A 70,457-nucleotide genomic window follows, 5' to 3' on the forward strand; every position below is an offset into this window, starting at 1 on the left:
GTGACATGCTGAAATGGCAAATGATGTTTTTCCATATAAAGCGCTTAATATCCGTCTGGGTAGTCGTAGTCATGGGTTCGGCTTCAACCCATTTTTGTGAAGTAGTTGGTCGCTACAATCATCATGCCTCTGCCTCCAATGGCAAGAGACATTAGTCCCACCAAGTCAATCGCTTACTGCATGAACGGCCAATGGCTCGTTTGTGGGTGAAGTTTGCTGGCAAGTAGTGCGGGTACAGGCTTGAAGCACTAGCAGTTGTTGCACCTTTGTATATACTCCTTGTTGTCTTGATGTATGGTTGGCTAGTAGTAGCTTGCGTTAAGAGCTTGTGCGCCAGGGAGCGGCCTTTAAAGTGGTTTCCACATATGCCTTCATGGATTAAGTTATCTTTAGGTCGTCGGGAGGTAATAGGCAGCAGAGATACGGTATTGAGAAAGATCTACGAACGAGCATGCCATTCCACATGTAGTAGTGTGCTACTTTTGTTTGGAGCTTCCTGGACTCCAGTCTGTCTGCGGGGAGCATTCCGTTGACGATGTAGTCGATGATAGGATCCTGTCAACTCAGAGTTGTGCTGATTTGCGCTACCTTGACTGCTGGTTCCGCATCTATGCTTGGCTTCTCCAAGTAATCGACTAGGATGAAGTGTTTGAGCTGATGGTCTAAGTCAAAGCCTAGACCTGTTAATGTGTCTGTGTGGGCATTTTTCCTCTTAGAACCTGAGTGAGTGTGTAAGCCTAGAACTTCGCTAGTTGTTCTCGTACGTTATCGAGGTATCGGGCCATCCTTGGATGCTTTGTTGTGTATTCCCCTAAGGTTTAGTTGGAGATCAATTGGGAATCAGAATAGATCGGGGGTTTTCTCACTGTTAGGTTTTTTGCCAATCGGAGACCTGCTAGTAGGATTTTGTTATTTGCTTCGTTATTTGATGCTTTGAAGCTTAGAGTGCTTTCCTGCTTGAGCATCGAATCGTCTAGGGTAGTGAGAACTAGGCTTACTCCCGATCCCTGGTAGTTGGATGATCCGTTGATGTGTAAGTGCCAGAAATCTCCTATAGGTAGGGCTAGTGCAATTACGATGTGCTCGGCTGCCTATGAGGTGCTTTTGGGCTAAGTTGTTGCTTTTGTCGGAACGTTCGCCAATTTTTGCACCTTTATCATCACGCGTATGGATCATGCGAAATAATTGCATTATGATGATGACTGTGTGTGTCTGAAGGTACGACTTGAGCCTTCAGTTGCAACAACTAATGCGAAAATCAAAGTTTTGATTTTTGGGTATCTGGTTGCCTCATCAATGAGAGCTTTTGAACTGTGAAGCATAGGTATTCAGACCTTCAGCTCTTCTCGTATAAGGGTAGAACTCATTGCTACTTCAGATACTGCCATATAGATGTATAGGTCATCCGCTGCTTCCAGCTTGGATAGTAGGGGAGGTGATGTTAGGTACTGCTTCAGGTCCTAAAATGCTTTCTCTTACTCGTCATTGCATTTGTGTCTCTACAACTGCTAGTTAGGTCAGACCTTAGATCTTCTTCAGAGTTATTAGGGACTTCATATCCTGGATCGCTCAATCTTCTTTAGATGTGCGTTTAGCGTGGTCTGATCGCTGCTTAAGGGCAAGGAAGATGTGCTCGGCGTCTTCTTCAAGTTTCCATCCTGATTCATCTACCAGGGCATTGTCGACCTTGACTTCATCTTTTTTACCTGTCTGTTGTTGTTGCTATTTAATGAAGGTAGAATCGTCTTTTTGCACTTTAGCTACTACTATTGGGGCAAAATACTTCTTTTTCGTCTCCTTAAGAACTTGTATAGTACATCGTCAAGACATGGCCTGGTCGCTTTTGATCTCTCCTACTGCTCCTTCCGAATGTGAAATCAGATTTTTTGATACTCGATCGAGGTCACAGCTGCAATATTCACTAGCCAAGGTCGGCCTAGAATCTCGTTATGGGGAGATGGGTCGCTGACGATTGTGAAGGTCTGCGATGACACAATTAGAGGGCTGGTTACGTAGGGTGTGATCATGTCAATGACAATTGAGGCAAGTCCGTTGAATCCAGTCAAGACCTCTGTTTTGCGTTTGATCATGCATTCCAGGTCCATCTTCTGGATGACTAATAGTTGTAGAATGTTGACCAAGCTGCCGTTGTCCACCATAATTCTGTCAACGAAAGATTGGGCTAGTTGGACAAAAATCACCAAGGCATCGTCGTGGGGAAAGTCTACTCTCTCAGTGTCCTACTCGGTGAAGTCGATGGTTGGTCCAGGTACCACATTTATGGCTTGAACTTGAAAGATCGATCTCACTTGCTAGATCTTCCTCTTCTTAGAACTGTCAATGGCCCTCAGATGCTCGGATTCGGCAAAGATGTCGTTGATTCAGATCGTCTTGGCTGAGGGTTTGGCATCGGCGTCTACTTCTCACCTTGGCTGGGCAGCTAGCTTGTCGACATACTGGTCGCATTTGTCTTCCTTCACGAGCCTTTTAAGGTACTTCATCCATATGATGCAGTCGTTGGTTGCGTGCCTGGGACCTCTGTGGAATACACAGTATTTTGTCAAGTCCATCTTGAAAGTGTCTCCTTCTTAGGTTGAGGCATCTTGAACCATGGCTTGTCCTTAAGGTTGCGAATGATCTGGTTGATCAGGACTGAGAACTTGGTGTACAGCTTGGGTGTCGTGCCTCATTTCGTTGGGGATCGGTCCATACGTTTGTTTCCTGGCTTCTTTTGTCATTTGGGAGGTTTATTGCCCGCTTTCTTCTAAGCGGACTCCGTGTCTTTGCCAGGCTGATTAAGGCTCTTTTGGGAGCGCTTGGCTTCATCCCAGAGGGAGTTCTTTTATACCAAAGCATAAGAATCTGGCAAGGTGAAGTTTTCATCCATGATCAGCTATCCAAAAAGTGGGTGATCAATGCTGTCATCATGTTCGATGATATTTGCCTTCTCCACCTTGAACCTCTTGACATATGTGCGGAGTGACTCATTCGGGTCATTCTTCATGTTGAAGAGGTGGTTAGACTTATTCTTGATCGAGTGGTAGGACGAATATTCCTTAATGAAAACCAAGGAAATTTTACTAAAGTTCTGGATTAAGTATGACGGCATGGTGTGGAACCAATCTTGCGCATTGCCTTGGAGTATTGTGGCAAAGATCTTGCACATGAGAGCATCATTGTTACCGTAGAGAGTTATGGCGATTCGGTAGTGCATCAGGCGTTTGTCCGAATCTTTATCTCCTTTGAACAAGGTGAAATGTGGCTGACTAAACTTTCGCGATGGCTCCATTTGCTCGATCCCATTTGTAAACAATGACCTACTCATGTTGGTCACATCTCTTCGAAGGGCATTGTAGGTAGTCTTAATACGCTGGAATCCATGCAATTGCTCTGCTAAGAGCCTTTGTACTTCTAGATTTGCCTCTGGTAGGGTAGCAGAGCCTTAGGCTGCCTCCGATGTTGACCTGCTAGTCTATGTTGCTCTTCTGCATGTTTTGCTCGTCTGTGATGCGGTCGCGATGCACGTAGTTCATCATGGGTTGCTTGCTATTGTACTTAGAAGAGGCTGCTAGTGGAACTCGAGCTGGACTGTTCTCGTGCTCTCATCGGTCCGTTATGTGACAGCTTACTCTGATGCCTTATAAGAGGATTTCCTTATGGGCCTAGCCTCGTGTGAACGCTTTGCCTGGAATGTTCGAATTGCTCGTAGGAGTGTGAACCCAACCTCGAATGCACACTGACTCGTGAACCGAGTCGGGAATGAACGCTTCTATACGCATTAAGGCAGGAGAAGATGTTTTCCTAAGGGTTCAAACAAGAGTTCACACTAACCGAATGGACGGTTCGTGGCAGGATGAGTAGCTCTTTGCCGGGACGTCGCTGGAATGAGTCATGTTCTTCTGCCATTGTCCTGCTTTAGGACACCTCGTTTAGGGTGCGCTGTTGTAGCTCGATGCACTCAATAAGTTGGTTCACAAAATTGGTCTAATGCGTGAGGGCGCTGGTTAAATTGGTGAACTGCTGGGGTAGGTGGTGTTTGCCATTTAGATTGGAAAAGTCTGGATAGTGGGCGTCTCCATATGTGATGGAAGTGTAGTAGACTACAGGTACAAAACTTGAATCAGAGCAGGCATTCCTACAAAAAAATTGGAGTGAAAATATCCATGGGCCGATCGCGGAACCAATAGTAAGAATTTGGATCATCAGAGGCGGTCTCAGATTGGATTAGGTCGTGTGTTAGGTTGCCGGAATTGGTCGCGGGGCAGGCCAACCCGGTTAGGTGGCTGAGCCAGCGCCTGCTCACCTTAGGCCTGCACGGGATTGGGCTCTTCTGGCTGTTGGGCTACTGCTGCACGGCTTGCTGGTTGGGCGGCCTAGGCTTGGGCTCGTTGGGCTGCCTGACTGGTAGCAACTGCTGCAGCTTAGGCTTGGTTATGGGCCTGCTATTGCAATGGGCTGGGCATCCTGCCCTGAGTTTGTTGTGGTAGTTAGCGTGGGCTAGGCCTCTTACCCGTAGCTCGTTAGTACCCTAGTAGTGTAATGGGTCGCTGCAACACGTGTCTGGGCCTCAGCTTGGGTCGCTGCTGCTACGGTGGTCCTTGTCGTGGGCTACAAAATGGTGGCCACGACAGTGGACCTCCTTCCGCCATCGTGTTGAGTCTTAAGGATCGCCATTGTGGGACTACGTCATCGTCTCCGTTCTCCGGTCTAAATCCTTGTACGTACGAAGTTCCGTTTGTCATAGTTTTCGAATTTCCTACCATTCTATCCTTTCTCCAGGGATTGATCAAGAAACTTTTCTAGGAAAAATTAATTGATACAACATGTGAGAAATTCAATGTAATAGAAAATTCAAGAAACCAAATGCAAAAGGCTTTTTCAAGTATTTGAATCAGCTCTTAATGAAAGCATCAATTTGTCGATGCAAATTTCCGCCATCTCTAACTTTGACGAAAATGCACCTACAATACAATCAACACCTTTGATCAATGACCTAGTCTCACGCGCTCATGAGGTGGGGGGTTTAGGCCAATGGATCTCCGATGCCTAAGTTAGTTTCTCTAAGAAGAGTAAAATGTTTAGGGCTTTTAGGGGTAGCAAAAGCTTACCGAAATTTGGTAGAATATGAGCTATATATAGGGGAGTGGCCGGCCATGGTGTTAGGTTTTTACCTTACACATGACGGCATCCTATTGGCCAAGGTTTATGGAGAAATATTCTCAAGATATTAAATAGGAAATAATATTTTGAGATAATAGAGTAATTATCCCTAATTGATTTAAATAGGGATTACTTACTTGAATGGAGTCAATCTTCAACTGGGAATGTATTAAAGATAGGATTTGGGTAATTAATCCTTATCTTTAATGCTTTAACTTATTCTTGCCAAGGGCAGGTGAGCTGTGGGCAATCGTATTCAGCTTCTGGGACCTTCAGGGGTGTGAGCTATGCGTGGGACTATCTGATGAGTCTGCCCATTTATTGAGGGCAATCTTGTCTTTCTTGGGTAAAAGTCCACGTGTCGCCTCTAGAATTTTTGGGATTATTTTAGGCTTTACAAGTTTTTCTTATTATCTTTTACTCTTATAGTTGTTTAAAGTTGACCTTCCTTAAAAAAATTTCTGCTACACCATGGTGATAATAGTCTGGTAGTCAATGATGGAGAAGAAGGATGTTGGCTGGAGGAAAAAGGGCATGACTGTTCAATTTCTTTGCTTTGATGTCAACCTGGGTGGAGGAAGAAAAGGGAACGATGTTTTTTGGCTTGTTCAGAATACAAGGCAAATAAGGAGATTGAAGGTTTAGGTTGAAGAGAGAGAAGTTTCATTTAGATTAAATTGTGGCACTTTATCGTAGTGGCGCAAGATTATCATGCTTATACCTTGGTGCAAGTTTGATCATCACTGATTCCTCTCTCCATTTGACCCATCCATCGAAGAAGTGGCAGAACCACGTAATTCGTTTTCTTTTATCAAAACTATATTCGCTGTCTAATCACTAACATTATCGCTCTACTAAAAAAACTTAAAAATAATTCTTAACGGGGGTGTATTGTATATGTAATTTAATGTACTTTGCTTAACTCTCAAACTAAGTGTATTTAATAGACTTCGAGTCAACAAAAGTCACCTTGTACTGAATAAAGGCATTTTATGACTTTTGAAAAGTGAGAAGGACTTACATATAATAGGTTCATCGGTACCATCACATCTCGTTCCAATAAAATAATAACGTGTAATATTTTCAACAAATGGCATTGCTTTAGTGGATTGGATGACACGTGGCTGTGAATCTATTCCATGTAAAAGTCTACAAAGTCTTGTTGTACCTTTTTTCTTGTGGTATAAAATTATGACTTTTCCTGAGTACACAAAAATCTAGTTGTATCTAGAATTTCATTTATTTTAATGAAATTTAAAAAGTCATGGATTTTGATAGTCTTTGAGTGATTTTATGATAAGTTTTTGTCATACCAAAATCAACCTCTTCCCCTAAGATTTGGATGGATTCATTTTTCTCAACTCTTTGATAATATACTCCACCACCCACCATGATGCAATGACTATCATTATCACCACTTCTACCACTGTGTTGCCACCACCACGTTACCATGACCATCTCATCCACCCCCACTGCCACCACTACCATATATGAGACACATCTCTTTCTTAAGAAATCTCTTTCGTCAAAAGATTTCAAATGCAATGTCTTAATAAACGAGCATAAGATGAAATTTTAAAACCAAAATTTCAAACGTCGCCGTTTGTCCCATATTTTAACATAGGTCATCACGAGGCTTTGCATATCTAGGCAATTATAGGGCCATTCGCGAGCAACGCAGCCCAAGCAGGCTATCAACCATCATATCATTGGAAAAAAAAATCAATTACTTTGTTTAAAAAAGCTATGTTTAGTGAACCGAGCTTTATCTCAAGCCGATTCGATCTGTTTCGAGCAGTCCCTCAGTCTGTATCACTAGCCAGCTCTTTTTGTAGTGTGCTAAACATGCTTAAACAAAACTGCAATAAGCCAGGAATAACATGTGCCACCCAGTGTGACATCACTTAGTATACTAGAATTACCAAACGGCCCAAACATAAATTTTCCAAGTCAACATTAAACAAGAAAGAGGTGGGAAGCGCATGTGTGTCACCCAATGTAGCTTCGTGGAATTTAACAGAATTAGCCAAACTGGCCTAATGTGATTTTGTTGATTATATAAACGTTTGTTGCTCAATCTTTTTGTGTGCATAAACAAATACACTACAGGGTATAAAAACCGATCAAATAACATGTTTCACCAAACTTATAGTATCCCTATACCATCATATGTGATGGTTCTCAGTTTAACCCAAACACTGTCGTTAGTTCGACAAATGTGGTAGCTTCGCCTCCACATTCAATTGAAACAACCAACACCTGTTCGGCCTTGGATGTGCCTTGCACAACTCCCCCCTGTGTGTATGGTGGAAGTGATGACTAGCTTGAAAGATGCCTCTGTGGAGCCTTTAGCTAGGGTCCCAGGTTATCTATCGAAACTAGATGTATGCTGAGTGTGCCATTGTTGGCCAAGACCAATAGACTGTAAGTCATTCGGGCATGACTAGATTGATTACTTGCGCCACAAGTAAAATGACTTCTTCTATCAAGAGATTGTTTATGAAGGGGTTAAGTCCATAAAATGTCCTTTTTACTGCCTTGAGAGCAAGGACTTGTATTGATGTTATTTACCAAGTTTTAATTAGGTCAAGATTACCAAGTTTAGCCCATGATTGCATCAGAACTGACAGTGAACAACAAAATTAGAGTGACAGTGAAGTTATCAAGTAATTAATGACCAAAACAATCCATGTTAGAACGTGATAAATGAACTCAAGAGTAAATATGAAGCAATAAAGACAGTAATTAATGCATTAAAGAGGTAAACAAGTGAGTTCGAACATGTTATAAACCTCGTTGGCTTGGGTCCTTGCCTCTTGGGCACTTCTTCTGCAAATTTACAAAGTAAGAACCAGCTTTCGAAAAAGGAAAAAAATTGCAATAATGGCTACCAACTAAATCGATACTGGGAGAAGGCTGCAACAAAGCTATAACTAACCAGAAATGACTGGGTGCAAAAAGAATGTAAAGAAAGCGATAAAGCTTTTAAGTGCTTTTCTGAGAGTTGAGTTGAGTGTCTTTTTCTCTGTGTTCTTTTGTAGCTTTTATGTAACCTTCATCTTTCTGGGTAAACCCTCCTTGGCTTAATGTAACAGGCAAGTTGTGATTTCACACTTAACCATCTCCAAATTACAGGGTTTTACCCCTAAAAAGGTTATTTTGCCCTCCTCAAAACCCTTCGTTAATGACCCCTATGCATGTCCAATTGCATAAGTTTGTCGCTCAATCTTGCCACGTCAGCCAATATATTGATTCTGGGCTGAGTTTCTGTCCTTAGCCTTCTTTGCTTTGATAGCTTAGAGCTTTCCTGGGACTTCGCATGTGATTGGGCCATGCTTCAGGACCCATGACCAATTTGGTTCCAAACACCATTGTTGACACTAGTCAAATCAAAAGCCTTCAAATAGATGTTCACCACCGTCTCATCCACAAAGAATTCAAGATAAATCTAATCCATAGAAAATTCAAAAGAATATTTTGTATGTTCACTTTTTTATTTAAGTCATAAAATTGTCATAATCAAGTTTTAGTTTCCTCCAATATTTCAATTTAAATTTTGAAAAAGAAAAAGGCATTCAAATATTATAAGAACTTGCAAACATAATTTTAAAAATAGAATGTTGTACAATGTATACATATATACATATATAAACACGCGAATGAAATGAAATCAATATCAAGCTACAGTAATGAAAGTGGCGTGACTATACATGAACCCAAACGGTCTTTTAGATTCGATAAGCAAAAGTGTGAAAATCTTGGCGACTGTCGTATAAAGTCACCGTGAACATTGGCAACTAAGCATGTGTAGAGATAAATGTGGCCACCTAAAAGTTGTGTTAACCTGTTTTTGATGTAGAAGGATAATCATAATTATACCACTTCTACTATTAATAAATACATATATGTTTTAACCTCTCACATATTTTTATTTAATTGTGGCCATTCTTTTGGTCAAGATCAAATATAAGAAAATTTTAAAGGAAGGGATTTCTATTCTTTTTTATAAAAATAGAGAATAGTTGTGGGGTCCACACCATATCGAACTTGAATGATCCGAATTGTCTATTTTTCAAGTTGCACCTCATAGATCATATTTACAAAATATTAGCCAAATCAGAAATATTTAAGATATCTAGTTGGGTTCAAAGAAATTAACAAATGCTTAATTGTATAGGAAACAATGAAATTTTATTTTGATAATTAAATAGGCAAATGATTTTGGATTGAATTGAATTTTTGCAAGAATAATCTATGAATCAAGACTTATAAAATAGATGGTTCGGATCGTTGAAGTTCCATGTGGAGTGGGCCCCACACCTAATCCCATTTTTTTTTCAAAAAATGAGGATCCCTTTGCATAAAGGGCCTGATCAAATATAAATGAAAGAGCATATAATAATATAATACATGTAAGGGCCTTTTAGCCAAAATGATTCCTAAGATTAGTTTAACTCCTCACTTTTATCCCTGAGATTTGAAATCAATAGAAGTGGTCCGTGAGTTTGTGACACACCACGACCGAAATCAAGGCGTGACGGCTAGCATGCCTTGATTTCGGTCGGGGTGTGTCAGTTTGGCCACCATCATTCATTTTGGTCCGTCCATAAAATAATATGTTAAATAAGGACTATAATGACAAAAGTATTCTCAATTTAATAAGCAATAAGAAAATGATTGCACAAAAATTGACAGTATTTTTGCAATTTCATTCTTATTTAATGTAGATATTTTACGGAATTACCAAAATGATTGATGGTGGATAAACTTAGGGTCCACTCCTATCAATTGCAAATATATAGACAATTTTAACTAAAAAACCTATATGTAGGAAAGAGATCCTCTCTGGATCTCTTCCACCAAGGCTACCGAATCAAATGATCCGGGCTTTTGAAATTTGATCCAACGGCTAAAAACTGAGGCCCCTTTAAAAGTTATAATAACTTTAGCCGTTGGATCAAATTTCAAATACCCGGATTACTTGATCTGGTGGCCTTGATAGAAGAGATCTGGAGAGAATCTCTTTCCCTATATGTAAGTGTTGTATAAAATCACAGTTTGTGACAAGAGCCTGAGAGGATTTTGTTCTCGGTGATCAGAAATTTCATTAAAATTAAAATAGAATCAAATCTCGTTCTCATTCTCTATTGAAATTTCTGATCAATCTAAATTTGATAGGTCACAGCTTCTAATCAACCCGCAAACAACCTGTACTTGTATATAGGGTCCAGGACCTTGGTGCAAACCTATTAAAAACAGAATTCGTGTCCAACTAAACTATGATACACAATTTACTTATAGAGTACGAGAATAAAATCATTATGATTTCCTACGTTTACTAAATGATAATGTTATGTTTGGATGAGAAAAATAAACTTAGAATTTTGACATAAAATAGAATTTATAAATTGACATGTACTAATTCCATTGTTTAGATTCATAAATATAGAAATTTAGAATTTCCGCATGGAATAAAAAAAACTTAGAATTTGAGACCTCTAATTCCCAAGTTTAAATTTTGTATAAATATGTGTCATTTCCCAATTTCTATGAGTGAGAGTTTAAAATTAACCAATTCCGTCTTCAAATTCTATTGTTCTTTTAGGTTAACCAAACAAAAAAAAATCACAAATTCAAGAAAATTAAACTTCGTCATTTCAATTTCTGTCAATTTTTTTATCCAAACAGAGTGTAAGTGTTAAAATATGTTCAAGGCATGTTTACTTATGATGAATGGATATCATTTTTATTCATGTATTTACTTACAATGAAGGACTAAAAGGAGTGTGTATGATTCTAGTTCATGTGTACCAAAAAAACATGAAAAACAAAAGTGGATCCAAATTGTTTCTGGTATCCAGAGTATTGTTTATTCCATATCCAATCCTTCATATCTTCATTCCTTCTCATGATGAGTAAACATGCCTCAATTCCTAACTGTTCATGTGTTTATTGACACATACAATTAGGAAAAGTGTGAGTTTCTCCTTAAACATCGTAATCCAATACTTGATAATCATGATCATATAAGTTCTGGGAGATCAGTCGATCCAATTCCCCTTCCTTACTTTTCTATTCCAATATTTCTTGAGTCTTTACGTTCTCATTCCTGTTAAGTAAACATTAACAATACAAAATTAGTCAATGCCCAATGTAACAAGTACAAACTAGAAGACCTAGTAAGAAAAGTAAACCAGCTTACCAAATTGGCATGTGAATATGTGCATGAAACAAGGAATGAGCAGCTGAGGAGCGTGCCCATGACAGTTAGGTTATACCAAAGATTCAAACAGAAAAGAAAAAAACTCCCGGGGAAGTCATGACTTTGCCTCAGAGGGACATATTGTCCTAATTACATACTTCCAAGGCCAAGAAAGAGAGAGGGAGAGAGAACATTAATCTGCATGTTGTGCAAAATATTTAAATGGAGGACGATGATGAGAAAAAAGCCTACGCTTCTCCAACATCATCTCCTCCAACACCTCCCTCTCCACTTCCAATTAGTGTAGGACCCGGCAACCAAAGGTACATATTCTCGCCGTCTCCCTCCCCTTCGCCGCCTTTCTCTCAGCCCCCCTCGAGCCACGCGTCCGCGGAGAACCTCCCTCTTCTGCCTTATGGTCAGAGGCTCCCTAGTAATCCTCCAGCACCATCACCATTCTCGTTGGATTATCGGAGACCACCCGAGGATTCGGATTCCAAGAGCTCATGCCTAGTAGACTTGTAAGTGCTTTCTATCTCATTACAAACTTGGATAGCAACAGCATTAATTAGCATTTAGGGGAACTGTTAATATAGATTAGTTAGTTAATCAAAACATGTATTTTTGCATTAGAATTTCAGATTTTTGAATCGGTGCAGTTTTTGCAGTAGTTATCAATTACAGAAACATAATTAGTTTTATAAACACCGATTTTCCAACATTTAAATGGGAAATGATTTATATTTCCTTATTTGAGAATCATGGCAATGCAATTCAAGCTACTGTATGCAGATGCTCTTGGTTGGGGGTGATTTTGACTGGTAGGTTTTTACTTTTTTACTTCCTTTTATTTGAGAACCATGGTAAATCCACACTGATTTACTTTATTTGATCCAATCATCCAAAAGCCTAGACCTACCAATCAGAGCTGAGCAAACGTAGAAAACACAGGTAAAAAACAACCACTACAGACAGTTAACAGTGAAAAATGTAGATTGTTAAAAACAGTTTGAAGACCCTCAGAAGGAAATTAACCTATCCATGAGTTACTGGTAGTTAAGAAAGTCAACACATTCAACTGTTTCACTTGCAAGGGTAAACGCTCTTTTATACTGAGTTACAAGCACCTTGCAACTATTCCGCAAAGTTAACGATATCATTTTGCGTTCAATTTATTCAGTTAATTTGAGTAATACTGCTATCTATTTCCTTTTGTGAAAAACAGGTTAGCGTGGTTCATAGAAAGATGCTGCAACTGTGGCGCTAAGTCTCAGTAGATTTTTCTCATTACAAATACAAAATGGAAACGCGAAAAGCAAAGAAAAAATCAGGAGCAGTCAAACTGTAAAGCTGTAATATAGGTTTGCTTGCATTGGGGTTTTACTTTTACCTCCAGGGATTTAGATTTACCAGAGATTTGAAGCTACAAGTGTTTGCTTCTAACACATCCTTGATTTCTGCTAACTGACCATTACGATTCATCTCTCATCAGATGGGATTTTTTTACCCCTCAACTAGTTGAAGACCTGCATGCAGTGAATGTGAAATGAGTATTTTGATCTTGTTTTGTAACAATTTATGTTCTTTGTGACAATTAATTTTCTGATTGAAAATCGGAGAGATGAGTTTCTAATATTACTCTCACACACCACGCTCTCTATGTAGACCTCACACTCACCACTTAAATCCCATATCAAACTTTTGGTTCGTTAAAAAAAAAAAAAAGAAACTTGTGTATTCGTCTTCTCGACCATGAACAAAATGCACGGAAAAAGTGTAGGAACAAAAATTAGTTAAGAAACGACAATTTCCTCATATTATTAAGACATTTGTGGAACAAATTTCTGCCATCTTCTCATTTGACGAAAATGCACCTACAAAATAATAACACCTAAAATTAAGGCCAAAAGCCTGACGCACCCGCAATTTTTTTTTTGGGGGGGGGGGGGTGCTTTGACCGAAGAATCTCAAATGTCAAAATTAGAATTTGAGAGAAAAAAGTGTTTAGAAATTTTTGGGGAGAGAATGGTCTCGCCTGTTAGTGGGAAAACATGGCTATTTATAGGGGAGTGATTGACCCTATTTGGAGAATAGGGGCCAGCCACATATAGTCAAATTGTGAGTGTAATAGCAAGATATTATGATATCTTGCAATTAACTTGGTAATTAATCCCAAATTGAATAGGAAAATTGGGAGTTACCTTTTGAGTGAGGATTTGATGAGGAGTAATGAGAGGGTTTTGAATAAATATCATTTTGATCACCCTGGACTCTTACTTAATTGAGGCGTTATTGTCCGTTGTATGCGCGTGGGAAACCCAGTATGCCTCAAGGGTAATTTTGTCCTTCTAACCCTGAAGTCCACGTGTCACCTTCATAATTTTCTTGATTATTTTTTGCTCCACAAATGCCCCTACACTTACTGGGCTGCTCACAGGAAAGGGCCGCAGGTGTAGAGATCTCCAACTTTGATGCAGATTCCCACTTGGACTTGGAATTAGATTCTTCTAGGAAAGGGAAATAAATCACCTCCAAAGCCTATTTAAGCCTACCTTAGGTAGGGGATTAAATCAACTTTGGAGGGCAATTATTTATCCCTACAAGAAAGAGAGAAAGCTAAAGGATATTTGTTCCCCCTCATCTAGCACTTTTATTTGCTTGCCCATGCAAAGAACCATCTTCCGTTGATTTCTTTGTCTTCTCTGCGCCGTACCAATGTAAGAAAAACTTAATTTTCTATGTCTTCTTCTTGGGTGGTGCTACCACAGGGTAGTCGTCGAGGTGGTGCGGCACGTCGGCTGGCAGGGGCCAAAAGTCAGCTTGGCATGGGTCGAGAATATGGTGTGGTAGGGGCCATAACTTGTGCTACTCAGCTTAACTGAAGCCAAGGGCTGGCTCGGCATGGGCCGAGGAAGTGGTTTGGCATGGGCGTCAAGATTGGAGCTGTTGAAGATGAAGTGTCGGATGAGCGAACTGTTGAGCGCTAAGTGGCTACTGCCCCCTAAACATTTACTGCTTAGCTGGTCTTCCAAGTATTCGATCTTTTGAGCTGTATAGCCTTCTTGCACTGGAAAGTAATTAGTTTATCCGCTTGCACTAAATAGCAGACCCAGATGGGTGTCGGGGAATTAGTTTATCCTCTCGCACTAGAAAGTAGACCCAATGGGTGTCGGGGAATTAGTTTACCCTCTCCACTGGAGAGCAATTAGTTTATCTTCTCACGCTAGAGAGCAGACCCAAATAAGTGTTGGGAAATTAGTTTACCCTCTCGCACTGTAGAGCAATTAGTTTATCCTCTCGCACTAGAGAACATACCTAGATAAAGGTTTGAGCAGTTGTTGTAAATAGCGATTGAGCCAGGCTTATGAATAACTTCTTGAATCTTCATTGAGAATAAAGAAATGGATCAACTGTGCTGGAAGGTAGAAACTACATAACAAACTGGATAATCCTCAGCATGCGAGGTCTTGTTCGTCGAAGTTGCCAAGGTTAGTTCTTCTCCCATGATCAATTTTCCGAATAAAGGGTGTTTGGTGAAGCCTATTTCTGAATGTTGTCGTTGCAGCCAATAATCTTGCCTTTCTCCACTTTGAACATTTTGAGATAGTCGCGAATTGTCTCCCAATGGTCTTTTACAATGTTGAAAAGATGGTCGGATGTCCTTTTGATTGAGCAGTTAGACGAATACTCCTTAGTGAAAACTAAGGAAAGTTCATTGAAACTCTAGATCAACTGCGACGGTAGGGTGTGAAACTAGTCTTACGCCTCGCCTTGTAGAGTTGTGGCAAAAAAAATTTCACATAAGCATGTCGTTGTTCTTGTATAGGATCATGGTACTGCGGTAGTGTTTGAGATGTCGATCTAGATCTTCGTCTCCCTTGTACAGTGAAGAATAGGGAACCCATGAGGTGGATCTGTTTGCTCGATCTCATATGTGAATAGTGACCTGCTTATGTTAGTTATGTCTTGTCGAAACACATCGTCATAAGCCTTGTTGTACTGAAAATTGCGCAATCGTTTAGTCAAGAGCCTCTTAACTTCTTCTTGAACTTGCCTCAACTAAGGTAGTGGACTTTCGACTGCTCCCAGTCGTGACCTGTTGGTCTAGGCCGCTCTTCCCTATGCTTGACTTATCTATGCAGCGGCTGCGGTGCATGTGGCACGTTCCTGGCAAGCGAACAAGATGCTAGTTGAACTTGAGTCAGATTGAATAACTGCTTCTCTTCGTCTACCGTGTTGCCTACTCTAATGTGAGGTGGAGAATGCTCTTTGCTAGCCTAGTTATGAATGAACACTTCACCTGGAAGGTTGTTTATGTTGATAATCGGAATGTGGCCTCAACTGTGAACGTATGCTCGTTCATGGGCTTGATTGGGAGTGCACGCTTCTCCGCGCGTTAATACGAGAGTATACGCTATCTCGAGGACCTAAGCAGGAGCGTAAATTGCCAGAACACTCGAATCGTGGCTGGTTGATGGGCTGCTTGCCGGGACGCTACTGGAGAGGTTCGTTATCTGCCATTGTCCTACTTCGGGACACCTCATCTAGGGCACGCTACAAAAGCTGATTCACCAAGGTCGTTTGCTGCTTGAGGGCACTTTTCAACTCTATGACTTGTCAGGACAAGTGTTGTTCGCCATGCGGGATAGAATGGCTTGGATGGTAGGTTTCTCCATAGCTGGTAAAAGTGTAGTGGACTTTAGGTGCAAAATTTTGAGTCAGGATAGGTTAAATTCGCATAAACTCGGGGTGAAAATGCCCCCGGTTCAATCGTCGATCCAGAAATCTAAAGCTGGAACAGTTGAATCGGTCTTGGATCAGTCGAGATCACTAAGTAGGTTAGGTCGCGGAAGTGGGCCGTGCCACGTGCAAGGCGCATATGCGCGGTGCTACATTGGAAGCGCTTTGGATCTAGGCCAAGGGGATGGTCAGCGTAGCTCGGACCTGCAATGCGTCTTGGGCATGTGCTACTTGGGCAGCAATTTGGGCGTACTGGCGCTGGGTTTAGCTCGGCTGCCCTGCAGCATGGGCTGCAGATTGGGCTGCCTCTTGGGCCTGGGCTTGGTCCTAGGTTTGGGCTGCTGCAGTGGAGCTGGCCCACTCCCGACTACCATGGTGGTCCCCGTGGCTGCCATGGTGGTGGTGCTCCATGGTGGCAAAGTTGCTCATCTTGTTGCCGCGTTGAGCCTTGTGGAACGTCGTGGTAGGGCTATATCGCAATCTCCATCATTTCATCCAAATCTTTGAATGTAGGAAGTTTAATAAAAAAAATTCTAGAAATAAGAACGTATGAAAAATTTATGAACAAACAAGAAATGAGAAACTTTGAATGCAAGAGTCTTATTCGAGCGTGTGAATCAAACTCTCAACAAGATCACCAATTTGTGGATGCAAATTTCCGCCATCTTCTCATTTGACGAAAATGCACTTGCAAAATAATAACACCTAATATTAAGGCCAAAAAGCCGCCCACAATGAATGGGGGGGTTTTGGCCGAAGAATCTCTGATGTCAAAGTTAGAATTTGAGAGAAAAAAAGTGTCTAGGAATTTTTGGGGAGAGAATGGTCTCGCCTTTTAGTGGGAAAACATAACTATTTATAGGGGAGTGACCGGCTCTATTTGGAGAATAGGGGTCAGCCACATATGGTCAAGTTGTGAGTGTAATTGTAAGATATTATGTGAAATAATATATTGCAATTAACTTGGCAATTAATCCCACATTGAATAGGAAAATTGAGAGTTGCTTTTAAGTGAGGATTTGATGATGAGTGATGAGAGAGTTTTGAATAAATATCATTTTGATTACCTTTGACTCTTCCTTAATTGTGTTGTTATTGTCCATTGTATGCGCGTGAGAATCCCGGTGTGCCTCGATGGTAATTTGGTCATTCTAACCCTAAAGTCCACGTGTCACATTCATAATCTTCTTGATTATTTTTTGCTTCAAAACATTGAAAAGCTTGATGAACCCAATTTTTATAACAAAGCATGAACACATCTATCACTTTGTTTATTGTGGATTGAAGGTTTTGCATTTTTTGAATGTGTTATGATCTCGGGTGCATTCAGAAAAAAATTATTTTTCATAAAACCTTAAAGGGCCTAAATAGTCATTCAATACTAAAAAAAAAAAAAGGATTGTGAGATGCATTAAACAATACATGGGAGATATATTTAATGAAAAATCATATTTTTACTCCAATTATTTTCATTAGTTTTCCTTAAAAAAAAAGAGAGATTTTTATTATAATAAGATCTAAGCGGCCTATATGCGCAACAAAGAACAAGAACACGCGTTCTACATATATGATATCGTTTCGCCTATTTATTTGTCATTAAGAGTATTAACGTAATTTCACAAAATAAAATTTTGCAATTTTTATATAAGCATCACCTATAGATAATTTTAACATCTCTAATTTCAATAAATAAATTAATTAAACCTATCTCCCTCCCTCCTCACTCACACTCCCATGTTCTCTCTCAATCTTTTCCTCTCTCTTCAATTTAAAAAAAAATAATAAAAATAAAAAATAAAAAATCTCACACACTTTGTGTGTAGACATGTACTAGTTAAGACATTAAAAGGGCGTTTGTTTGGCCTCGTTAGCCTTCATTGGACTAGACTAGACTACTTGTTAGTCTAGTCCAACGTTTGTTCTGTGCATGGACTAAGTTTAATGGTACTAAATGGGACTCGTGTGGATTAAGTAGCTTGCTAAGAGGTCTTAGCGAGTCCCCCCAAAAACGTTGGTACTACTAAGACCTTCGCTTCCTCTTCTTCACATCCCAACACCTGCTTCATTTCTTTCCTAATAACGGGTCCATGCCAAGCCAATTCAACTTAGTTCCTGAAACTAGTCTAGTCCGACTTAGTCATGTAAGGAAGAGAATTTAGTTAAAAAAAGGTAAAATAGTAAATTTAACTTCCATGATGATAATTGAAGAATCCCCACGTTTTGTGGGGGGTTTTATTAGTTTTCTTTCACATTTTTAAAACAAAAAAATTGCAATAGGCCGGTCGTAAGTTTTATTTAAGAACAAAGTTTCCAACTTCACACCTCTAAGTACTTTTTTTGTACAACTTGAGCTAAACCACACAAAGAGCTTGTCATAATAATGTAGTATGAAATGTGAAATTAACGAAAATTAAATTAAGATATCTTACTTTCAAGTGAAGATAAATAAAACATAGTACTAATAGTAACTAGTACTCTTTTAAATTCTTTTGCACCTGTCTCTAATGCTATAGTTCAATGGTATTATTATTTTTAACTTAGGGACGACTAGAATTCAACCCCATAAATACATAATATTACAACAATCGTAGTATATGGCTTAATCAAATTTGAAGTATAGAAATACACTTAAACAATATGCATATGCAATTTTTTTTCCTATAAAAAAAGTATTTGCATTTTTTATTTTTGAATTCAGAGTGCACTACATTTCAACTGTTCATAAAAATGTAATAATTACCTAAAAAACATATGATGATCAAACACGACCTTGTTTGTTTTTATTTTTTTAAGAAATGATAGATAATTTACATTAAATTTATTTAAATTATAGAGAAAAAAGAACTTGAATCCAAACACAACATTATTTATTGACTTGATTATTTTATGCATCTAAAATCTTTTGTTTGCTATGGTTTTGTTTTTAAGTATAAAATTTTTTTATTCATTTTGTGCCAAATATGATGAATTTGTTAAATTAAAAAACCGAAATAGTTCGAATTTACATCATAAAACAAAAGTAACACTTATGTCAACCACTGTCACTTGCAAAAGTTTTATTCATTTTGATTGTTAGCAAAAAAGTGCCTCCAAATACGAATACACCTTAAAATTAAAAAAAAAAAAAAAAAAAAAAAAGAAAAAAAAAGCCCAAAATCCCAAATTTTGTCAATCATCGTCGGACCCTTAAAAGTCCACCGCTTCACTTCAATTCATAAGAACCCTAGAATTGGATTCTCAAATTCCCCATCCAATCGATGCCTGCATTGTTTCAGTACCATGGCGATTGTCCCCTACTGCTAAATTTCAGGTCAGGCCCCCTAATTGATCTCATAAAAGCTCAATCTTTGCTCGCAATTTTGTTAATTTGTTGATTGACTTGCGTTCCTTTTGGTGAAAAGTTTGTAGACGTTAATCACATTTTTAGGGTTTTGATTATGTATTTAATTTATTAATTGCATGCTTGATTATTTATTTAGTGATTTATTTTTCTGGGAAGAAATGAAGCTTTTTTGTATGGACTCCAAGTTATATAATTAGTGAAGTTGAAAGCTGGAGCTGAAGTTGATGCTACACAGACCAGATTAATAAAGTTGGAAATTTTATGCTAATTATTATAATTATCATGGATTATCCATTTAAGAAAATTCAAATGGTCTTCTTTTTCGATAAATAAAAACAGAGAGGGATAATTTTTTTTTACCATAAGTCAAGTAATTAGGCCATGTTACACGTTAGGTTGGTTGCACGAGCTTGGAATCATACTACGAACGTACTCAGTAATAATCGTTTGTTATGCTCCTATTGTTCTTGATTGGTATTTGGTATCTCCATAGTTAGCATTTTGCTTCTTTTGAATTCTCGAAATTTCTGCCGATGTTGTTACATGGATATTGGTAGTCGAAACACTATGTATCCATTTCATACTTGTGCATATGGATGTTTTATGGAAAGTTCTCCGAGCAGATTGGAATATCAAATTATTATTTTTAGTACAGGAACGTGATTTTAATTTCCGTAGAACTAGTAGCAACAACTTGAAATGTAGTGCAAGTTCCTAACCATTGTACTTTTCGTCTATTTTTTTTATAGGTTTTTTCTTAGTTCCGATTGAAATGGTCTGTAGGAGCTATAGCACTGGCAATGATTTTTTCTTTGTATTCCTGACTCGACATTCTTCGCAATGCCATTAGTACCAAATGATAGTCATAAGGAAGATATTACAGAACGTGAACCCATCTTATGTCAGTCTGACATTTCACAGAGACCCGCAGAATCTTCATCCTCATGTGAAATTACAGCTGTGCTAGGTGATTTTCCTGCTGTTGATGAAGAGGCACAAATTTTTGACGTCAATGAAAATTCTAAGTTGGTGAACGCAGAGCAACCACAGTGTCGTATTTGCCTTGATACTGAAGAAGGTCCTATATGTCTTGCATTTCTCTGTGTATCTTCAGTTTACTGTCACCATTAGTTTTCCGATTTAGATGATGTAGAGGATACACATGTAATTGCTGGTTAAAGTAATTATAGTTCAATACCTTTTCCATCTATAATTATTTGGTGGCTAGGAAATTCAAATATCTTAGCGTTGTTTATTTGTCTTTCAGGGGAAGACTTAATTGCTCCATGCCATTGCAGAGGTACTCAGAAGTATGTCCATAGATCATGTCTAGATAATTGGAGGTCAACAAAGGTGAAGATTTTCTTCATCCCTGCTCTTTCCTTGTGATCTGGAAATGCTTTTTTTTTTCTTTTCTTTTTTTAATATTCATTTTAGAATAATGAAATTGCACATAATTGAGGTGAAATTGTTGTTATGTTTATCTATTTTATCTATTTCTTTAAAGGCTGTTTCTTTTGTAGAAGCTTGTTATTAATTCTTCATGTATTTATTTCTTCAGGAGGGCTTTGCTTTTGCTCATTGTACAGAATGCAGGGCAGTGTTCATATTACGAGCAAATGTCCCTCCCGATCGCTGGTGGTTGAGATTGAAATTTCAGTTCCTTGTTGCTAGAGATCATGCATTCATTTTCATCATCGTGCAGCTGGTATGTTTACAACAAATTAATATGATTCATGAATCATATCATTTTATCAAATAGGTAGTTCTTCCCAAATAAAAGAAGTTGGGCATTTTCCCTTAAGTTTTATTCAGCTTGCACAGGCCACGGAAGAATTAATTAGAAACTGAAAGTGTTGTTTGACAGGTTAGCAAGAGTCAGTTTTAGCACATGTTTGCAAGGTTCTGTTATGTTTCGTAACTATTATATAAGGGTACTGTTAGAACTGATCCTAATTGTGTTACAAATTTAAATGTTCGTACTATTGGTAACTCTAAACATAACTGTTAGTTGTTCAGTTAGTTCTATCAAGTGCCAAACTCTTATGGAAGCAGAAGAGATAAGACTTCCCCGTTAGTTTGTCATTCCTAAAATTTTGCGATATTATTTTTTTTCATCAGATTGTGGCATTCTTGGGAGTGATGGTATACAAATTTTATGGAGACGAACTAAGGGAGATGTTTGGTTATGAGGAGCACCCCTATGGGTTTTATACTATGGCTGGTATGCAAACTTCTTGCTGCCCTCTGAACTCCCTATAATATATCTATGTTCTCGGTGTAAGACACGTTGATCACACTAATTGCATGCATTATTTTGTTCACCTTGTTGCAGTTTTAGCTATTGTTTTGGTGGGTTTGCTTTATGGCTTCTTCATAGCCATAATATGCGGACAGAGGATCAACGAACGGCATTATCATGTTCTTGCCAAACAAGAATTAACAAAGGTCTAGTTCCTGATACTTGGAACTTAATATGAACTCAAACTGTTCGTACTGAATTTTATTGGCATTTAACTAAACTATATCGTTGAGTATGCTCTACACTTAACATGATGTTTCATAGACATAATATGTGGACAGAGGATTACTGTAATTATTCCAACCGAAAGTTAACTGGTACCTTTGTCCATTTTGGACTCAAGTTTCCTTGATCGTTTTCTTGGAATTCTTGCTTTATATTCATCTTTCCCTTGTCACTTCTAAACGCCAAGACTATCAAAGACAGCTTAGTTTTATTATTAAGTTTTATGTTACCCTTCTAGATTCCAAGATTCGTAAACTAGGTGTAATAGTTATTTTGAAGCATTTGTTATATTTCTCCAACTGAATCAAGAAATCTTATGATGCCAGGAATATGTTGTAGAAGACCGAGAAGATAATAAGAATGCCCCCGAGCTAGACCCCAGCCATGTGACAGAACTGAGAATGTTGGGCCTTTATTAGTTGGAGGTCTTCTTTCTCCAGATTGTCTTGTCTTGTAAGCAATTTTACATTCTGCAACTGCGTTTTCATATTATCTTTTTACTTTAAAAAATTTGCTTTCTCCTGCTGTCCATCTCGCGATGAACCTGCCACTTGGAACAGGGATATGGTCCTATTCTGATTGTTTTGTAATTTTATCATTTTGCCTGGGTTGATCTTTTGTGCTTATGTGCACGTGCATATTTGTTTGTATTAACCAGTCTTTAAAAATGACTCAAAGTAATGAAAAACTAATAAACCCAGGTTTATCTATCTATGGACTAGTCTAATTAGTTCGGCCTTGATAGTTCGTAGTTGTATGTTTGTTCCCTTCCATGCTCAGTATTTGATAGATGCATTTTCTGAATATATGCTTGGCAAGTTTTTTTGTTTCTATAGTCTCAGTTTTCACTTTTGTTCTCTTCAGGTTTTTGTATGGCTTGTAATTTTCCAAGTGGAAAGAGTTTTAAACGACATTTTCCTGTTCAGATTCTTGATTAGCCGAATACCACCTTCTTGATTTCTGCAAGCTGTGCTTACACTACTTTATACTTATTTAAATCCGCGCACTGCATGTCCCACTTGCTTCTTCATGGTCCTGCTTTGCTCCGGCTATCTTTTTTTAGATATGGGATTTGGGGTTCTAACTCAGCAATGAACCTGAAAATGTCTTTTCTCCTCACCAGGTACATGGAACTGATCAACGGCATTGTCCTTGATGTACGGAACTGAAATTACACAATTGGTTTGGTTTGGTTTTTTTTTTTTTTTTTTTGAAAAATTCATATACATGAATCTTCATTTACTTGTGAATTATTCTTAGTTGTCAGTATATTTTTACAAATAAAATACTTAGGATTGTTGAGCAGAAAACCGCAGTTTATACTTTTTCTGCTTTCATTGTGCATCCCTTTGTTTTCTTTTCCTCTTGTTCATCCTGGTTGGACAGTTGTAATTCAATGTCCAGTGTTATGTTAAATTCTTTTCTCTTTGCACTTTCCAGCTTTCCTATGATACAAATTGTGAATCCTGGTTGGACAGTTGTAATTCAATGCCCAGTGTTATGTTAAATTCTTTTCTCTTTGCACTTTCCAGCTTTCCTATGATACAAATTGTGAATCATGATTCGTTAATGCGGTGCTGGGATTAAATTATCCGCAGGATTTTGAAATGTGAATGAAATGTTCTAATTGTTCTTGTGAATTTTTGCTCGCATTTAACGATTTAAATGCGTATGCATTAGGATCTGGATTCATGGATCATTGGGGTCGATAGATCAAAAATTCAAAATAAGATGGAACAATTTCTTTGAGATAGAGTGGGAGAGTTGTTTTAATGAGATCATAAGCTGTTTTTGTCTTACTTCAGTGTGATCCAAGTCTCCAAAACCTAAGGAAAATGGCACCCAAGGTAAAAACCAAAAACCCTAAACCCTGCATGTCTCTGACTAATTGAAAACAAGATCAACTGCCTACTAATGCTTTGAACCAGATGCATTATGAGGAGCAGCATTCACTTTAGCACAGTTGTTCTTAAGCAACGCGGAAATAGAAGGAAACAACGGGAACAACTTCAGCAAGCATTTCTCGTCAACTTCGACGAAGGCCTTGCAACAAGCAGGGCCTAGTGAAATTTACTGGTAAAGATTGTGGTAATAATTTCTTGTGCACACCCTGGAATGCTCTGAAGTGAAGACCAACACTTTGCTATCTCAGTCAAGTCCACTGGCGGCCGTAGCCCTGGAATATTGGCGGAAATACTTCAGGAGTTCTGGGTGGAAATAGGCCTGGGATCCCAGGTGGCAGTAAGCCTGGGATATTGGGAAAGTTCAGGAGTGGCGGTGGGGATAGAATATGCGCAAGGGGTGTGTTATCCACACATCCTATTTTACTTCTCACACACCCCTTGATAATTTCTGTCCATTGATCTTCTTCAATTCATCCGATTCGACGATCGAAAATTAAAAAGGTGTGTGAGAAGTAAAATAAGGTGTGTGGATATCACATCCCTATGCGCAAATCTGGTTGCACCGCAGGTTGCCATTAGTAGTAGTAGCGAAAACATTGCCTGAACTTCTCAGAACTTCTCTGGACATTTTGTGCTGTATCAGTATCAGAAAACAGGTTAACTATATTAGCTGTGTTGCTGTTGGAGAAGAGATCCAAGGATTTATATGGTGCGGTAACGAGGCTGAGCAAAGTTTCAAGACTGATGCTCAGCTGAGTTAGTTGCAATGGAATCCTAATTAAGTGAAAATATGACTTTAGCTCTTCAAACTCAATTTTCTTTATATAAAACCCTACATAATTTTTTTACTCAAAGAAAACCCAATGATTAGGATCCACATAAGCAAATTCATTAACTTCATATTAATTCACACATTTTACATTTTTCACATGCCTAAAATACCCCTATTACATACTTGATGTAGACAATTAATTGTAAGGAAATAGTAAATGATTTTGCAACAAGAAAAAAAAAAGACATTAATGTTAAAAATTTATTGCATATTAATTTTTTAGAAAGGTATTAAATTTTCATAAAACTATTCGATTCAGTTTTTTCACCCTACTCTTGAATACTTTTGAATTTATCCCTTTTTTTTTATTAATATATTAGAACATTGTATTTCATTATCTACATGCACATTAATTTACCTACGAACAATTATACCATGGGTGTAATTCGATGTATATTAAGAAGAAATGTAGTTTGATGTATATTAAAAAGAAGAAATAATTTACCTATATTAAGAAGAAATGTAGTTCGATGTATGGTATTAAAAATAGTATGTTACATCCATGTTTATACAACAATAAAACGTGCCTAACATATCTAACAATACATGAAAAATAATTTACCTACAACTTAGAGAAATGTTATTTGGTTGAGTGTAGTATAAATTTTTTTAATAATTGGAAAAATTAAATATAGCTAGGTGTAGTGTAATTTTTTTTTTATATAATTAGAACAAATTAATTTACCTACCTACTCTTTGAAATGTTCATTTCCAATGATGCAAAATGTTCATTACCTACCTACAAATTAATTTCCAATAATTTACCTACACCAATAATACCATGGGTGTAATTTAACATCTTTCTTTACAATGATACAAAATATTGTATGTACCAACAACAAAACTTGCCTAACATAAGTACTTGTACATGGAAAATAATTGACCTATAACAAAAGAAATGCAGTTTGATGTATAAAATCAACAATATTATGTTCCACTCATGTTTATACAACAACAAAACGTGTCTAACATATATAACAATACATAGAAAATAATTTACCTACAAGTTAGAGGAATGTTATTTGATTCAAAATATATAATATAGGTGTAGTATTTTTTTTTAAATAATTGGAACAAACTAATTTACCTACCAATTAATATGGATAAAATTGCTACAAAATATATCACGAAAAAAAAAAAAACTACTTTTCTAGTTTGACATAGATACGGTTAATGCAAACACTTTTTTCATTTTATTTCACTTTTTCTACTACTTTTAATTTGGCATAAATTTAAGAATTTGGAAAAGGGACCATAAAGTATGAGTGGCATGAGTGTAAATAAATTGTATTAATAGGTCAATAGTGTTCCTATATGTTTGCAAATTTTAAATTTGGGCTTAAATTAGATCTTTAAAAATAGATGGGTTTTTATCTAGAAATAATGAATTATAAAGGCTAAAATCTAAAGCATCCTAAATTGTTATTCAGTCTATCTAACTGCAGTTTTTGTTTTTTTTTTTTTTTTTTTTTTTTTTCTAAAGAAAAGTTAACGTCAAAACTATCAATTATAACAGAAAAGTAATTTGCTAGATAAATGCTTCATCGATCATAATAAATAATAATCATTTAATTTTATCTGGCAATGAGAATTTTCGAAAATATTTCATCAACTTCATCGATTTGTAATAAACTCTTCTTCGTTTTTCCTTTCAATTTTTTGTTGGGACTGGTGAAAACAATTTTCTTCAACATAGTAACTTGGCACGGGCAGTGGAAAATTACTTACTGTAAAATAAAAGTTACAAGAAACAGTATAATAATAAATCGAGTATGTTCTGTATCAAAAGCTACGAAAATTCTACCATACTCAGGGCAAATGGAGGGTGGAGATCTTTTGGTTTCATATATAGTACAATTAAACCAGAAGAAAATTTTCATCAGGAGGAAATTTTTGTTTGGTTAAGCTGACCTTTTAAATAGATGAAAGCAGCTTGTGCTTTCTGAAGCTTCCTTTCTGGGAAGATTACTAAGCAATTTCAAATGAAAGCAGCTTGTGCTTTCTGAGGCTTTCTGGGAAAGCAGCTTTTGCTTTGACTTTCTGATCTCAAAATAGTCACAATCAAATGAAATCACCCGGTAGTTACTGAGATTGGATGGCTGCAGAAGCAACCAAACCTAGCAGCATCTTAAAATACAAAATAGTCACTTTCATATATATATATATATATATAATTGCAGGCCTGCTATCCTTTACTTGCAAATGCACGCGAGTTCTAAGCATCTAGTCGGAAAAATGGTCATGATTCTTGTGGATAAGAAGTCAAAGAATTGGATATTTGAAATTTCAGTCATTTTCTAGGAAATTTCGTGGATTTTATTGTTAACCGACAATTTGACTCTTGGATTGGTTCGTCACAGTTATTTCAAAATCCTGTCGCTGTTACTTGTTCAATTCAGTTACTTGAATTACAAGGCATCTGCAAATTTTTGTGAATATTTATACGTTGCCCCTGACTTGTATAACTCCATAGACTTGGAACTGGGAAAATCAGTTGAGGAAGAAAGGGTAATGAAAACAGTAGAGAGCTAATGGCAGAGAGTGCAGTAAAGTTTCTGCTCGACAAGGTTGCACCTCTTTTTGAAAATGATCTGCAACTTTTGGGAGGGGTTAGGGAAGAAATTGTGTATCTGAGAGGGGAACTGGAGCGCATGACCGCGTTTCTGAGGGTTGCTGATGCATTTGAAGAGAGTGATGAGGAAGTCAAAGTATGGGTTAATCAAGTAAGAGACATTGCTCACGATAGTGAAGATGTACTGGATGAATTTACACTTATCCAGGCACATGATCATGGGACGGGGTTATATGGCTCCATCCATAGGTTTTCGTGTTGTATTAAGAACATGAAAGCTCAATACCGAGTTGCTGCTGAGTTACAAGACATCAACAAGACAATCAGAAAAATCTCGGAGGTTCATAGGAGACTCCGTCACAAGTTTAATATGGCTGAACAAGGGTCAAGCTCTTCAACTGCAGGTCAAATGTGGGAGGACCATCGTAGTGATGCTCTACTTTTAGAGAAAACTGATATAGTTGGCATTGACGAGCCTATAAAACAGATGGTAGGGTGGCTTGTCAACGGTGGTTCTGGACGAGAAGTAGTTTCTGTGGCTGGCATGGGAGGACTGGGGAAGACAACCCTGGCAAAGCAAGTCTATGATGCAGCAGAAGTGAAGAAGCATTTCAAAGTAAGTGCTTGGATCACGGTTACTCAGGCTTTCAAACTTGGGGAACTCCTCGAAGACATGATCCAACAACTCCACAAAGCCATCCGAAGGCCAGCTCCGCAAGGAACCAACAACATGAACAACAATCAGCTGAAAACAATAATCAAGGACTTCCTGCAGAAAAGGAGGTACCTAATTGTTCTCGATGATGTGTGGCACTTGTACGTATGGGACTCTCTGAAGTATGCGTTGCCTAACAATACTTGTGGCAGCCGAGTTATACTAACTACTCGAAAAGCTGATGTAGCCTCAACAACCAGCAAAGAATCTGGAGGTAGAGTCTTTAATTTGAAGCCTTTGCCTCTGTTGGAATCATGGGAGCTTCTACGCAAGAAGACATTCCAAGGGAACTCATGCCCTCCTTATTTAGAGGATATCGGTAATTCTATCTTAAGAAAGTGCGAGGGGCTGCCCCTCGCAATTGTGGCGGTCAGCGGTATTTTGGCTACCAAAGACAAGCGGAGGATCGACCAGTGGGATATGGTTGGCCATAGCCTTGGTGCTGAAATGGAGGGCAATGACAAACTCAAGGACTTGAAAAAAGTACTTTTGCTCAGCTTTAATGACTTGCCTTACCATCTCAAGTCTTGCTTCTTGTACCTGAGCATCTTTCCCGAGGATCATCTAATCGAGCATATGAGACTTGTTCGGTTATGGATGGCAGAGGGTTTTATTGAAGCGAAACAAGGCAAAACACTAGAAGATGTTGCAGAGGACTACCTCAATGAACTGTTGAATAGAAGCATGATTCAAGCGGCAGAGACAACATCCGATGGAAGGGTCAAAAGCTTTCGTGTCCATGATCTTCTCCGAGAGATCATCACCTCTAAGATAAGAGATCAGAACTTTGCCACAATAGCTAAAGAGCAAAACATACCATGGCCTGATAAAGTCCGACGCCTGTCAATGCATAATTCTTTGCAATACGTACAGAAAAACAGGTGCGCTTCTCAACTACGTTCTCTGTTTATGTTTGGAGTTACTGAGAAGCCAGTACTGCATACAATTTTTCCTGGAGGTTTTAGGCTTCTCAACGTGTTAGATTTGCAAGGCGCACCTCTAAATGCTTTTCCAGTTGAAGTTGTCAACCTTTTCTTTTTGAAGTATCTAAGCTTGAAAGGTACGAGGGTGAAAACCATTCCGAAATTTATAGGGAAGCTTCAGAACCTGGAGACTTTGGATTTGAAGCATTCTCTGGTCACTGAACTCCCAATTGAAATTTTGAAGCTTCAACATCTACGTCATCTTTTAGTATATCGTTATGAATTTGTACCATATGGAGATTTTCACTCAAAATATGGCTTTAAGGTGCTTGCAAAAATAGGGGCTCTAACTTGCCTTCAAAAGCTTTGTTTCATCAAGGCAAACCAAGATGGAGGTGCCATATTAAGAGAGCTGGGGAAACTAATTCAGTTGAGACGGTTAGGCATTGTGCATATGAGGAAACAAGACGGAAAGTCTCTTTGTTCATCCCTCGAAAAGCTGACCAAACTTTGCGCATTGTCCATAACTTCAGTAGAAGAGGATGAGATCATTGACCTGCAGCACATTTCTTCTCCTCCTCTACTACTTCAGCGCCTATACTTGCGTGGACGATTGGAAACATTGCCTCACTGGATACCTTCTCTGCACAGCCTTGTTAGATTATATCTGAAATGGAGTAGGTTAAGGGACAATCCGCTTGTATTCATTCAGTATCTCCCAAACCTAGTGCATCTCGAATTATCTCAGGTGTTTGAAGGAGACACATTGTGTTTCGGAGCTGGAGGATTTAAGAAGCTAAAACATTTAGGCATTGATGAATTTGATGAACTTAGATGTATAGAGGTGCAGGTGGGAGCAATGCCGTCCCTGCAAAAGCTAAGTATCCAGCGATGTAAATCGTTAGAGAAGGTGCCATCCGGGATTGAACACCTGAAGAAGCTGAAGGTGCTGGAATTCTTTGATATGCCGGAAAAGTTAATCAAGACGCTGAGTCCACATGAACAAGGCAACGATTATGGGAAGGTTGCGCATATCCCAGAAGTTTATTTCACCTACTTGAGAGAGTCAGGGTGGGAGGTCTACCCTTTGGAGGGTCTGAATGAAGGAGAAAATTTTCCTCAAACCACTTCTCTCATGAAGAGCCACGAACTCGAAACTCGTTGGAAGTAATGTTTTTACTTCACCTGATCCGTTTGATATTATTAAGGAGATGCTGCATATTGTAAATTACTGTAAATACTCTTGTAAATAGATGTAAATTGTAATAATAATCTTGATCAGTTTGATATTTATGCATCTTTGTAAACTGTCAAGTGAAATACAGAAGCTTTCTTATCTTCTTCAAGCTTTCGTTTCTTTCGAGCTTTTCTCGTCTTCTTTGAGTTTGATTTTCTGGGAATCTTACTGATTGAGTAGAACAAGTAACCGATTCGGAATTTCGAAAGGGATTCCAAGAGAGAACAAGAGTTAGGTTTCAAGGTATAGAGGAATTTTAGAACTAGAAGACACAAATGGTTTCAAGTTGGTTGAGAAGATGTCAACGACGACTTCTACGATGTTATGAGAGGAGGGAAAAGTCCTTTCCATTCCATGAAAGCATATATATCAACGTCTCACGTACTAGTCACGTTACCAATTATAACAAAAACGTAAGTGAATTCTATTTGAGCTACAAAATATGGGAAAATTAGAAATTTCAAGTTTAGAAGATGAGGGATACATAACTCTACAGTTTTTGGTAATGTGAAGACACAAAATCTTAAGAGCCTGTTTGGTACATTACTTGAATTCAACTTTTTAAATTTAAAAACAATTTTCAAGTTTTAGATCTTAAAAACTTGTTTGATATGATTATTTTCAAAAACTGAACTCAAGACTAACTTAAAAATATAGTTTATTATCTAAAAACACAAAAAATGAGTTTTTAAAGTTTTTAAACTTAAACTCACTCCTTCCTTTTCTCTCCCTCCTCCCCTCTCACTCCAAATCTATCTCTCTTTTCTTCTTTCTCTCTCCCTCTCTCCGTCTCTCTTTTTTTATTTTACATTTTTCGTATCTACTCTAATCCGCTTTTTTCATTTTCTCGGTTCTTTCTCTCACTCTTCTTCCGCTCTATCTCCTCTGATCCTCTCACTTCTTTCTCTTTCCTCCAATCATTTCTTACTTTCTTTCCTCCTCTCTCCTCTTTCTCTCTTGACCCTCTCTTTTTGGATCTCTTTGTCCAGTTTAAGTTGTAAGATTCAAAACTTTTAAATCGCATACCAAATAAGTTTTTGAGTCTTAAAGAAAATTGTTTTCAAGAAAAATTCTTAAGAAATGTTTTGAGAAATTATAAAAAATTTCAGATACAATACCAAACAAGCCCTAAATTTCCCTTGGAAGAGGAACTAGAAAATATATGCAAAATTTTCCCACTTATGGCAGCACAGTTGTTCTTGAGCAAAGGAAGAAGAAAGGATTTAAGTCAAATCAAGTAATTTGGTAGTTTTATAGAAGTACAACACACGAATACTCTCCCGTATCATCTCATCGTGTCAACAACGCATAACGGGGTATGAGATATGAAAGGGGAACCCCGATTCCTTGTGTTCCCACTATTCATAAGATTTGTTTTACCTGATGGCTGTGAGATCGCACTTGGTAGAAACTTGACAACAAGGTTCTCACTTAAAAGCTGATCAAGCAGAGAGGCCATTTCCACAAATTATCTCACATAATGATCATTTGCTATCAAATTGTGTTTTTTTTTTCTTTTTTTTTAATGAGAAACGTTAACTATTGAATTTATATACCAAGAAGTTGTAATTTTCCATCGTAACTTGAAGGATGAGTAGGAGTTACTACTTAAAATTGCTCGTTGCCTATTCATAGAAGTTCGTGTTTATGATCAAAACATTTCATAATATAAATCACGAAGATCGCCTATGCAAAAAAAAAAAAATCAATTAAAGTTGAGGTTATATAGTTACCGAACTATATAAAAACAAGTGAACTGAATTGGTAAAAGCATTACGGACCATCTATGTATTTGCTACAATTGATTGATTAAACCACCTTAGTTTTAATTGTTGTAGGGATGATATTTTGATTCATAATATGAATGGTTCTGCTCATAAGCACAAAACTCTGTGATTCGAATGCAAAGATTTTTAGTAATAGGTCCTACTCATCTTCGAGTAACCAAACATCTTCTCTTATTATATCCATCACAAATATCACAATCCTGAAGCCTCCAAAACGTACCAACTTAATGGCAACGAAAGTAAACAAAAGAAAAACCCTTCATGACTATGCTTAACTGAAGCCAAGATCTACTTATTTCCTGCAAAAATTATCATCTCAAACCGCCTACAACTGCTTTGATCCAGCTGCTTTAGGAGCAGCAGCAGTAGCACAGCTGCTCTTGAGCAATGCAGGAATGGAAGGAAACAACGGGAACAACTTCCGCAAGCAATTCTCATCAACTTCGACCAAGGCCTTGCAACAAGTAGCGCCTAGAGAAAATTTACCAGTCAAGATTGTGGTATAAATTTCCGATGCACACCCTGGAACGTTCTGAAGTGAAGACCAGCACTTGGTTATCTCACCTGGGGTTCCAGGCGGAGATAGCTCTGGAATCCCAGGAGGGAATAGGCCTGGGATGGTCGGGAAGGGCGGTGGTGGCGCATCTGCCAGCCCGGTTGCTGCACATGTTGCCAATAAGAGAAGTGAAAGTAATGCTTGAGCTTGTCTAGACATGGCTATTTGGAAGCTTGGAACTTCTCTTTTCTGCTATATCAGAAAAAGGGTTTGTTAGATTGGTGTGCTGATACTGGAGTAGAGTCTGGTAAGGATTTATATAGAAATGCTGGGGGAGTAGGTTACAAATGGAATGAAATTTTATATAGTTTTAATGCAGTTTTATGTTTTGATGAACATTAATACTAGAACAAAAACGTTACTACTGTTGGGCAGGTTCTGAGATTTATGCTATTCATTCTTCCTATTAATTTACCAGTGAATTAAAGCTCTTATGCTTGTCTCGTCGGAAATTTTTCGGGAGCTAGCTAGGTTTTCGGTGTTATTAAGTCATTTGTACCAATATGGTTTAGTGTTAATACATACACATTATAACATGAGCGGATTGGTAACAGTATGCAACAATCTTGATATACAAATCACTCTATGACTTTGATCGACGCACGCATAAACCGAATAAGAGATTTTGCAGGTAGTCTTACTAGTATGTCGATCAAGATTTGTTGAGTGATGTAATTAGCTCTGAAAGTAGTATTGTTCTGGAGGAGAAGGTCATCAAGATAAGTAGAACTTGAGTTACGAAATAAAAGGTAATCTTTTTTGTTTTAGATATCTGACATGGTATTGTAATTCAAGTCGAATGTCGATCGGATGAACCAAACTCCCTTACAGGTTCATCATGATCAAACTACCACTCTATAATCTCCAAATCTAGTTTTAATATGATCAAACCCACACCATAATACTAACTTAATTCATTATGATTCTCTCTTCAGGATGACAATGACATCCACACCGTGTAAGACCGGAGGCAAAAGTCTAGCCAAGCAATTGCTTGGAAAGCATTGCAACAAGCAGGTCCTACTGCAACTTTACCAGTCCTACCGCAACGTTGAATGCCACCAATTTTTTATTTCCTTACAAATGATAGCGATAGTGGGTTAAATTGTTAGTTGTTATGCCTACCACTGCAAAGCGTCATCTGCACATCTCGAGTCCCTTTGAAAACCACCAAACTGACATACTTTTGCGAGTCTGGATACAATGATACGTACCACTTAGTGGTAGGGATTTTATGCAAAATCTGATCGTAGCAAAGATCCATATATCAGTATATGCAAGATCTAACCATTGATTTCCGGACTATATAGTGGTACGTACCATGAAAGAGAAACTGTACTTTACATCGTAGCTTTCGATGTGGGCCGGGTACTTGGTCATGAGAAATGGCATCCTAAAAGATGTTAGGGCTGCAGTCTCAGTTGATGGGCAACACTAGAATTCGATCATTATATACAAATTATATAACATTGGACACATTGACTCAAAGTATATGGTACACGTTGGTGTGCCCTCAAAATATAAAATGTGTATTACGCACACCAACTAAGTTTCCTATGTATTAGGCAGGCCGTTGAATTAAAATATGTCAATTTGGAAACAGCCTACCAACTACTAACAAGCAATCTACGCAGTCACAAATATAAGCTAAGCCCCCTTTTTGAATGGAATACGACCACATTAAACATTAAACAATTGAAACAAAACTTTGTCAAAACACCTACCTGTATTCCTTCTTAAACCCTTTTCCTCCGTTGGAGAGAGCTACGACGGTCACAAAAAAAGAAAAATGTAATTCACAACTCAAAACACGTAGTAATTTGGAAAAAGGGAGGGTGGAAAAATATCGATGAACAAAAGGTTGATGTACCTCCTAGTATATTTACATGGACATCCTGATAAAAACTGAAATGTCGATGTTAAAACTCGAATTGAGCAAATTAACCATGCGGGCGTAGGTACAAATAACACACAATTCAACCGAAAACAAACTACAATGACCAACTATATATACTTGATGAATAATTACATGCAACTCCTTTTCGGTTGTAATCTTGAACTTGGATAGAAGTCACTCTACCTCGCTAACCAGTTTGCATCTGTAGAGCTCTTGACCTTGACGAAATGCCTTTCATCAATGTATCTATTGCCGTCCTACATAACAATTTACATGAATAGATGAGCCTGCGTATCCCAGCAACCAAGGCATAATTAGCTTTCAAGCAATAGCTTTGCTTAACAAATAGTAGAATTCATGGAACAGATCTGCTTATCAGGAAAGCAAAAGCAATACTAGCAGTATCATTCGAAACCAGATTGAAGTCTTTTATCAGCCCCCATGGCATCAACTCACTTCAGGTTAAAATCACCATTATACCAAAAGATCAAGTTTGGAACTCTCCAAATCCAACTTTTATCACATATAGACATATGAATTCAACTATTAATGATTTATTAGAATCCACATTAAGAGCCTATACAAACCTCTCCTAAGATTTAAACAAAGGCCGGTGAATTAACCATGGCCCTCAAAGCCAGCTTTAAAGCAGGATAAACAAGGTCAAAACAGATGTTACCAGCACACACTGTAATTCATTATGCTCCATAGATCAACCTAATTAGTATTCAGAACTACATTTTCAACTTTCGGAAAGATGAAAGCATTTCTCTTCGGTCTTTGAATATGAAGCAGCTTAACTTCAGTAATCTTGAACTTCCACAAAAAGCCAAGGTTAGTCCAGTTTACCCCCAAATTAGTTTGATTATTTGTTGGAAAAACCACTAAATTCCACCGAATGAAACCCAACATAAGAGCATTGAGTTTTACTAGATAAGTAAACAAATTTCTTGTCATCAATACAGAACTCAGCCAATTGTTCTTAAAGCTCACCTCAGATGTCACTGATGAGAACTACATTGTTCATCCCTCCTCATCCTCGGACTTGGACACATTGTTAGAAATTTGATCCACGGTCTCCGTCGGTTGGGGATTGGACACATCATCAGAACTCTGAACCACAACCACAGGCTCCATCAGTTGTGGAGATGTACCTACAAAGAAAAGGAAGGCATAGAATAAGCAACAATTGTAAGAAAACCATCCATTATACACAAGATTTCAATACTTTCTGTCACAAAAGTTCTTAATCCCTCCAATGCCCCGAAAAAAAATACATTAAAAAAAAAAAAAAAAAGCCAGACTAATTCCTTTATCTTAATCATTCCAGCAACTTTTCATCATAGAACAAAACAAGATCAATGCCTCAAAATATGATCGATCCGTTTACGTTTTCGATTTTCGATATTCCAATTCTCAACTAAAGAGAGAAAATTACTCAATTCAGAAACAAACCCAGAAGCAGAAACGAATTAGATGATCCAATTAAACCAACCACAACACACAATTCAATCCAATCTCAAATGATTGAAGGATAAAAACCCAATTTTGAACAGAACCCAATTAATAAAATCGAAAAAAGGGAAGCAAACCTTCGATAAAATAAGCAGAAGAAGGCCACCCTCTAACGGTGCTCATAGACATGGTCTCTTCCTCACTCAAAGGGTTGGCCAACTTATCGACCAGCTGAACCAGGCCGTGCGATCTCGACCGTGGAGGAGGGACCCAGTAGGAAGCGCCGGGCAAAAAAGGGAGCCAATCGGGCGCGGATCGGCGGACGATGATCCGGTGGATGGCGTCCTCGAGCTTGCGCAGAAGGGGATCAGAAGGCGAGTCGGCGGAGGAGTCGGTTGGTGGATCATGGTGAAAAGGGAGGGTGGATTGGGCGCGCAGGGTTATGAGGCGGGAGGAGGACGGCGATGATTTGGGCGAGAGGTGGCGGGTTAGGGTAAGGGTTTGAGAAATCGACGACCTTGCCATTGATGACGGAATTGCTAGAGACAGAGAAAGATGGGAGATTTTGAGGGGGTGTTTGGATAAGAGGAAAATAAAGAGAGAGAATTTAGGCGCGTTAGTCCTTTGTGTGTGTACGCGAGAAAGAGAGAGTGGTAGTGTAGATGGTGCGAGAGAGTGGAGGGAGGGACGAGGGGAGTTATATTGGTGGATTCTTTGTCATTTTATTTTTTCTATTTCATTATTTATTTTATTGATGAGTTGGTCAACCTCGAACACCCAAGACTTTTTTTTTTTTTTTTTTTTGTTTTTTGGCATTCAGATAGCAAGAAATGGATTTTTATCCAACAACTACAAACAGGGAGGTCCTTTTAAAGTTATAATAATTATAGCCGTTAGATGAAAATCCAACGGCTCACAATGCTTGGTCAAGAGGATCCTCTCCTTGGGCTCAAGAGAGGATCCAAATCCGCAAAAAATAATGAAATTTTAGATTTGAATGAAATTTTTTAATGATTTTTGGAATAAAATAATACTCGGATATTCTATTCTATACAATTTGACGGAAAAAATAAGATAAAGAGAAGTGTTTGAAAATCAATTTGCTTCTTCTATCCCTCACTCCGTCAATGTCGCATTTAAATCAACACTTTAAGCCCTGCTAGATTGCGAATCCTCCCTCAAGATTTAGGTCAGAAGAAGCAAATCACCTTCTTTCTCACATTTGGGAAGAATTCAAGACCAAAACAACATTTGTAAGGCTTTGATCTTTGCAAGTTATAGCAGACAACATAAAAATATGATTTAGATGTGTTTTGTTGAAGTTTTAAAAGGGGTAATAAAATGGTATGACAAATTTGACTTGAACAATGTTTACAATTTAGTTTCTTTTCAGCCACTGAGCAATTAACGCTCCATCTTTTCCCCCAAAAAGCAAAACCACCAATAGAAGTTGAATTCTTTACATATTTATATTGTTTATTTATTATTTATTTAGCAATTGATGAATATTGAATTCACTGTTTAGTATTCTTGGAGCCTATTTTTTATGTAAGGATAAGATGACAAAAAAGAAGGATGAAGTTATGGAGAACTTGTGATTCTCTACGGAACTTTGATGATCAGTTTGGCATCATGTCTGAGAACCTTAGGAGGAAGGGAACATCTATTAATGGTGTAAGTGTTTTTCCTCGTATAGATACATCTAGTTATATTTCTTCAGTGCCTTCAAGTTCTGAGTTAACGGACATGAAAGCTCAAATAAAGCTTCTATCAACTAGTTTCGTCAACTTGGAAAAGGAGAATAAAGAGTTGAAAAGAAGAATGATATTCTCATATTACAAGTGAAAGCTCCTTTAGCAAAGAAGGGGCAAGATATCAACAACTCTATAGGTACTGATTATGATCTTTCAAATGTAGAGGGTGCATACACTGAAATGGAAGACCTTGGTACAGATGAAGACTGATTTATATTACAAAGTCTTTTACTGTTAGTTTTAGTCATGCACATGGTATAAGTTTTTGGTTAGCTCCTCAGTGTCTTAAATTTATCTTTTGTTAGCATCTAAACATGTATAAAAGAGTTGGTGCCCTTCATGATGAACTGCCATAAGCTGAGATGGGACACCAAGATTTAGATTTTTGGGGGGATTTTTATGTATGTGAAACGTACAAGCTACTTGATGTATGTGCCTAAGTAGTTTATTAATGAAAATGCAATTAACCCATGCATCCAACTCCATTCATGATGAACTGCCATGAGTTGAGATGGGATACCAAGATTTAGTTTTTTTTGGAATTTTTATGTGAGTATGTGAAACATACAAGTACTTGATGTATGTGCCTAAGTAACTTATTAATGAAAATGAAATTAACCCAAGCATTACCTTATATTTGACATGAATTGTAATTCCATATAATAAACAGGGAAATTTAATTTCAGATTATAAACAACGAATATGTATTGGTCTATCACATATATTTCCAAAATAGGTATTTCATTGACATAAGTGACCCAGCCTATGCTACAAATGAAAGAAAAATGTGATGCTTTCAGCGTCACTTATCTACTTCGTAAGTGACAAACCATATAGGTCACATAATTTACATTTTTGTGATGCCTTCTCTATCACAATCTCCTATTTTCGTTAATTTAAACAAGTATTAAGTGCCGAGGTAGTGTCACATGTACTAAAAATATGTGGTGCTTTTAAAATTCGTCATGTATACTCCATGACACCTCACATGTGATGCTACTAGTGACACTGTAAAAGTGTCACATATTATCAAATATGACGCATTTCTACTTTCTGTGACAAACACACGTCGTCACATAAGCCCTGTTTTCTTGTAGAGTAATAAAGGGATGACATTAGGCCTCCCTTACTAATACCTCCCAACTAATACGTTACTTCGTGTTGATTGAAACTATTTTCTACGAGTATTACACGTGTGTATAAAATCAATTAGCTTGATTCATTTAGTTCGTGTAATGCTAAAGAGAATTTATTTAAAATCTATTTTATAGACCATATTATGTAGCAATTGATGGTTGAATTTGTTTAAATCATAATAATATTTAATATCAACCGCCACATCATGCGACTTACAAAATATAATCTACAAATATAGTCTCTCTCTAGCATTTTCCATTTAGTTCTAATGGTTCTCATTAATTAGTGTAGGAATGTAGATACTTCCACCGTGTACAAATTAAAGTTCATCTCTGGTTTTTCTCTCAAAGGCCTTCATGTTCTTCACTATATATACTCTTCTTCGGTTCTACGAGTTAGCACTTTCATGTTCACTCCCCTAGTGTGGTCGGCCTTTTTGTATTCGCTCCCCCTCTTTTACAAACCTACCTCTAGGTTAGCATGCATGCCTCACAATCGCACCCGCACCATATGCAATAGCAACGTGTTGAATTGCACAACTTTTCCAATCACTGCCACATTGAAAACTACCAAACTCCAGTTACTGTAACAATTTATCCTCAAACAAATAGCATACAAATGAACACCTTAGAAAGTAAGAAAACCCAAAACTTATGTTCTACTCTTTTACTTGGCTATAGCAAATAGCTAGAGCTCAGATTGAGCTTCTTTACTTTCTGTGTTTTTATCACTGCCGGAAAAGCTCCTCTTCACTTTCTCCTTTGTCTTCTGCACCGTCTCCCCAACTATTTTGGCTGCTGATTTCGCCGAGTCCTCCACCGTCTCTTTGCTCTTGCCAAAACTCTTCCCAACCACCTCCGTCACCTTCCCTCCAGCTCCATCGCCGCCACTGCTACCGGGCTCAACTTCAATATTCCCCATACTACCCCTAAAACTTCCACCCAAAAAACACAAAATCAATTTCAAAAATAAATAAAAACTAGCCCAAACTCCTAACAAATAATTTCAATTCCTCCTACCTTTACAAGAAAAAAATGATGAACTGACAAATTTCGAGTGCATCCATGAACACAAATAACTTTTGATCATCAGATTAAATAAATCAGACAAAAATAACCGACAGAAAAACACATGAGTGTGTAGGGGGAGAATTTCTCCACAAAATAATCTCATAATTAGCAAAAAATCCTAGTCAACTATTTTTCCTCGAAAATACTTCCAAAAAAAACAAATAATAAATTGAAAATTTGAAGAAGTACATCACTTACTCTAAATTAGGGGGGAAGAAATAAGCTCGAATTTGATTAAATAGGGTTTTGGACTTGTCCAAGTATGTTGGAACCCTCAAAGGGGAAGATGTGTACAAAGAAAAAGCATTCTTAGTCATCTCCCACATAGATGGCTTTTTGGGTTGTTCATTAACTCTCTCTTCCTCCATGTTATACTGCTGCTGCTGCTCTCCTTCTCCCAACACTCCTGTGGCCGCACAAGTATTGATCAAGAAAAATATGCAGAGAATCACCAGAATACCACAAGAACAAATTCTGGGTTTAAACTCCATTGCTGCTGCTGGAAATGGTTGAATAGATATTCAGAGAATCAGAGAAATAAGTGCCTCAAGGTTAGTTATAACTTCTGCATTTGTCACGGGTGTGTGGATTCGACGACGCGTGTCTAGCCAGCGCCGCTGAGGAATATGGATGAAAACGGTGAAGGCCTTGAAGACGTGGCGCATGCATGTCGCTTGTTTGTTCGTTGTTCTACACGTACGTCGTCGAAATCGGTCAGAGTCGGTCAAACTTACAGAAACCTGACGAGTTTTTTTTTTTTTGTTATTCATTTGTTCGATACTTGCGATGTAGAGTAGGCTAAGCTTGTAATGAATTAGTATTCATAATGGTTTCGTTTCGTTTCGGCATCGAACATAAAATTTATCATTTAGAAGTGAAAATAAATATTATTATATTGTAAATTTTTTTTTTGTTTTTGTTTTTTAAGTACATTGATTTTTTTACATTTAGAGAACAAAGAGTTCTATTAAGTCAGATAATGAGCAGCCTAATTTGGTATCGAATTCACCATTTATAAGATTCGAACTTAAAACTTCTTACTTTATAATGAATAAGTAATATCAGACCGTAGTATTAGATTTCAAGTTTTTTCTTCTTTGAAACTAGTCTTTTCATCAGATTACATCTTTTTGATGTATGGGCCTAAAGTCTAATATTTGGACCAAATAATTTAGGATTTAAATCTAAACAGTTTAATCAATTAATTGTAAACAAATAGATAAGCGTTTATTTAGTCGACGAATTCATTCTACGAAGTAATTTATAATGTAATAATTCCAACGTAAGTACGAATTTATAATGTCTACAAAGTAATTTTTAAGTATTTTATAATATAATTGTTCTAACGTAAGTACGAATTTTTGTGGATTGCCAACAAAGAGTTTGTAGTTAAAGTTCTTAAACATTCTTCAGTGGCCAATATTGTTCTATTTTAACATTGAGATTGAGTCAATTAACATTTTATGCCTTTATATATGAGACAAATATCTTCATATAGAGTATTTTTAACAAATGATATGATCTACGCTAAAGAGTGTAGGCTTAATTTCATAATAGCATACAATAATGTAGTTCAAATTCACATTTGATGAGAATTGAATCTAAAATCTCTCACTAACAAATAAAAAGAAATATCATTAGATTGTAATATTAAGTAGCTTATATAAAGCTTAATAAAGAGAAATTATAGCGAGTGATATCAACCTTAGTTTGAAATGAAAGGAAAATTATTTTTTAATGAATTATGTTAAAAACTGAAGTGACCATATACCTAAGAGAAAATTGTTCTATCAGTCCTTGGATTTGACCTAGCTGAAGTTCAGGTTCATAAATAAAAAAATTCGTGAGTATTGATTAAATGTGGAGCATCGGCCCCTTCTTTTTTTTTTTTTTTTTTTTTTTGTTTTTGTTGAACTGGAAATAGTATTTCGGGGTAAAGGCCAGCAAAGTATAAAGAGCAAAATACCCAAGAGGGCCCAGTTACAAGACAATCACAAAAGCAAAAATGGACCACAAACCAAAGCCCAAAACAACAGTTTTGAACCCAAAAGTAGACAAACCATACAGAAAACCCTACATTCTTGGAACCGCCGCCGCCAGAAACCGCCGCAAACCAAAACTCCAACCCAACGCCATAGGTCCAGCCAACCAAATCCGCAAAAGTGAAGGAGAAGACGACTCCAACAACATCCAAAGACCACCACAAAGATCGGTACAACAACCAAAAACCGAATGAAGCTAGTGAGAGATAACCCACCAGCAACAAAGCCACCAAAGGCAACCAAGCCAAAGAAGACAAATCCATGGGAGGTGGTGGTGCCAAGCTGGAGCTGTACGCACTTATTGGGAGAATCGCGTCAAAACGCGTTGATGGTCCAAAGTTGCAGATCTGAAATTACATGGAGTCAAGGATTGTTGGAACCAAGTGGGAAGGGTAAGAAAAGGATGGATGAAAATTATAGAGATTGATGGTGGGAAAAGAAAAAAGAGGACAAGAAAGGGAGATTGGAAGTGATGGCTAAGAAATTTGATTTTTAAAGCACAGAGGGTTGGAGGAAAGGGCAGATCGGAGCGGAAGAAGCACGAAAAACAGAAATTGAAAAAAGATAGGGAAGCAAACCCTGGTCGTAGCTGGGCCGACGGTCGGGGGGGGGGGGGAGAACGAAAAAGTAGAACCAACCTCACACACAGGCAAGAAGAAACTTTCACAGTAGGGAGAGAAAACCCCTAAGGCCATCTTTAACCGAAGGGTTCAAAGGGCCAGAGGGTCAAAAATAGCTCGAAAACCGTCTTCAACCGAAGACTAGGTTAGAGGGATTTAGAATCTGATAGGGCCCCACGGAATCAGAGAGGGCTAGAGGGTTGGCTGCTTGCCCGAGGCTAGCCAGAAAATTCAATTTTCCTGTCGGTTATAACCGACAGGAATGCTTAAGAAAAAAAATTCAAATGCAACGGCTAACTGACGTCAACTAGTCGTTGCATTTGAATTTTTTTTATATAATTTTATTATTATTTTTTATTTACAAAATTTTTCCTATAACTTCTATTTTTAATATTTTTTTTTAATTCTATTTTTTCCTATAACTTTTATTTTACAAAATTTGTTTCATTTTTTTTTCAAATTCTATTTTTTTCCTATAACTTCTATTTCACATAGTTGCTTTATTTTATTTTAAATTCTATTTTTATCCTATAACTTCTATTTCACAAAATTTGTTTCATATATTTTTTTAAAATTATATTTTTTCCTATAACTTTCTAAGCCATTATGCAGCATTAAATTAAATTAAGTAACATGAAACAACATTAAACAATATGAAATAACATTAAATAACATTAACCAACATACAAATTATACAACATAAAAAAAAAACATTTAACAACATGAAACTTAAACAACATTTTAAAAAACATTTAACAACATAAAACTTAAACGCCTACTTCATGCTTCTTTTGGCCTAAAGATGTGCAACAAGATCATGTTGTAGGTACTTGTTTGTGGCACAAGAACGTATCATTCTTAGCGCCTCATGTACTCATTTATAGAGATTGTGACAGCCCGTCCCGGATTTTTCGTACCGTAGGGGTAAAATGACAGTTTTGCCCCTAGTGTGTTTGTTTCGTTGTGTGGTCATTTTGGGGTTTTGGTTGGCTGATTTTGGACCACACACACACCCACACTCATTCCTATTCTCTGCCATGTCCCGTATCTGTCTGTCTGTCTCTCTCTCTACTCGTCATCAGTTTGTACGGACAAGAACCAAAGTGTTCGAAAACGTGGTAGATCGAGGAAGAAAACTTTACATTTGTGCTCGTGAGGTTCTTAGGAGTTCAACCATACCCATTTCAGGTAAGGGAACCTTCGTTTTCACGTCGAACTCGAGATCCCCAATTTGGTCACTGTTCATGCACACGTAAATTCATGTGTTTTTGGGAATTTCAAGTTTGTAGGAAGCTTGGTGAGGTCCTTAGGAAGCTCGGGGTGGTTCGTTTGAAGGTTTTGGATGTCGGGATTGTGAGTTGCAGGTTTGGCCGGATTTGGTGGAGTTGTTGGTTTTAGTGCTTGAAAGTGGTAAGGATTTGTTCCTCTAGTTGTAAGCTTCATTTTGGTACCAATTTCGTGAAATTTGGGTGAAAAACGAGTGAGATATGAAGTTTGGAAACTTTCCCGGTTTTCCGGCAACGGCGCTGGAGGTTGGCCGGAGAAGACGACGGAATATTCCTAAAGGCGTTAGGTTAACTTTAATGAAATATGTCAAAGTTAACGGAATATTCTTGACGGTGTTAACTGACGCCGTTAGTGTGCAAGGCACGTGCCTGTGCGTGGGGGCACGTGCGGTGTCAGAAAATTATTTTAAAAATATGGGGATGTTCGTGAGGTAGATTAGATCACATTGGTGTATTCACACACCCCATTTGAGCATTGTATGAGGAGTTTTTACCTAGTTTGGGTTATGTGCTTTAAATTAACGTTTTTATAATTGTTTCGCATATAGGTGAGACCTATCCCAAGGACGAGCGCAGTCACTCGAGGCAAGGGGGTTACAACCCTTCTACATACCAGTGAGTGGGCTTTTAGTTTTTCGTATATACCTATATAATTGTGATTTTTTCCCAGAAAATGAAATTAAACGTTTATATGTTTTATATGCCATGCATTATGTTTGCCCGTTTAATTATGCATTATTAGTTGCATATATATATATATATATTTATGTTTGGTGCTATGGACGCACAGGTAAGTGCCAGGTAAGTTATGGTTTATGTTTATGTTTAGTAGTGATTTGAGATGCATAGAGAGCTCATAACCTGCACCCCCGGTGTTAGTGCTCCCGCTCAGAGTAGGGCACAGTCCTTCACGTGATGTTCACCTCCCACACCACACGCTCATCTTGGATCCAAGTTAGGTGCACAGTCTTGTCGTACAGACCACTATAGGTGGTTCTGACTCGTAGGTGACCCGCGATTATTCGCCCAGTCTTCACGTGATCATAGCACTTGAGCGTATTTATTTACACCCAGTCCTGTCGTACATACCACTTTAGGTGGTTTTGACTCATGTGCAAGTGACTCCGCCTGACAGATTTCATGGCATTGATTTGACATTACCTGAGTACTTGCATTTCTATGTAGAGGCATTTGACATGGCATCTTTTTGAGCATGAGTTATATATGTGCATATTCTATTTTCTGGGAAACTATATAAGTTTTACAGCGAGGGGTTAGTACTTTTGATATTGAAATGATTTTGAAAAACTTTGTTTTTACCCACTTACACCTTCTGTTTTGTGCCCCTCCAGGTTCTAATTTGGATAGCTCTGTTGGTGGCTCTCGAGGGATTCACAGCATATTTGACAGATTATCACCAGTGTAGGACCACCTTTGGGTGTGTTTTTTTAGTGTTTGTTTCTCCCGGACTGCACTAGGTCTTCTGTGCTCTGAATATTGTTTTTCACACTTACGCTTGCACGTGTATGTTATCTACTTAGTGTATAGCTTGGTTTTTATTTATTCGTACTTTTATTATTTCTTAGCTTCTGCATTGTGCACATGGTTACGTCACTTCCACGTGACGCCCAGCATGCCTTGATCTCGGTCGGGGTGTGTCAGAGATACTACCAGTTCTTGAATTGAAATGCAAATTAGATCCATCATATATTTTTGCATGAGCCCTTCTTGACCTATTTGAATCTTCTTGGTCGTCATCGGACTCTCCATCAATATACCCATCTCGCTCATCCTCCACTATCATATTGTGTAATATGATGCAAGACATCATGATGTACTACTGACGTCACTTAGCCGTTGGATTTGAATTTAAGTTGTAGTTTTTAAATAATAAATTATGTTTGGCCCTATAGCCCTTTGGCGCTCGGTTGGAGATGGTTTTTTGTGGTAGGGCTAAAACGAGCCCTCTGGCCCTTGGTTGGAGACGAAGGTAAATATGGCCTTGTACTGTTCATTAAAATATTAATATCTTAGAGAATCTTGGAGGGCCAGATGGCTAAAACAAGACCTCTGGCCAGCCCTCGGTTGGAGATGGCCTAACACGAGTCAGAGAATTGAGCATCGGTTTCTTTGATAACACTCTTAAAACATCGATCCAAAAATTAAGTTTTAAAAGGCAAAAAAGAGACAAAAGGTTTTAACAAAACTATTCAAAAAACTATCGCTTTTCATTGTGACAAGTTCAATATCAATATGAAAGTGCTATTCACACATCTTTTTTATTTTTTACACATCCTTATTAATTTTTGTTTATTAATTTTTTTTTCAATTTATTCGGTCTAGCGGCGAGAAATTAAGAAAAACATATGAGAGATAAAAATAGGTATGTGAATAGCATCACCTTATCAATATTTGCTAAAACGAAAGTTGTAATTAAATCAAAGCTTAGGGAGGCAAACAAATTTTCCTTCGTATTAAAAAAAATCCTTTTACCTTCCTTCGGCTTTATCACCGACGGTCTGCTAAGCATTTCAAAGCACAGCTCCTAAGTGATAAAAAAAAAAAAAAAAAACTCATCTTCTTTCATTTTACCTTCCTCGCATATATATCAATAGAGTCCATTTGATTTCTCAAAAGGATTACTAATTCTTAACTTTTCGAGGAATCATTGATCAGTGGTTGTGAATGACTAATTTTCCTCAATCTTTTAAACCTTGGTTCCGTAAGAGCAAGTCAGATTGAGATATTTTCAACCGGGTTGAAATTGCCAACAAAGTTTTTGTCGAGACATATTTAAGTGCACCCTATCCTATTATTTGTACTTCTTCGAAACGTCATATCAATGAATGTCAGTACTTGATCTAAATAAATAAAACAATTCTTTTTGTTAATATGCAATTAGTGTTTCGCTTATCTGTACGGTCTAAAAACAAAGCAGTCGTATATACACCAGACAAGAGTGGTTCGGTGTTTGGCTACTTTCCTTCTTTCACCGCAACAGATAATCCCCAATCAAAGCATGGCATCAGTCATGGCGTCTCAAGCTATGTTCTTCCCCACCTCAACCCCCATCAAACCAAAGGCTAAATTCAAACCCTTCTTCTCTCCCACCCCCATTCTCAGATTCAATCCCAAATCCTACACCAACCCAATCCCCAAACTCTCCCTCAGACCCCTCTACGCCACTCTCACCACAAACCCCCAAACCCTATTCCCCCAAAACCTATCTCAGCCCCCATCGCCCCTAACCCACCTCCCAACTCGCACCCTCACCACCCTCTTCGCCCTAACCCTAGCCGCCGTCCGCAGCCTCTCAATTTCGCTCGTCAGGTTTGGCTCCCAATTCGGACCCTCCATCGGATCCGCCGCCGGGCCCCTCTTCTTTGCGGCGCTCAGGGACCGCCCGAGCGGTTATTTGAATACCCCTTTGACGGTGGTCGCTGCCGGACTCTCCAAATGGCTCGATATCTACAGTGGGGTTTTGATGGTTAGGGTTTTGCTCAGCTGGTTCCCTAATATTCCTTGGGACCGTCAACCACTTTCGGCTATTCGGGACCTCTGCGATCCTTATTTGAACCTCTTCCGCAATATAATTCCGCCAATTTTCGATACCTTGGACGTTAGTCCTCTCTTGGCTTTCGCAGTTTTGGGCACGCTCGGGTCGATTCTCAACAACAGTAGAGGAACTTACTGATTCCAAGAGGAAAATTGGCGGGTTTTGTTGGTGAACCGGTTTTGATCAATTGGGTAAGGAAACTTATTTGTTGTTTAGCTCAATGTTTAGATTTCTATGGTTGCTCATTATGTGTTGGGTTATAACGCTGTAATAACTTGAATTCAGTATGAAATATATAAATTTTGACAGGTTTTGTGGAATAGATTTTCAATACGCCTTTGTATGTGTTTTTGCAGTTTGGTATGAATCGCAGGCGCTAAGCGTTGTTTATTTGTCCAGCTTTTACATGGCAAATTTGTTTTGAAACTCTGGAGATTATATCATGTGTGAATGTAGCCAAATGAGGATAGGAAAGAAATTATAAAGCTTGGCACTTTGTTGTTTATTCTAGACTAATGATGAATTTTGATGAAGCAACAGCGTTTGTGACAACAACTAATGTGCTTTCTCATGCCGAAAGAGAGAAGGAAAGGAAAGAAAATAGAGAAGGGTGAAAGTATGTTATAGTCACAAACGGATGAGGAAAGTGATTTGAGCGGCTCAGTTTGCTTAATAGATCATACTGCTGGCAGGACGAGGTTTTATAATTACAAAACGTAATTAACCTGCTTCCATCAGTATAATTTTAAGGCTTACTTTCTATGAATTAGTTTTAACATGGGTTATTTTCTGATGTGTTTTGCAATGAGTTAGCTGGGTGAGGTAGTTTGCTTATTTATGTTTCTTCTAAAATGATTTTGTTAGCAGTACTTTATTTTGCAGAATAGGTATAGTTTGCATGATAGTTTTGTGATTCGGTGTTCTTTCAAATTGATTTCGGTCAAATTTAAGTGGAATTAAGTGATGTATAGCCGTTGCGTTGGCTGATTTCAAGAACCCTTTGTTAGGGAATCTGAATTGACTATGTTGTCTCTAAACGACCATATAAAGACTGCTACGTCTTTGAAGGAGCAATCTGACTAAGAAATGTGATTATGCTTTGCTTTTTGTATCTTCTCTTTGATGAAGATTGGGCATGCAACGGTGTCCTGTTTAAGTTTTTCATTTCCAGAACTGGGGATTAGTTTGGAAAAGTGGATTTGCGTTTCTCTATGTTATGTCAAAAGGTATTGTTTGAAACGTCTAGGAGTGTTGTGTTAAAGTTATCGGCATTTAGGCTAATATCTTCATAGACCTATTTCTTTCAACTCCTCCTTTATTGGCTGATAGTCTAATTCATATTAGGGGAACTTTTGAATGTTTATGCTAAATGATATGTATGTGTCCATATCGATATTGAGGCAGCATCCGTCGCACCTCCTTGGCGCATCTTATGATCGGTAAATAAAGAAGAGACATCCCCGAGAGATGAATCTTTTAATTTGGGTTTCAATGAACGTGTTAGTTCATATCTGAGTGCAGAAGCATGATTTGGATGCTACAACCTCCACCTCATTGAGAATGTCCAAAATTTAGATATATAAGCATTGATGTTTCTCAAATGATGGTGGTTTATGTTGCTTGTAGCTGCTGGTGCTTCCCAAAGCTTCTGGTGTTTCTTGAACGATAGTTTCCCTCCGTTTGGTGATAGGTCTTCTCTCTATGAGTGTTGTGTTAATGTTATCGGCATTTAGGCTATTACCAATCTTCATAAACCTTTTTCTTTCAACTCCTCCTGTTTTGGCTGATAGTCTAATTCATATTAGGGGAACTATTGAATGTTTATGCTTACTGATATGATTAAATGTCCATATCGATGGTGAGAGGTCTTCTCTTTCCGTGAGAGCGTTTCTCCGTGCTGTGTGAGAATCTCAACCTTCCAATTTCAGTTTCTTTCCCGTTTGGTTCGTAAGTGTTTTTGCACTCTAGCTTTTGCTGACCCTAGCTGCGGCCTGAGTCGGGGGCAGCCCGTATCCCTCCTTGTTCTTCCTTTGGCATGTTTCCTATACCCCTTATGGATGGTTCTTGCTTCGCTGATGTATTAGATCAAGCCGATCTTCCCTCTTGGACTCCCAAATTCGGACTCCCAAATTCTATCCAGGCCTTCGACATCTAGCTCAAAAGTGAACTGTCCATAAACAATGGTTCCTTCATGCGCGCGAAGGTGCAGATAACTTCGGTTTGGGTCCTTGACACCTTGTACCGCCACCTTCCACCGTAAATGCTCCGATAGAATTGAATTCGCGGTGTTGGAGTTTCAATCAGGAAGCTCCTCGGGTGACGGTGTTTGGACTAGGAGTACGGATATCATCAGGATGGCTCGGATTGTACGCGAAATGGGGCAATTTGGCGACCTTGGGGTTCGCCGGTTGAATTACATGGGATTACAGCGGCGGGTGCAGTCGGCGTCCTTCAGCTGGGGTCGTGTATGGGCCATGGTTGTGTTAGTATTGGGCTTGGTTCTTTGGAGGTGGGCTTTGTTTATATCCCTTTGGTTTAATGGACTTTTACTTACCAAAAAAAAAAAAACACTTATGGCAATAAAAGCAGGCTGAAACAGAACAAAAATGCCTTAAAAACAATCCCAATGAATAACAGAAACAGAACTACCACAGTAGCAAAAAGAAGCCAAAATCACCAGCAAATTGATTCCAAGCAACAGAATAAATGGCTTAGAAAAATAATAGCCCTCTATCATTTTGATTCTTAAAGTTACATGCTGTTTACTAAAAATGGGTAGGAAAATCATTCTACTACTTAACTTTCTTCCCCTTTTAATTACACATACTGTTCTAAAAATTCTCACCTAGTGCCACTTAGGCGTTAGGCTTTTGTCTACCGTCCAACTAGAGTCTAACGCCTTTTAGAACTTTGATTACACATAAGGAACCAAAAAGTGTAAGTTTTCTTTTGAAATCTATAACCAAATACTGTTTACTTACACGTAAAAAATAAGAAAAGTGTAAGCTTTTTTCACGAAATTGGTAATTAGATGCCTAAAAACAGAAATCAGATCAACTTAATTTTTCTCACTTTTCCTATTTATAAGTTCTTTAATTCATTATTTTTCCTATTTTTATTAGGTAAACATGTGAATTCATCTAAATTATAAAAAGGACGAGATGCAATGAATTGCAAAATTGTAGCTACATATAATAGATTTATGGTGTGGCAAGTACTAATTTAGGACTAATTATGGTATGAGCCATCCATTGGCATTTGAGATGTTTAAACTTTTCGGTTAAACTGTAATTAGGGTTCTTGAATTTTTGTGACCTTTTTCTTCTCTCATTCGCTTATACATGGCGCACAGAGAATTACACTTGGGAGAAAAGCAAGAATCAAATTCTTGTCGCGGAGATGAAGGAATGAATGTTCTATTGTTGGAATTAGAACCCCACACGGCACGACGACGGAACTTGATTAAAAGCAATAGAACTAGCTAATTAAAAAGACAAAACATAAAGGTGAATTTGAACCTAGAACTCCACACGCCACTTAATATTATGATCTAGTGATATTTCTCTTTACTTGTAAGTGAGAGGTCTTAGGTTTGACTCTCGCCAAAGACAAATTTGACTCATATTATTGCTAACTCGTTAAAAAGCTAAGCTGACTCATTCCTTTTTAGTGTAGATAATATCGTTTCTTAAAAAAAAATAAAAAAATAAAAAGAAAAAAAGAATGAGATAGTATTGTCCTTTATGAAATATGGATAATAACCTGGAACTGGTTATGGGCATCGTCTCCCGTCTATTTGAAATGCATGAGCCAACATATGTAAATAATATGGAAATATTGAACTTAGAAATCACAAAGTTTACGTGGTGTGTAACTAAGTAATTATGAACTAATTACGTCATTTTCGTGAATGAGTGTGTGCCAACTTGCAACTGAACTCAGTCAAGCGGGTCGCATAGGTGTGGTGGTGGTGTTGAATGTGCTTTTGACTTCTATACTCGAGCAATTATGGTCAAGTAATGAACACGTCTCAGCCTTGGGTTCTAGAACATGAAGATAAAGTTACTAGATCATTGTGAAGTTTAATAACTAGTTCGACTTTCATTGTACTGTACAAGGGTAACTTGGTAACACCTCAATTTGCCAATAAGCTACTGAGATGAACTCTTTAGGTGAAAAAGTTAAAAACCTTCACCGGCTGAGACTTGAATAGATAACCAATTAACCAGAAGCAATTTCTTTCACTGATCCGAATTAAAGGTGCTTCTGAATCGCCTGGTTCTACAACTCCAGTGTTGTTCTCTTATTCGAACTGAAGGTGTGATGGTGGGAAGGTTAGGATAGTTAGTGTTTTTCTCAGGGATGTGAGAAGGGTTTCACGTAGAGCGAGGATTTTCACATATAGCGTTTTGAGTTGTTTGTTGATTTGAGGGGCTTCTCAAGTTGTAGAGCCACTTCTATTTATAGGGAAAAATTTCTTAGTGGTGAGAACTGCTGAGTTGTATAATTTTGAAAATATTCTAATTCCTCGGCATTCTCTGAATATACTCAGTCGAAACTTTATCACCATCCTTTCTTGGGCCCTTCCTCTTGAACCAGGACTCTGAACCTAATCTTCCTCTACATTCAGTTTATTCCTTATCCCATCAGCCACAATATTCGATCCTTGGAATATTATGATCCTCATCAGTAAACATCTCAATCCTAGCTAGCTTATCCACAACTTGGCTACGCTATCAGCATTGCACCATTGGGCTGAGACTCATAGCTCCCTTTTTGGATTGACTTCAATTTAGCGAAAATGTGAATTTCAGGCCCAAACATTAATTGAATTTACCTTTTATCTCAAAGTTGATGACATTTTTCAATTTATTTTTTGCTATATGTACAATTTTAATTTTTAAATTTCAAATAGTTGGTTATCAAACCATTTTGGACGAATCTGAATAATTAAATTACTAGTCTCTTACTACACACATAAGATATAGATCCAGATTATGGTCTGAATTGAGTCTTTATTATTTGTTTTTATTTATATACTTAAAACAATTTAGCATAAGAGATAATATATATATATATATATATATATAAGCCTAATCAACTCCAATATTTGGTGACCTTAATTTTTGAGTAAATTGTAGCAATGATCTTTTAACTTTAACTTAATTGGAGTTAAAGAGTCCTTCAACTAAAAATTTATTACCATTCGTCCTTCAACTCATCAAAACATGCATCTATGGTCCCTCAACTAAAAATTCATTACCATTCGTCCCTCAACTCATCAAAACATGCATCTATGGTCCCTCAACTAAAAATTCATTACCATTCGTCCCTCAACTCATCAAAACGTGCAGCTATGGTCCATCAACTAAAAATTCATTACCATTCGTCCCTCAACTTTAATCCAACTGGAGAAATGATCCCTCAGTTTTAACCCAATTGGAGCAATGGTCCCTCACCTTAATCCAATTGTAGCAATGGTCCTTTCAACATAACTCATTTTAACAAAATTCTGATGAAGTTGACAAAAATGACCATAGCTACACGTTTTGATGAGTTGAGAAACCTCAATTGTAGCCATGATCCTTCCAACATAACTTATTTTGATAAAATTTTGACGAAGTTGACAAAAATGACCCTAGCTACACATTTTGATTAGTTGAGGGACCAATGGTAATAACTTTTTAGTTGAGAGACCATTGCTTTAATTTGATTAAAGTTGAGGAACCATTGCTATAATTTACTCTTAATTTTTCGATGGATGATGATGCTAGTTGCTAGAGTTGGAGGTAAGTGGATTATAATAATTTTTCGGTTGATTTGTTTAAAATTATTCGCAACTGATAGAGATATCACACCCCATGCATATTGCACCAATCCAATTAACATTTCATTAAATTTTAATCAAATCAATCTATTTCAAGTAATATCTTTTTAGCATTTTAGCCATAGCATTAATCCAAGAGACCATTAGCCAAGAAGATGAAATTCAAAAGAATAATTGAAACCACTTTAAAGAAATATAATTAACAAAGTGAGATTAGTCAAGAAATGTTGAATTTTTCTTTATATATGACATTTTGTATAATGATGGAACCATTGGCCTAAAAATAGTCAAGAGATCATTAATTCGAAAATTACAAGTTTGAATAATTTTGTGACGTATGATGTTGCACAAGAAAGTTTTGTTTTTAAAATTAAAAATTGAGAATGAAATGTATTAACACGGTGAAATGAAACTGTCACGATAATAATAATGATGTTTTGGAGTTCATCATTTTTCTGTAACAAAGAATTGACTTGCAAACCAACTTTTCATTAGGTTGTAACCTAGGAGCATTCTCGCGGGTTCCTCTTTGTGAGGATCTTCGGGATCCTTTAATCACATCCGTTCATCATTAATATTCTAAAAAATGTTAGCACTAGTTGGATTGCGGGCAGGGGCCTATCGCCTAGGCAGCTAGACGGATCCTAGGCAGCCTAGGCAAATTATGTAAATTTATTATATACCTTGTAAATAAGTGTTTATTTATATTTAAAAAATATATATACTTGTATGGATAATAAAAGAATGACAAAATGCAAAAATAAAAGTAGAAGAATACACAAAGTACATCCATCTAACAAGTCCAATATTTAAAAAACAATAAACATAGAATCATAATGAGGAGTGCATAGAATCATAATGAGGAGTATTCTTGTATGATAGACTAAATTCTTCTTATTTATGATTCTTGCATTGGATTGAACATAGATTAAACTATTTAGTTGTTGCATATAGTTTATTTCTTCTTTTTATTGTATGTATCCCCTCAAAAGTTCTCCAATTCATTTCACAATTGGATGAACTTGTAGTCAATCCATTCTTTGCAAATTAGGTACATCATTTCTATAAGTATATCACTATGAAACTAAAAAATAAAAAAGCACACAATTAATAAAAATAAAAATAAAAACCAAATCCACCTAGGACCGCCTTGCTCGCTGCTTAGGTCAGCCTAGCTCGCCTAGGACTGCCTAGCTCCAGATCGATTTTTCGAAATGATTTTCCCTAAATCGAGGTGGGTCTTCACCACCGCCTAGGCGGCCGCAAAGGCCAATTTTTAGAACATTATTCATCGTACATCGTGCGGTCAAAAATCATTATAAATTTTTTTATTTAAAATTAAATATAAATAGTACCTGATAAAAACTAGCCGCACGATGTACGATGAACATATATGATTAGAGGATCCTCGGGATCCTCGGGATCCTCACAAAGAAGATCCGGCAACAGTGACAAAGCTACAGAAGGTCTAAGAGAGGCGGCTGCCCCTCCACTCACCGAAAATCAAGCCTAGAAGCGATGATCCGCCCCTCTAGTGTCGTCGAAAAACCTGCAAGGTGAAGCCATGGCTATTGCAGGCTGCATACGTGTGCAGCGGCTGTGTTTTGTTATAAGCAATCCCACGAAGAAAACGCGTCCTTTGCCTTGGAAAAACAAAAATAAAAGACGCCTGACGGCGTCGTTCTAGGCATTCAAAATATAAAAAAAACACACAGATGGGGACCCACTCATCCCTACTAACTCTCACACATTCACTTCCTTCTCGCCCCACTGCCGTGCCTTCTGCCTTTTTTTTTTTTTTTTTTTTTTTTTTAATTTAAATTATTAATTCATAATTTAACATAAACATTTGCTTAATTGACATTCTTTATAAGAATTACAGCGTAATATACATATTAATTATTGATATGAATGATTGATTATTGATGAATAAGTGGATATGTTTGTTCATGCTTGGGATTTAAAGAATTGAATCTTAATGCATATTTTTACACGATTTTTATTGCAATTTGATCTTTGATTTAGACTAGCTTTTCACCAAATCCTTCGTTTTTGCTGCTAATTTCATTGTGGGAGTCAGATTGGTCCTCAAAATCGTAGATTTTTGGGCAAAATTTAGCTGCCATTATTTGAAAGAGTTCAAATTTTGTTAAAATTTGGTGCTTGAAGTGGGTTAATGCATCGGCTATTGGTTAAAGTTGCAGTTTTTTTATCTTGAAATAAAAAGTTAATAAGGTTCACTATTTTCACATTTGGCATATCACACTAGAGTTGCTTGTATCAAATATAGGCTTCGTTTAGGTACTAGGATTGGATTTGAATGGACAAACATGTAAATTCAATCCACTAGACCAAATGAGGCCATATAGTATTATGATCAAAGAGATAGGCATCACTGCAATGCCCCATTCACTTAAAGCTATCAATGAGTAGCAAATTTACGGCATAAAGTCTCGTTAGCAACAACTGTAACTTGTTTGTCTTGATAAATATATGAACGAATTTAATGTTGTCTACTATATAGAATAATTTGGTTGTCTACATTTAGTTTGGAACCTTTCTCATTTAAATTTCGCCCCCTTCCTCCGACAATTCCTAGCTTCGCCATTGTCCGGCAAGGATCCTCTCTCGGTTGTCACCTTCTACAACCCCATAGATACCCCACACATTGCCTAATTCAATCAGGAATGGGTAAAATACTTGTAGGTATGGATAACCGTAATTATTCAACTAATAAAACTTAACGATTATGATTATGATTATGAATAACCATTTAAACAAATCACAGTTCTGTAACAAAGAATTGACTTGCAAACCAACTCTTCATTAAGTTGTCACCTCGTACAACCCCATACCCCACACAGTGCCTAACCCAGACTCATGTTTTATATCATATCATTTGGTTATTTAATGGTATCTTAGTAATCAAGAAATGATTTTTATACATTTTAGTTATCATGAAATGATTTTTGCACATTATTTTTTTTTATGCTTTTTTTATATTTTTAGTCATTGAAGTGAACAAATTAAAGAAAATCAAAGGATAAAATTAATAAAATTGGGAGGGAGGGAATTGCAAAAATCACTACACAAGGCTGTGTTTGGTAGACAAAAAGGAATTATGAAAAATGATTTCTCATGTCTACTCATGAGGAAGGGAAAGAGGGCAATCAATGGTTTTTTTGGTTTAAGGGGAAGCAAAGTGAATACGATGAGATGGAGGGCTTCACTTTCCTCTCTATTTTTTTAGGGAATCTTCAAATGAAATGTTAAATTTTAGGCGGAGATGTCAGTATGCATATTTGACATCAAATATCTTCAAACCGAAGTATTATTTGAAGACTATTAAAGCCCTTGTGATTAGTAGTCAAATTTGACATCAACGTCAAATTTATTTTTAATTGATTTTAATAAAGGGTTCCTTATTCCACTAACATTTCAACCAATAAAAATTTTGTTTCAACATTTTTTTATAAATACAACAATTTAGACCTACTCCAACCCTTGGAGTAAAACTCAAATTTTAGGTTCTAAACTTACCCCAACTGGGCAAATATGAGCTAAAACTCAAAACTCATTTCTGGGCCAAATTTAGCGCAGGATTCCCCCTGGGTTAGTGTGGCTGGTCCACCATCTATGTATATTTTTATTAATTTTATATTTATAAATTCATTGAATTCAACGGGTAAGATCTAATTTGATGAAATCCAACTGTTAAAAAAAAAAAAAAAAATCTAACGGTCCAAATTTAAATCCAAAGCTAAAGTAATTTAAAAAAAAATCTTTTATGTGTTTCATATTCTTTCATAGTGTTTCATGAGTTTCATGGTGTCAGTTAGTGATTTTTCAATATTTGTCGGAATCTAAATATTTTTAGGTTAAAATGTTCATAAAATTAAATTAGGATAGTCTACATAATTTTTTTTTCTTTTAAAAAATTTACTTTAAGAAAAAAAAATTAGCCTAAATTCATTCTTTAATGATATAAGGCTAAAATTTTAAACCATAAGGGTTGGAGCAAAAAAACTGTTTCTAAGTTAAAACCTAATTTTTCTGGGTTAAAAATTTTAGGTTTTAGCCCAAGGGTTGGAGATAGTCTTAAAGCTCTATATTAATAAGAAAATAACATTTGACAATTTGAAAAGTACAAAATTTGACATAATACTTCAGATTGCCACATCAACTATTAATTGTAATTTGACTGCTATAATTTGACTTTTCCTTTGGAGACTTATAAGCTTGGAAATCTTCCGAACTCTGAATCTACCAAATATGAAAAAGACAACTATTCTCAAACTCTATTTTCCACGTACGAAACATTAGGGGTGCAACTCGGGCAGGTTGGATGGTCAACCCAATCCTAACCCAACTTTTACAATTTGGGATTGGATTTAGGTTGGGTTTTAATCAAGTTCATTCGAGCTCGGATTTAATCGGGTTCGGGTTTACTTGGGTTGGGTTCGGGTTGCCCAACTTTTTCAAGTTTCAATCGGGTTCATGCAAAGTTTGAATTAAAATACAAGAAATACCAAGGCTAGTACCAAAAGAAAAAAACAGAGAGGAACACTTCATTGTCCAAAGCTAGTACCCCACTCAAGTTTTGTCTTTCGAAGCTCCTGCAAAAAAACAAAGCTAGTACCCAACTGGACATAGATTACAAGCCTCCTTTGAGCAAAAATCGAAGTGTGGCTAGCAGAAAAACAATTGCTTTCTGCAACTCCATGCACTTTTCTATAATAATCCATCAAAAGTCATTAGTGAATCCTCCACGAAGGTGCAAAGGTCATTGAGAAGCATGTTGCACAGCTCAACCCAATCGGGTTTGGTTAATCAGGTTGGGTTGGGTTGGGCAAATGATCAACCCAACTCAACCCAATCAATGAAGGGGTTGAAATTGGGTTGGGTTCGGGCGGGTTATAATTAAGAAAAAAAATCTACTTGTTTGGATTTAAAGTCGAGTTGGACATGAATGGGTTTGGGTTGGCCCAACCCAAGTTGCACCCCTACCAAACACAACCTAACTGTAAGTAATAATCATGTTTGTAATACAATATGCCAACTTCATGGAACAAGTCAGCACAAAAAGGAAACCAGAACACTTGATATAACCACTTACTCTAATAGAGTCATATTCTTGATCAATTAGCAAATTCCATATTTTGTAATACCGTCTCTAAGCAATCACTTAAACTGTGGATGGTTATATTCCATCTCTGTTTATTCGTAAACTATACAACATGGTTTAGCTTGCATTTGATTTGTGGGTAACTGCACTTGGAATTGGATTCTTGTCTTCATCATGGTTTGAAAATGAGAGAGTAATATTAACCCACATTTTTTATTTTATATATGCACACCTTTGTTTATTTTATATTTAAATTAAATAAATCAAAGAGACATAACACAATTGTGCAATGGAAAAATGGGTGTGCAATCATTTTCTCTTGTGAAATGACATCTTGACCCATGAAAAAATAATGAAAAAAGTAAAACCCTTCATTCACCATCGGTTTTATTTTCCTTTCCTAAGGGGAGCAATAACACCATTAATTACTGTTGACTTATTTTTTGTTACGTTCCTTAGAATTTGATTTTGATCTCATTTTTTAGTTTTAAGGGACCAGTAAAGTTAGCATTGCCAATAATCCTCATCGCCACAAGAGCACCGCTACTAAGTCCTGAAGGGACGAAAAACAAAAGTGAGTGGGGCAAAAAACAGAGTTTTGTAAAAAACCGTTGTTTTCATGAAGTTATAACCTCTCGTTGTAAAACAAGTAGAGTCTCCCAAAATAACATACTATTCATAAGTACACTATATAGTACCCAACAAATGTAGTAACAAAAGGATACGGGTACAAAATGGTAAAAGTAATAGTGATAACAAATAGTCATTGCTCATTAGATTATGTAAGTACACAAGTCATGCATAAAGTCACTACATGAACATTTGGGTGTATAATTTACATTCTAGTCTACAATCACGTGAAGTTGGCGCTAAGTGCTTACATACATGTCCTAGTTGCCTAATGCAAAACTAGGGACAGGCTAGCACCTACTTGAATCCAAAGTAAACATAAATGGTGCATGTGAACATACACGTGAAGCTGGTCCTTGGCTCGGATAGTACAACTAAAGGTGACACTGTGCATACATTTAATAATGAGCATATAGAATCAAAAGTGTGTACATGCCATAGTTATACTCACAAAATAATAATAAAATAACCAAGTGTAGATAGGTATTATTTTCTATGTTAAACATGGCATTTCACACAAATAAACAAAAGTACAAGTATGGAAACTATAATATGATACTACCTTTAAAAGAGAAGACCCACTCACGGTTACGTTGTAAGGTCGTAGCCACCTTACTTAGTTTGTCCTTGGGTACGTTTCACCTAAATGAGGAATTACCATACTAATTAATACTCTAATAAACATTAATGTCAAGAACGTAAAATTTTCCCTTTGTTTGCTCGTTTTGGGAACTAAAACTGGTTGGAACACGTTTCATATGACGTCACATGATGATATGTGTCACCATGCATCGCCCCGCACTGGCATGTCGTCACGCGCAAGACGTTCCACTTGTAGTTCGATAAGAAAGAATGAAACCACATATAGTTCGTGGAGGGTTTTAATGCTTGAGGACGTTCCACCTCATGGTTGCCGGAGTTCCCTTCCTATGTACAAGACTGAAAGCCTTTTTTCCTTCAAGTGCCTCATGTTCTCTATAGATGCAATTAATATTAAAAGTAGGTTTTTCATTGGGCGTCAATCTTCCTCTTCATCGGTGAGCTCATATTGATCGGACTTACCTTGATTCGTCTTTTCAGCCGGTTCCTCCTTCTTGGCTTTGTTCTTGACAAACTTTCAGCATGCCCTTGATCGAGTAGTTACTCATTAGGATCCCGGAGCATGCGATAGCTTCGAGTGGTGTGACCATTGTACTAGTGGAAAGAGCAGTACTTATTATGCTTTTTCTTGGCCAGATGGTCAGGAACAGGTTCGGGCCTTGTGAGGAAAGGTTTATCCTTGGTACTGTGAAGGGCGTTGGTGATAGTAGTGTTTAAAGCAATGTATTGCTTTGTCTTGGGCTGAGATGGCTTGTCTTTGCGTCATCTTCTGTCATTCTAATGGGAAGATGGAGGCGGTGTGTCTCAGTTATCTCTTTTCCGATCAGAACGTCTTTCATCATCTGTGTCGGATCTCTTTTTCTAGGTTCTATCTGTTGGATAATGGCCAAATGTTTCCTTGTTTTGTGGCTTGTTTTGTGGCTTAAATTGCTCCATGTTTTGTGGCTTTTTCAAAGCCATGTTTTGTGGGAGAAGGCTTGGATTAAGAAAAGCATAAAAAGAGAGCATTTGGAAAAACAAGGATACAGATGAGAGAAGGAAAGCATCCAAAAGAGATGGTGTGAGCATTTGGCTCTACCATGGGCATGAGTGAGAGAAATCAAGAGAGCTAGAGTGAAAGATCTCTTGTGAAAGAACTCTTGGGGTAGATTGAGGCTCTTGGGAAAATTCTGTGAGTGGGTGTACAAGGGTTATGGGATTGGGTTATGTCGATTTAACTCATGTGTAACTTGTACTGTTTTTCTCATAGTGAAGAGCAATATCTCTCCGAGGACGTAGGCAGTTTTTTTGCCGAACCTCGTAAATTTCTCGGTGTCTTTATTTCTTGTATTTTATTTTGTTCAACTGTGTGTGATTTTGGTGAGGTTATAATCTGAATCTCGGTTCCGCACTAACGAACGGGCCAAGGCACAACAATTGGTATCAGAGCATCATTGGGGGCTTTGGTTCGTTGGAGGTCCAGATTTGTTGTTCACCATGGAATTTTCAGTTGAGCAGTTTAAAGGGAGAGGCGGTTTTGCTCTTGGTAAAGGAGAGTAATGGAAGCCTGAAGAAATGGAAGCCGTGTTTAGGGATGCTTGGATCAACTGCGAAAGTTGATGTTGAGGAAGAAGACAAAGGCCTCTTTCTTCTTACCTCACTTTCAGATTTGTACGAGAACCTTGTGAAACTTTACTGCAAGGAAAGAAACAGTAAGTTTGGAGCAGGTGCAAGCTTCTTTGGTGTGGAATGATACACACAAGAGACCATGGATGATGGTGGGCACAAGACTGCTTAAGCAATTCAAGGTTGAAATCGTGGAAGAAAATTGGAAAGAGGATCTGAGAGAGACAGCAGGTTCGGATCCGGTTCCGGAGGCAAGGGTCCACAATGCTACGGGTGCAAGGCCGGGTTAGCAAGTTTGTGGTGGAAGACTTTGAGTATGCCCTCTAGGTACTCGAAGCAACACTTCTCCTGGTGATGTTTAGTCTCAAGTGTTGCAGGGGTTTTGCAGCAGGTGGAGCTATGGGATTCACAGGTGATGAGAAGGTCCTGAGGTAGGAGGAAGTGTGGGAATTTTGTCTGGCTCGATGGGTTGTTGCTGGAAATAGGCGCGCTGACGAGTTTCCAGGTTGCAGACAATGAAGAGGAGGAAAACCTGCTGGAGGAGACGAGGATGTGTTGAGATCCTGTCTGAAGCTAAATGGTGATTTTTAGCTTGCAGCAGCAGCACATGCATTGGCAGTAACTGAATCGGAACAGGACCAACAAGGTTGATTCAGAGTGTGCATGCTGGTACGTAAGGCCAATGGACTTTGGTACAATTTGGCCAAGGTGGAGATTGTTGGATAATGGCCAAATGTTTCCTTGTTTTGTGGCTTGTTTTGTGGCTTAAATTGCTCCATGTTTTGTGGTTTTTTCAAAGCCATGTTTTGTGGCTTTTTCAAAGCCATGTTTTGTGGGAGAAGGCTTGGATTAAGAAAAGCATAAAAAGAGAGCATTTGGAAAAACAAGGATACGGATGAGAGAAGGAAAGCATCCAAAAGAGATGGTGTGAGCATTTGGCTCTACCATGGGCATGGGTGAGAGAAATCAAGAGAGCTAGAGTGAAAGATCTCTTGTGAAAGAACTCTTGGGGTAGAGTGAGGCTCTTGGGAAAATTCTGTGAGTGGGTGTACAAGGGTTATGGGATTGGGTTATGTCGATTTAACTCATGTGTAACTTGTACTGTTTTTCTCATAGTGAAGAGCAATATCTCTCCGAGGACGTAGGCAGTTTTTTGCCGAACCTCGTAAATTTCTCGGTGTCTTTATTTCTTGTATTTTATTTTGTTCAACTGTGTGTGATTTTGGTGAGGTTGTAATCTGAATCTCGGTTTCGCACTAACGAACGGGCCAAGGCACAACACTATCATCCTAACCGATGATATCATCAACGATATCAAAGCACTCCGCCAAAGTGGTGTAGTCATACTTTTTCTTATTCAACTTTTGGGAGAAAGATGAATTGGCATAGAGTCCATGCTTGAAGTCTATCGTGGCGAGCCTATCATCTGGCTTTTTGATCTCAGCCAATTCTACACGAAATCACTTTAAGTAGCTATACGATACTCATTCTTAGTCTCAGTGGTCATGTTGAAAATAGCTTCGTGATGTTTATGGACATCACAAAACACAAAATAGGTATTTGTGAAGATGTCAGCATGGCTTTCAAAATAGGTATTTGGAAAACCATCTATTAGCAAGTCCTTCCATGGTAGATGGGAACATCTTGCACATCCATGCATCGTCGTTGTTGTACAGAGTCATTGCTTTTAGATAAATGCATGATGTAATAATCTAGATTAGAATCTCCACGGAAGTACTTAAAACTAGGCTAAAAGAACTTTTGTGGAGGCAGTGTGATTCAATTATTGAAGAAATAAGGTCTTTACTCTAGTGACAACCTCACTAGGGAGGTAATTTTGAATATCTCTTTGTAGATCCCCAAGGTTGTCATGATTCAGCGATTTGCACAGTTCTCATTCTTCAGATGACTCCGATTCATCGAAGGTAAGATGTCAGGGTTCTATGCAGGGAGGTGGTGCAGTGTCCAAGGGATTGGAGTTTCGTCAGACTTGGATCCCGCCTACAAAGGTGTGATTGACAATTTGGCCATTGCGTTGCTCTACCCGTGTGTTCGGATCAACAATCTCAGTTGGGGTCAGAACGGATGTCGACACAATTGGTTGTCCATCTGAAGTTATGGTACTCAAGTTCCCAAAACCAAAGATAAGGACCTCAGTTTGCGGAGTAGCTCCGCTAGAGAAAAGAAAAAGAAATTGGTGTTCGAGTAGTGGGAATGAGTTGTCGCGAATTTTGGAAATGAAGCATAAGGATGGAAATGTTAGGAATGTGGCATGAGGTTTGGTCGTGGGATTCGAAAGAGGGAGGGATGGGGGTGCATTGGGCGTCTGGAAAGAAAAAAGAAAGAAAGAAAGAAAGAGAGTTGTAATCGGCTGAAGATCTGAGAAATGACTAGATTATAGAATTCTAGCTGGAGTAAAAATCAGAAAGGGAGCCTTGGCAGTGAGTGGAGATTTAGCTGGGCTTATCAGCACTCTAATATTTATTTTTCTGAAGAATAATAATAATAAATAAAAAACTAATGAAAAGAGCTTGAAAACTTTGAGTTTTAATAATAAGGACAAAATAAAAGGTAAAGTGAATGGTACCAGTATTGACTTTTTAGTGTAAAAATGTGGTTTTTCGTTAAAGTGAATAGTATCGAGAGTTTTTCGTTAAAGTTCCCTAAAAAAAATTGGATTTGTATTAGAAGGTTCTTTTAAGAATAATCATGGGTGGGGAAATATCGTTTCGATTTTTTAACCTTTTGTTGTGGGTGAGAATATATAATGCGGGTGAGGAAATAGGATAATGAGGTGGGCTTAGCGCTACCATGAGACGTAGGCAAACGACAAAAACCTACAAAGATAAATTCAACATTGAGAAGAGACACTTACATCTAAAAAAGCCAAATTACCAACCATTGTTTAGACGTTTTATTTTCTAAGTAATCATTTTTCGCCATTGCGGTAAAGCATCACCTGCACTATTGTTTGGAATTTAATACATAGCATAGGGAGTTCCATACCCAAGTATCTACTTCAGAATTTTTTTTTTCCAATCACTTGGGAAAACATTTATTGTATTTGTCAATTTAATGTAGTTAATGCTAGCGTATAATTGAAAAATTGAACAGTAATGATTTTTATTACTTAACCAAACATGACAATAGAAAACAAATGATATTTCCTTAACACGATTTTCTATCATTTTCGAACACGAGAGATGACATCTGTCATTCCCATTTCATTAACATTGCATTTGGTACGCTTGTGGAGAAAATTGTACAGTGTGCATATTTTTTTTGAAGAAAATTTGATATAACATTATTGGAGCAACTAAAACAATATATGAGATGAGCTATTGGAAACTGATGAAAAAAAAAAAAAAAAATTAAAGGATGTCAAACACTTTCACAGTTTCTTTTTCACAATGAAAAGATCCTAGGATGAGGGTATTATTTTTGTCTTTGTAAAACTTTTATTGCAAGTTTTTTTTTTAATATTTGAAATTAATCTACATTTTAAAAAACGGAATTGAAATTCTGATAAAGAGGGTGTGTGACTGACACACCCCGACCGAGATCAGGGCGTGCTGGCCGTCACACGAAGGTGACGTAGCCATGTGCGCGTGCGGAAGCTAATGATATAGTAATATAAAAGTACAAATAATTAAAAACCTACTAGCATACAAAGTACTAGTGTATGTGAGACACAATTCAGAGCAAGTCTACAACAGTCCAAAAGGAAAAGATACGACATATTTACACCCGAAGGTGACCCTACAATGGTGAATGTCTGTCAGAAATGCCGGGATGCCCTCTGGGATAAACCACCGAACTTGCTAGACCACTAGAACCTGGAGGGGCGCAAAAACAAAAGCGTGAGTGGGCAAAAACAAAGTTCTTTGAAAACTCTTTAGCAAAATACATTCTAACCCCTCGCCGTAAAACCTGTATACTTCCCACAAAATGAACATATATACGTATGTATAGGTATGTCAATCATGCTTCACATATGCCATTCATGCTCACAATATGCCATTCATGCTTGAAAATATGCCACAACAGAATCTCATAATCAATTGTAAATGCTCAAGCGTAATTCACATCAATAACATATAATCTGGCAGCCGGGAGTCACCTAACGTGACCTGTACGGTTGCATCTAGAGCTCCACTCTCAACTCAATAACTGAATCTGCACACGAGTCGGAACCACCTAACGTGGTATGTACGACAGGCTGGGTGTAATATATATATGTATGCTCTAGTGCTACGATCACGTGAAGCTGTGCGATAAATCGCGGGTCACCTACAAGTCGGAACCACCTATTGTGGTCTGTACGACAGGCTTGCACCTATCTTGGATCCAAGGCGAGCATGCGGTGCTGGTGAACATACACGTGAAGGCTGTGCCCTGGCCTCGGGCGGGAGCACTAACACCGGGGGTGCAGATTATGAGCTCTCTAAACATCTCAAACTACCATTGCATACAAACATAAATACCACTTACCTGTGCGTCCACAGCACCAAATACACATATATAAATGTATGCCGTTACTAATGCATGTGATGATGCATAAGTATTAATAATGAAATGTATGGCATAAAACAATAACCTTTTCTATTTAATTTCTGGGAATTAATATGTATATAGGTATATACGGAAAACAAAAGCCCACTCACTGATAATTAGAAGGGTCGTAGCCCCCCTGCCTCGAGTACGTACGCTCGTCCTCGGAAAACGAATCACCTATACGCGACAAAGTTACGAAAACGTTAATTTAAAAGCACCTAAGCAACTTCTTGTAATAACTTCTCATACATTGCTCAAATTGGACAAATGAATATACCAACGTGATCTACACAACCTCAAGATCACACCCATATTTTTAGAATTATTTTTGGACCACGCACGCGCCCCCACGCGCCTGAACAGGCACGGCCCTACGCGCCCCCACGCGCAGCCACGTGCACTGCACACTGACGGCGTCAACTGACGCCGTCAGGAATATTCCTTTAACCTGACGGAATATTCCGTTATACTTAACTGACGCCGTCAACTGCAGTTAGGAATATTCCGTTAGGGTTAACGGAATATTCCCCTTTCTTCTCCGGCGAGACTCCGGCGCCGGCGACGGCGCCGGAAAACTGGGTAATTTTCAAACTAAGTTTTCTCCTTCGTTTTTCAACCATTTTTCACGATCTTTATACCAAAATGAAGCTTAGGACTAGTAGAACAACGTTAGACTAGTTTTAAGGCCTAAAAATTAAGGAATCTCACCTGTCTTCAAGGTCAAAACTCGGCCAACTTTGCACAGGACGATCCCGACGTCCAAACTCACCCAACGAACCACTCCGAGGCTCATTGGGACCTCACAAACACATCTACAAGCTTAGAAATTGCGAAAACAAGCTAGTTTAGGTTTGCATGAACAGTGTTCAAATCGGCCAAGGTGATATTGACGTGAAAACAACTATATCCTTACCTGAAAATGGCACCTCTGAACTCCTCTCAGCTCCACGAACACGATGGTGGTCTTGGTTTCTTGATTGGTGAAGTATTGAGTATATGTGTGTGTTGTCCGTGTGTAGAAGAAGAGGAAGAAGAGAGGAAATGGACTCGGGGAGAGAGAGAGAGAGTGAGAGACAGAGTGACAGAAAGTGAGGGAATGAGGGAGGGAATCCCGGGAGAAAAGAGAGTGTTTGAGTGTGTGTGGTCCCACAACACCACACTACACAAAACTACACGTAAGTTTAACGAACTAGGGGTAAAATCGTAAATTCACACGTACGTTAAAATGAAATTTGGGACGGGATGTTACAACCTACCCTCCTTAATAGAATTTCGTCCCGAAATTCAAAACAACCTCATATAACCCCTAGGGATCGAAAAACAATCTAGGATACAAATCCCTCATTCGTTCTTCTGTCTCCCAAGTAGCTTCTTCAACCGAGTGATTCCTCCATAAAACTTTCACCAGATTCACCGTTTTGTTCCTCAGAACCTTTTCTTTCCAATCTAGAATCGTTAACGGTTCCTCGTCATACGTTAAATCTGGATTTATCTCTAACGGTTGAGGAGGTATCACGTGCAATGGATCAGCAACGTAATGTCGGAGCATAGACACGTGAAAAACGTTATGCACTTTAGCCAACTCCGGAGGCAACTCCAACCTGTAAGCTACCTCACCAACTCTTTCTGTGACTATGTACGGTCCGATGTACCTGGGACTCAACTTCCCTTTCTTTCCAAACCGCACAACACCTCTCCACGGTGAAAGCTTCAGAAATACCCAATCTCCGACCTCATACGTTCTGTCCGTAGCATGTCGATCTGCTAAACTTTTCTGCCTGTCCTGAGCTGCTTTCAGGTTAGACCTAATTACTTGAACATTTTGAGTAGTCTCCTCGACAATCTCCGGACCTACTAAGACTCTTTCGCCAACCTCTGACCAACATAACGGAGTGCGACAAGATCTACCATACAAAGCTTCAAATGGCGCCATGCCAATGCTCGAATGGAAACTGTTGTTGTAAGCAAATTCCATCAAATCTAACCGCTGGTGCCAAGCATCACTGAACTGTAACACTGATGCTCGCAGCATATCTTCCAAGGTCTGAATAGTTCTCTCGGACTGTCCGTCCGTCTGTGGATGATATGCCGTACTGTAAAGTAGTCTCGTACCCAAAGCTTCCTGAAAAGCTACCCAAAACTTCGATGTGAATCGTGGATCACGATCCGAGACAATACTTACAGGGACACCATGGTACTTCACAACCTTTGAGATAAACAATTCTGCTAACCGGCTCAAAGAGTACTTCTCTCTCACTGGAATGAAATGTGCCGATTTAGTGAGCCGATCAACGATCACCCAAATGCCATCAAAGCCATTATGTGTACGCGGCAACTTGTACACAAAATCCATAGTGATATTTTCCCATTTCCACTCTGGAACAGGAAGCGGCTGCAACAATCCAAACGACTTCTTTCTTTCTGCTTTAACCTGCTGACAAACAGCACAACTGCTCACATACTCGGCTATCTCCCTTTTTATACCCGGCCAATAATAAAATGGTCGAATGGTATGATACATTTTAGTTGCCCCTGGGTGCATGGCATAAGCCGAGATATGTGCTTCATCTAGAATTTCCTTCTTCAATTCCACATTACTAGGCACGAACATTCTACCCTCTAACATCAACATGCCATCATAATCACGAACTCTGAGATCTCGCCTTCTTCCTTGATCTCGAGCTCGAATTAGTTCTTGAATCTGTTCATCAGCTACCTGAGCTTCAAGCACCCGATCAACCAAGATTGGCCTAACTTGAAAATTAGCAAGTAACGCCACTTCTCGATCTTCTGCTTCTAACCTTACTCCCGTAGCACGCAAGTCCACCAAAAGAGGAATACGACTAGCGTACAACGCATTAATACGGCCATGTGACTTCCTGCTAAGTGCATCAGCCACCACGTTCGCACGACCTGGGTGATAATCAATCGTGCAATCGTAATCGCTGAGCAATTCCAACCACCTCCGTTGACGAAGATTAAGTTCCTTCTGGGTGAAGAGATACTGAAGACTCTTGTGATCCGTGAAAATCCTACACTTCTCTCCGTAAAGATAATGTCTCCACAACTTCAACGCAAAAATGATAGCAGCTAACTCCAAATCATGTGTAGGGTAATTCATCTCATGGGGTTTCAACTGCCGCGAAGCATAAGCAATCACCCTACCATGCTGCATCAATACACATCCCAGACCATTCAAGGAAGCATCGCTATAAACCTCGAAATCACCACTATCGTCCGGGAGTGCCAACACAGGTGCATTAGTAAGACAATGCTTCAATTGCTGGAAACTCTGCTCACACTTATCATTCCACTCAAACTTAACGTCTTTCCTTGTTAACCTCGTCAGTGGCAAGGCAATCACCGAAAAATCCTTAACGAATCTCCGATAATATCCCGCCAAACCAATGAAACTTCTCACCTCAGTGACGGTTCGTGGTTGCTCCCAACTCTCCACAGCTGCAACCTTCTGAGGATCAACCAAAATACCTTGAGCAGAAATGATGTGCCCCAAAAACGCAACTTGATCTAACCAGAACTGGCACTTGCTAAACTTAGCATACAATTGGTGTTCTCTCAACCTCTTCAACACCAAAGTAAGATGTCGAACATGCTCTGCTTTGGACTTAGAATACACCAGAATATCGTCAATGAAGACAATGACAAATCTATCCAAATAAGGCTGAAATACCCGGTTCATTAAATCCATAAAAGCTGCTGGTGCATTCGTCAACCCAAACGGCATAACCAGAAACTCGTAATGACCGTAACGAGTCCTGAACGCCGTCTTAGGAACATCATCCCTACTAATCTTCAGCTGATAGTACCCAGACCTCAAATCTATCTTAGAAAATACACAAGCACCTCTCAGCTGATCAAACAAATCGTCGATACGAGGCAATGGATAACGGTTTTTAATCGTCACCCGATTCAATTGCCTGTAGTCGATACAAAGCCTCAAAGTCCCATCTTTCTTCCTCACAAACAACACTGGAGCGCCCCAAGGTGAAGTACTAGGCTGAATGAATCCCTTATCCACTAATTCCTGTAGCTGCACTTTCAATTCCCTTAACTCAGCGGGAGCCATACGATAAGGAGTTAAAGAAATAGGATTGATACCTGGAAGTAACTCAACATTAAACTCCACATCTCGATATGGGGGTAAACCAGGTAAATCTTCAGGAAAAACATCAGGGAAGTGTCTGACCACTCTCACATCCTCAATTCTGCTAGGAACGGTCTCATCTAACACCACATGAGCTAGATATCCCTGACAACCTTTAGTCAACAGTTTCTTCGCTCGCAAAGCTGAAATAACGCCGTGTCTTACCCCACTTTGCTCACCCACAAAAGTAACCTCAGGTAATCCAGGACAGTGAAACGTAACTACTTTCCCGTAACAATCAATGTTGGCACGATAGAAGTGCAACCAATCTGTGCCCAATATCACATCAAAATCGACAATATCTAACGGGATAAGATCAGCGGGCATAACAACACCCTCTACTATCACTGGACATCCTGGGTACATACAATCTACGACACATCTCTCTCCTCTAGGCATAGCGAACTCTAAATCGTACCCTAGAGGGTGGGGCGAGGTTGCGTCATTTGAGCAAATGTATGAGAAATAACGGAATGTGTAGCTCCACAATCAATTAAGACTCTAGCAAAATAACCAAGAATGTTTAACGTACCCATTATCAAGTCCGGGTTGTTCTGAGCATCCTGCAGGGAAATATTGTGAATACGCCCCTGGCCCTGCTGTCGTCCGCCGCGACCTCTGCTCGCTTGAACACCG

General features: G+C 38.1%; 7 protein-coding genes across 10 annotated transcripts; 4 read left to right on the forward strand and 3 right to left on the reverse strand.

Moving 5' to 3' along the window:
• Positions 1-11,474: 11,474 nt before the first annotated feature.
• Positions 11,475-12,995, forward strand: LOC137749383 (uncharacterized). Its single transcript, XM_068489476.2, has 2 exons — positions 11,475-11,883; positions 12,588-12,995. Exons 1-2 carry the CDS (start codon positions 11,585-11,587, stop codon positions 12,637-12,639), a joined length of 351 nt encoding a protein of 116 aa, XP_068345577.2. The 5' UTR covers positions 11,475-11,584; the 3' UTR covers positions 12,640-12,995.
• A 6,239-nt stretch (positions 12,996-19,234) lies between these two features.
• On the forward strand, positions 19,235-23,404 carry LOC137708491 (uncharacterized). Of its 2 annotated transcripts, none has more exons than XM_068447581.2 (8): positions 19,235-19,412; positions 20,195-20,523; positions 20,713-20,798; positions 21,007-21,153; positions 21,567-21,669; positions 21,781-21,893; positions 22,299-22,425; positions 22,837-23,404. In XM_068447581.2, exons 2-7 carry the CDS (start codon positions 20,286-20,288, stop codon positions 22,389-22,391), a joined length of 780 nt encoding a protein of 259 aa, XP_068303682.2. In that variant the 5' UTR covers positions 19,235-19,412; positions 20,195-20,285; the 3' UTR covers positions 22,392-22,425; positions 22,837-23,404. The 2 variants fall into 2 exon arrangements, with proteins under 2 accessions (XP_068303682.2, XP_068303683.2); XM_068447582.2 differs by having other exon boundaries at positions 23,096-23,404.
• A 3,761-nt stretch (positions 23,405-27,165) lies between these two features.
• LOC137708188 (disease resistance protein RPM1) lies at positions 27,166-30,262 on the forward strand. Its single transcript, XM_068447204.2, has one exon. It carries the CDS (start codon positions 27,240-27,242, stop codon positions 30,087-30,089), a length of 2,850 nt encoding a protein of 949 aa, XP_068303305.2. The 5' UTR covers positions 27,166-27,239; the 3' UTR covers positions 30,090-30,262.
• Positions 30,263-32,096: 1,834 nt separating this feature from the next.
• Positions 32,097-34,168, reverse strand: LOC137709041 (uncharacterized). The gene is made up of 2 exons (XM_068448186.2): positions 33,819-34,168; positions 32,097-32,687 (listed from the first exon to the last, which is right to left on the reverse strand). The coding sequence occupies exons 1-2, from the start codon at positions 33,888-33,890 to the stop codon at positions 32,268-32,270; spliced, it is 492 nt and encodes a 163-aa protein (XP_068304287.2). The 5' UTR covers positions 33,891-34,168; the 3' UTR covers positions 32,097-32,267.
• Positions 34,169-34,317: 149 nt separating this feature from the next.
• Positions 34,318-36,526, reverse strand: LOC137709338 (uncharacterized). 2 transcript variants are annotated; one of them, XM_068448426.2, is made up of 3 exons: positions 35,988-36,526; positions 35,389-35,549; positions 34,318-34,682 (listed from the first exon to the last, which is right to left on the reverse strand). In XM_068448426.2, the coding sequence occupies exons 1-2, from the start codon at positions 36,373-36,375 to the stop codon at positions 35,419-35,421; spliced, it is 519 nt and encodes a 172-aa protein (XP_068304527.2). In that variant the 5' UTR covers positions 36,376-36,526; the 3' UTR covers positions 34,318-34,682; positions 35,389-35,418. The 2 variants fall into 2 exon arrangements, with proteins under 2 accessions (XP_068304527.2, XP_068304526.2); XM_068448425.2 differs by having other exon boundaries at positions 34,318-34,652; positions 35,988-36,525.
• A 2,729-nt stretch (positions 36,527-39,255) lies between these two features.
• LOC137749270 (uncharacterized) lies at positions 39,256-40,357 on the reverse strand. Of its 2 annotated transcripts, none has more exons than XM_088688787.1 (2): positions 40,010-40,357; positions 39,256-39,669 (listed from the first exon to the last, which is right to left on the reverse strand). In XM_088688787.1, the coding sequence occupies exons 1-2, from the start codon at positions 40,300-40,302 to the stop codon at positions 39,429-39,431; spliced, it is 534 nt and encodes a 177-aa protein (XP_088544913.1). In that variant the 5' UTR covers positions 40,303-40,357; the 3' UTR covers positions 39,256-39,428. The 2 variants fall into 2 exon arrangements, with proteins under 2 accessions (XP_088544913.1, XP_068345474.2); XM_068489373.2 differs by having other exon boundaries at positions 39,256-39,675; positions 40,010-40,355.
• A 6,323-nt stretch (positions 40,358-46,680) lies between these two features.
• LOC137708273 (ylmG homolog protein 1-2, chloroplastic) lies at positions 46,681-47,635 on the forward strand. The gene has a single exon (XM_068447315.2). The coding sequence runs from the start codon at positions 46,779-46,781 to the stop codon at positions 47,451-47,453; it is 675 nt and encodes a 224-aa protein (XP_068303416.2). The 5' UTR covers positions 46,681-46,778; the 3' UTR covers positions 47,454-47,635.
• The last annotated feature ends 22,822 nt before the right edge of the window (positions 47,636-70,457 follow it).

The sequence above is a fragment of the Pyrus communis genome, chromosome 17 (genome assembly GCF_041283825.1).
Source record: "Pyrus communis isolate YQ-2024b chromosome 17, ASM4128382v1, whole genome shotgun sequence".
In the NCBI taxonomy this organism is placed as follows: domain Eukaryota; kingdom Viridiplantae; phylum Streptophyta; class Magnoliopsida; order Rosales; family Rosaceae; genus Pyrus; species Pyrus communis.

What these genes read in the sequence shown, in the direction of transcription:
- LOC137749383 (XM_068489476.2), top strand. Translation starts at nt 11,585, where the DNA reads ATGGAGGACGATGATGAGAAAAAAGCCTACGCTTCTCCAACATCATCT. An exon ending in AGCTCATGCCTAGTAGACTT is followed by an intron (nt 11,884 to 12,587) that starts GTAAGTGCTTTC and finishes TGTGAAAAACAG; the next exon opens with GTTAGCGTGGTTCATAGAAA.
- LOC137708491 (XM_068447581.2), top strand. Translation starts at nt 20,286, where the DNA reads ATGCCATTAGTACCAAATGATAGTCATAAGGAAGATATTACAGAACGT. An exon ending in TTTTCATCATCGTGCAGCTG is followed by an intron (nt 21,154 to 21,566) that starts GTATGTTTACAA and finishes TTTTTTCATCAG; the next exon opens with ATTGTGGCATTCTTGGGAGT. An exon ending in CCAAACAAGAATTAACAAAG is followed by an intron (nt 21,894 to 22,298) that starts GTCTAGTTCCTG and finishes TTATGATGCCAG; the next exon opens with GAATATGTTGTAGAAGACCG.
- LOC137708188 (XM_068447204.2), top strand. Translation starts at nt 27,240, where the DNA reads ATGGCAGAGAGTGCAGTAAAGTTTCTGCTCGACAAGGTTGCACCTCTT.
- LOC137709041 (XM_068448186.2), bottom strand. Translation starts at nt 33,890, where the DNA reads ATGCCATTTCTCATGACCAAGTACCCGGCCCACATCGAAAGCTACGAT. An exon ending in AGTACAGTTTCTCTTTCATG is followed by an intron (nt 32,688 to 33,818) that starts GTACGTACCACT and finishes CTGATATAGCAG; the next exon opens with AAAAGAGAAGTTCCAAGCTT.
- LOC137709338 (XM_068448426.2), bottom strand. Translation starts at nt 36,375, where the DNA reads ATGGCAAGGTCGTCGATTTCTCAAACCCTTACCCTAACCCGCCACCTC. An exon ending in TTCTGCTTATTTTATCGAAG is followed by an intron (nt 35,550 to 35,987) that starts GTTTGCTTCCCT and finishes TTTTCTTTGTAG; the next exon opens with GTACATCTCCACAACTGATG.
- LOC137749270 (XM_068489373.2), bottom strand. Translation starts at nt 40,302, where the DNA reads ATGGAGTTTAAACCCAGAATTTGTTCTTGTGGTATTCTGGTGATTCTC. An exon ending in TTCTTCCCCCCTAATTTAGA is followed by an intron (nt 39,676 to 40,009) that starts GTAAGTGATGTA and finishes TTTGGGTGGAAG; the next exon opens with TTTTAGGGGTAGTATGGGGA.
- LOC137708273 (XM_068447315.2), top strand. Translation starts at nt 46,779, where the DNA reads ATGGCATCAGTCATGGCGTCTCAAGCTATGTTCTTCCCCACCTCAACC.